The 72,089-nt window shown below is 42.0% G+C and overlaps 1 protein-coding gene across 1 annotated transcript; it reads left to right on the plus strand.

Moving 5' to 3' along the window:
* The first annotated feature begins 10,804 nt into the window (after window positions 1–10,804).
* On the plus strand, window positions 10,805–53,138 carry LOC141139832 (uncharacterized). Its single transcript, XM_073626353.1, has 2 exons — window positions 10,805–11,108; window positions 43,279–53,138. The coding sequence occupies exon 2, from the start codon at window positions 43,284–43,286 to the stop codon at window positions 45,081–45,083; it is 1,800 nt and encodes a 599-aa protein (XP_073482454.1). The 5' UTR covers window positions 10,805–11,108; window positions 43,279–43,283; the 3' UTR covers window positions 45,084–53,138.
* The last annotated feature ends 18,951 nt before the right edge of the window (window positions 53,139–72,089 follow it).

A 72,089-nucleotide genomic window follows, 5' to 3' on the forward strand; every position in this document is an offset into this window, starting at 1 on the left:
TGGTCATTTATAGACAGTTATATATGCACACAAATCTAAAAATAGACAGAGCGCACTGGCCTAGTGAAGGATGTACAGTATTTAGTAACTAAAGCCAAAACAAATCATACTCAGAAAGATAAACATTTGTGAGATACTGTATATAGAAATAGAATAGTTATGGTAAGGCAGGATTTTCACCTTAATAAATACTTCATATACACATACTTCACTGGGCACTGTCTTTGTTTTGATTGGCAAGCAGTGTTAGCAATTAAGGTGGATGGAGGAATCTGGCTGAATGAAAAAAAACAAACAACCCATGTATGGCCAGCCCAATATAGCCCAGAAAGTATGATCTGCCTTTAAAAATTCTAACTGTGTCACCGTGAGGATGACATTTCCAGAGCTTACACCTTTAAAAACAAGTAAGCAATGGCAGTACCCATATTTTTATCATTACAGGTTCTATTTAACACCAAAAAACATTGTTCACTACACTCTGACATATACTATCCTGCTGAAAAAGTTGTGCAATGGCCCCATTACAGCTTTAAAGAACACCCCGTAGATTTCTCAACATTCTTATTTACACCAAGTGAAACAGATTATCATCAGTTACTCCTTTTAGTTGGAAGCTCAGAACAAATATGACGTACTATGTCAACACAAATATAGTTAACCTGTCAGGGTCTACAATATTTGTAAAATTATTTTACTCCCTAGGTTGCTCCTCCAGACTGCTTGTGCCACTCTCAATTTTTTCCCCCTTTTCTGTATTGACATAAACTTGACAGGTCGCTGGAGACAACCTTGTAAGTTTATGAAAAGTTGTATAGCAATATGAAGATCTGTTGAAGGTAGCCAGATTGTTCCCAAATGTCTGACTGACCTTTAATATCTCTTATGCCGCGTACACACGAGCGGACTGTTCGACCGGACTGGTCCGACGGACCGAATCCGGCGGACAATCCGACCGTGTGTGGGCTCCATTGGACCTGCAGTGGACTTTTTCGGTGGAAAATCTGACGGACTCTAGATTTGGAACATGTTTCGAGTTCGGTTGAAAAATCCGCTCGTCTGTATGCTAGTCCGACTAGTCATCGCGTACAAATCCGTCGGACTTTGGTGTGATCGCGTGTAGGCAAGTCCATTCATTAGAAAGTCCGTCGAAACTCCATCAAAAGTCCGTTGAAAGTCCGTCGAAAAGACTGTCGGACCTTTGTTGCCGAAAAGTCCGCCCGTGTGTACAGGGCATAAGTCTGCAAGGCCAAGTTATTAGGTTATATTAGGTCAAGAATATTGCAAGCATCCTTGCCCCTTTTGTGTACATCAGCTGTGGGGCATAGAATCTCATGCCAACTTCTGAGTTTGGAAAAACTTTGGTTGAGGCCAAACCCAAGCCCAAATTCAAGCTCATCATTAGTGATGTGCAAGTAAGTTGGAAAACCATGCAAATTGGTAAGTTGCTAGTCCTTGGAACCCTCCAGCTGTTGATCTATGCTGCTATAGCTATTCTGGACCTCACTGTAATGCCGCGTACACACGATCGGAAATTGCGCCAGCAAAACTCTGATGAGAGCTTTTTGTCAGCAAAATGTGTGTATGCTCCATCGGTCTTTTGCTGGCGGAATTCCAGCCAGCAAAAGATTGAGAGCATGTTCTCTGTTTCGGTCGGGAAAAGTTCCTATCCGAAAATGTGCAATTCGGACGCACAAAAAAATCACACATGCTCGGAAACAATTTGAAGCATGCTTGGAAGCATTGAACTTAATTTTTTCGGCTCGTTGTAGTGTTGTACATCACCGCGTTCTTGAAGGTCGAAAGTTCAGAGAACTTCTGTGTGACTGTGTGTATGCAAGGCAAGCTTGAGCGGAATTCCGTCGGAAAAACCATCCAAGTTTTTTCTGACGGAAATTCCAATCGTGTGTACGTGGCATAAGGGATGCTGTCTACAAGTATAAGCACAAATAGTTGTGATCTGTAGTATAATTACTGAAGTAGTGATTCCCAGCTAGACCCTATGTTGTTATGGTGTTTTATACCATGCTATGTTTTTTGTTAATTCTATTTTTAAATATATTTAACTCCTTCCCATTGAGCTTATGAAGTGGGATCAGCTCTGTGTCAATGATGCTACTGTGCCCCAATAGACCTGAATAGGACTGCCTGCACGCTGATGCACACAACATAAGTGCATCTCCTGTGAGCCAACACAGTCTTCGCACAAATGTACACTTAGATACACCAGTGTGAACAAGGTCTAATGCTCCAATGCTTCCTGCCATAGTAAAGTATAGAGCTATAGTTGTACCTAAGCAAAGAGCATGTCCTACTGCTGCAGATAGACCATTTTTTTCATACAGAGAGCAGTGACTCCCAGAGCTTAGGGTTTTCGATTGCTGCTGAAGCTAATTTAAAATGTTTCTAAACCCAAAACAAAAATATAATATATTTTAGAGTTTTTCTGGGATCCTATATCCCACTGTGTGTTGCTCCATGAGGTGCATCAGTATAGCATGGTGGCCTAACAGTGTGCTGCCCCCACTCACATCTCCAGTGGTAACAGGCATCCGCTTCAGTCACTTCAAAACAATCAGAGGCTTGGTACTACTCGATTTTATTGTTCTTGAGGTAGTTAATAATAGTAGTCCATAATAAATTAATATTCTTTATTTCAGCAATACTAAAGTTTTTATATGGCAGTAAATATCTCACAACCCCGTATAGCGGTGCCCATCCTACAGTTGAAAAACTATATTTAAATCCTTAACTCATCTCTCATACCAGGCTCTGTTCTTCCCGTCAGCCAACTGAACACTGGCTAAGCTCCACCCAGAGTTTATAAGGATCCTGCCAGAAAGGAAGTGAACTCACCTCACTTTCTGGGAGGACTAAAAAAAAAATCTAACTTAAAGGGGAAGTAAATTAACCCCCACCTACACTATGGCACACCCACAGGCCATGACAGGTACACTTATCAACTTTGTAATAAGCCATAAGATATATTATACTGAAGACATTTGCAATTACATCAGCATAAGATAAATGAAAGAAATTAGGCTGGATGGCTGCACGCCAATGCAATCACTTTTATTCCATGATATAAAACAATAAACTGTACAGCAAATGGAGGTGAAACAACAGGTAACAGCTAACGCATTTCACACCCAAACTGGTGCTTAAGAGCTATGATCAGAGTGTGGCTATCCAACCTAATTTCTTTTGTGAACTCCTGTTGCAAGCAGGGCTGGTACCCAATCCATACTCAGAGGCAGCTGAGCAGCAGGGAAGGTGATTATTCTTTGAGTGGTACACTACACTTTCAAGCATAAGATAAATATTGCCATGTATCGCTTTGCAGAATTGCGATAAATAGAAGGGCATAGCAACATTACATCACACAATGCGTCAGAAAACAGGTGCAATAGCGATAAGGCATAAGAGAGGAACATCATGAGCAAGCACATTGAAAACATTTTAAAGCCTGTTTTTCAAAGTACAACTAAAGTACAGATAACATGGGAACACAGGGAAGCTACAGCAATGAGGTCCTTATACAGAGTACCTTGGATCAGGTGCATTAACCCACTTCCCAATCTTTCGTGGAGGATGCCGGTGTCTTGCCGAGAAAGTTCCCCAGGCGGATAAGGACCCACCTGTACTGCGCAGGAGCAGAGCTTGCGCAGTGCGAACGACTAAGGAGCCGCCGAAGATAACCAAAGCTGAAAACCTTCAATCAGCTGTACATGGCGCCTGCGCCCTGAGTCCAGGTTCAAGCCCCACCATCCAAGTGGACCTAGAAGTAGAATAAAAAAGTGCCGAGCGAAGCGAGGCCGTGCCTGAAGCTAGGCGAGCAAAGCGAGGGGCCCTGTTACAGGCGCCATGTACAGCTGATTTACACCTATTCAGCTTTGGCTATTTCCGCCGGCGCTGCGCCTGCGCAGTACAGGGGGGTCCCTATCCACCGAGGGGAACTTTCTCGGCAGAACACCGGATTTGCAAATGGATGTCCTCTCTCTGGCCAAAATACTGTGTTCAGGTGATCTCAGGCGCTCATAGATGTCTTGTCTCTCTTTATCAAGGGGTTGGAAAAGCCTCACAGGGATGTATGGAAACAAGTATCTGTACCCCTCACAGATAATTTGCCTTAGGTAGCACTGAAGCCAGGAATTTTGGGTCAATCTACTGCCACAATCTCTGGAATGGGCCTCACTTGCAGGTAATAGTTCCTGCACTTCGCAGAATATCTGAACCAGCGGGAGTTTCTAGCCGGCTCACGGGCTGTGAAGCAGTCTCAGCAGGGAGACTCCTAACGTAAAAGGGGCAGTAAATTAAACTCTGCATACAACCAGATTTTCTAAGTGAAATCTGGGGGCACCCTACTGAACTTTTAACTACATGCACAAATTAAGGCCCCTATTTCTGTCAGGCTCTATATCTGCCTCTGTGTTCTTCACCAAGTGCAAGGAAAATAAGGAAAACAGCATTTTTGCTTGCACGTAATTGGACAATGGAAGTCAGCAGAGCTTCTCTTCATTTATTAAACCCTGGAGCAACTGCACTTGCAAAGTGCTCAGTCTATTTGCCTTCAGTAAATCAACCACTTTGTGTCTGCTTTATAGGGTCCACCCAAAAAAAATGTTTTATTGGATATTCCTATTCCCTGCCATAATTTACCAACTCTTGTCCCCTGGGAGACTTTGATGTTCCTAACCTGTGTAGTGCACCCCACGTAGGAGCCTGCTGGTAAATAGGGATCCCCCCACCCTGTACAGCCAGGCACACCACATTTTCACAGGTTCCCAGAGTCAAGGAATAGTCCAGTGCTTGTTTTTGTATTTTTATTAGGGGATAAAACTTAGGTAGGGAATAGGAAAATTATGGGATGCCCACTTGACTTAGAACAGTTCTTCAGGGACAACTTTTCCTATATACAGTTATATACACTCCTTACTACCTCCAGCACACTTGCTTGCAGAACTTTAGACTCAGCTGGGACGCTTTAGTGAACCCGGCAAAAAGGCAACAGCCAGATCTTGTAGCAAAAAGCCCTTTACAGACAGGGATCCCTGCCCCTTGGGTTGTGTAGCAAATTCAGTGTCCACCTTGCTTCCCTGTCGCTGCTGATTCCAGCACCACCTCTTCAAGCTCTACCAGTCCACCTGGCTGCAGCTGCCCCTTTCACTAGCTCATCTTGCTACTTCACCGTCCTCCCCGACTGCACACTCACCAGCCACCCGGCTGACTTCTCCCTGAAGATCTCCTGGATGTGCTGACTCGTTCCCACTGTTCTCACACCAGCTCCTGTTCATCCAGGACAGGACTCCTCCATGTGTCGTTAGAGGATCCCTCCAGCACCTGAGCCCTAGGCCCGAGGTCATCCATCCCAGACTAGGCGGGCGCCTTTAAGGGCCACGACAGCCTCCTAAGTACTCCATTTCCAGCTTCCACTCGACTGCCCCCTGCTGGCATGACTCAGTATTTAAGAGGGCCCATCCCCTGCCAGTGCACTTGCTAAGGATTGGTTGGGACCCTCCTCAATACTCCAGGCAGCTCCTCCTAACCTCCCTCCCATTCTTCTGGAAGTTTCTCCAAGGTTCCAACAAGTAGGGGGAGGTACCGGAGGTGCTGCTTGATGAGTTATCCAGCCTCCCTCAACTATTTAAAGCTCGCACACTAAGCTAGAGGGTGCTACACCTGCTTTGCGTGTGAGCACCTCCTACTGCATTCTACTTAAAGTGGTTGTAAACCTCTGACATGAAATATGAACAAAGCATAGCCCTCTATAGTCTGCTACTTCATTCCTCTGCTATTAGCATGAGTCACTTATAAGAATATAAATAGATAAGTCCGCGCTTAGGACAGTATAAGAGCTGCTGCCTATCCCTAATTAGTACCCCTAGGGGTCTAATTGCAAAAATAGATAGGTAATATGGAGATATAAAAGGCGCTGCCCTCTGTGTTAATTAGTTAACGGTAAGGATGTCATAAATTACACGCTAAATTCAGATGACTATGGTATATAAGAACTCCATCACTGGATGCCGTAATTGGAGAAGACCAGAAAAATAAAATAAAATAAACTGAAAACACCAGTGAAAAAAATATTAATAACTGCTTGAAAAATATTAAAATTATGTCACCCCAGTGCGAGAATAGTGTCTGCCATGTAAAAATGTGCTAACTAAAGTAAAACTGTTAATTCTATAAGCTGTGCAGTTAGTTAAATTGAAATTGACCCCAAAGTTCAAAAGTTTTGGGACAAAATGGCGCCAAAGGAAAAAAATGTTTTTCTTTGTATTTAATGAGAAAACATAAGTGAATAAAAGTGTCAGTGCAATATCTATTTTGCCACTCCCATATTCTGTGGAAAATGTTAGATTGGGTAATAACTAACCCCAAGGTTCAAAAATATTGTGACAGTGAGCGCCTGCTAAAAAGTGAAATTTCTTATTTGTGTAAAAAACGTATATAAATCGCTCCCTGACCATTAATTACAATAAATATACAATCCCAAAGTTATCATACATAAATGATTGTTTCCAGTCTCTTATATTTTATAGCAGGTGATGATTCATTTGTAAAAAGGTTTTTTTATATATATGTAATCCATGTAAAAGAGTTTTTAACCAGATGGAAAAACAAAATTCAGTGCATGTACTGTTTATTTCACCCTTGAGGGCACACACCAGTGACTTCTGTGCGTTTTATTCAGGTAGTGACTTGAAGTGCTCACCCCCCAGTGCTCCCCCACTCACCAGATATAATCACCCCTACAGGGGTACCGAGCGACAGAGTGGGTGCCTTAGGGTGGTTGATGATCACTCCAGTTCTGCTGCCGTTCCTCTAATTTATGTGATCCTTACAAATGTTCCAGGGTAAGCTATGTGCTCCAAGATGACCAGGTTACTCCATTGTATACCACCTTTGTCTGTTAAACTCTCCGGAAATCCAGAGACAAGAGAAACACAAGAAGGCTTCCTTCGTGAAGTATGTCAAGTATTTATTGCACATAAGCCAAAAAGTCCACAATAACAAGCCTCAAATAGAGAATATAGCAAAACCGGCACCGCTGTATGCAAGGATGGGACCACTTATAATATGTTTTCCTGAAACCAAGAGAAAAAAGGTGATGAGAAGGGCACAGCCTGTGATTGACAGCTTTAGCTCTGTTCTTGTGTGTGCTGTATGAAGGGGGTGTCCCCTTTCCTTCCAATCAGCTCTCAAAGCTTTCCTTACTGAGCTCTGCAAAGTGTAACTTCAACTCTCCACCCCCTGCTTTTCAAAGCTGAGAGACCCTGTGTAATTCTTCACTTTGAAAGGCTGTAGAAAAGAGATTGATGCAGATAAACAGGTACAACTTATGTAGGAGAATTTTTTTTCATCTCTGTGTATCTCCTGAGGCCTATCACTTCACTGGGTATATGAAAGGATATACAAGCACTTTTATATAAATACATAATCTAGCAGAGAGAGTGGGACCACCTCATACCAGTCACAGCAGGTATGCATATGCAGAAGCTCTGACATTTGACAGTTGAATAACAGGTGGCAAAGTTTAATCACAATAGAAGGTATGGTGCTGCGCTAAACCAGTAAGAGATAGATACTGTTGTACAATATAGTAGTATAAGTCGCAAATCTTAATGAGTAAATACGTGTACTGATTTAGTATCACAATGTAAGGCTGTGAAACAAAAAAATTTTTAAAGTGCCACGTGCATAAATAATAAAGTAAAAAAGTAAAAAATAGACGCTAATATAAGCAGTGTTCAAACAGGTGACTCAGTGTCAAACACTTCAGTACAAACAAATATAGTTCCCTAGTAAGGGTATAAATTAAGAAACAGAAACATAAAAACATAAATATTGGTATGTTCATAGATAAATTTAAATGCAACTAGTGAAAAAGTGCAATACGATGCAGTGTAAAAAGCACTACAATCGTGCGTATCATGCACACATAAGGGTACACTGTGATCTCAGCGTGTCTAATGTGAAAATACACACAATGACAAATATTCTACATAAATGCCAAATACATTGTATACATATAGGAAGGCGCACAATGTAGTGCCTAGTGAAATAAATAAAATAAAATAAGTGACAAAGGTATTAGTCCAAAATGTGTTGATAAAACATCCAGTGACTTCACATCAAGCAAGATGATTCTTCACAGGGCATATAGTGAGTGTATGTCATAAAGTGTACAGTATCAACCAGGTTTATGAAAAGGAGCCAGTATCAGCTTTGCTGTTTATGCTGTTACCTCAGTAAGATTTGGTAAGGGGCCATTACTTACTAGTGCAGGATTGATTTTTGTCACGAAGAGGAGTCACTGTGTGGTTTTCCCTGGTTGATACACTTTATGTGTACACACTCGGAATTTCCGACAATAAGTCTTGTTGGAAAATTTGAGAACCTACTCTCAAACATTTGTTGGCGGAAATTCCGACAACAAATGTTTTATGGAGCATACACATGGTCAGACTTTCCGACAACAAGCTCACATCCAGCATTTGTTGTCGGAAAATCCTATCGTGTGTACGGCCCATAACTGTCACATTTGCTTGTGTCCTCAACCAAACTGTCAAACCATCAAAATGGTTGGTGTCATAACTGATCACATGTGCAGTACCATGGCAGTTGCAGATCAAACAGAAGCAGCTTCCTTGGCTGTAAAGGATAGGAGGGTTTAATTCCACGTTAAACCTGTCAGCAGATCGGCCTCTACAAATTCCTCACTGCCTAAAAATAAAGAGAAACTGAGCATGTGCAGAGCTGCATGAGACAGTGTATTACTGGATTTTAAACAGAGTAGGCACTTATTTTTAGGCTACTTTCACACTGGGGCGGGGGGCCTTAGTGGTAAAGCGCCGCTAATTTTAGCCCTTTAGCACCTGAAAAATTCCTCAGTGTGAAAGTAGCCTTAATGTTTTACATACCTATACCTGGAAAAGGGGCCAGCCTGAAGTGATTCAGCAGGAACTCATTTTCTGACTAAAGTTCCAATTTAAGCAGTCCATAGATGATGAAGTTGAACAAAAATAAACAGACAATTTTTTCCCATTCATACTCTCAATGTGGGTGGGAGAATCCTCCCCACTGAGCTACTTTCTTCTGACAGCGGGAGACTTCCCTAACATCAGAATACAGTGATCGGCAATGCAGTCTATTATTTGAATAAAGTTCCAATTTAAGTTCTGCCTCTACCGAGTATTAAGCCATGATTCCTGTGATTAAACAGTCAAATTCCAAATCCTCAGGGGACACCAGAAGCTTTGGGATTTAACAGTTGAGTACCTGAGGGTGGATTTAATCTCTCTTGAGAAAAAGTCAATTCTCCATGCACATTCTGGGCCTAGGGTCCAAAAGGACTTCACAGAGACAGATGGACTGATTTACCATTAACGTGTTACTAAACCTAGGACCCTGAATGAACTATATCTGGTCTCCCACAGTACACAGAACATGTGGCGGGGCTAGGCTCTCAGCCCTCCTTTCTCAGTGCTCAGGTCGCTCAGCTGTCGGTTAATTGCCGTCACCTGGTGATTATTTCCTGCTCGTCAGTCCAGCCTTACAGCCAATCCCTTCTGGCTAGTTAAACTGCCTGGTTTATTTCTTTGGTGCCTTCACCTTGGTCAAACATATCTGGAGACTCTTTGCTGTGTTCCTTTTGAAGACTTGCCTGGTTGACATCCCTTCTGATTCCTGATCCTGTCTGCTGCCTCTGACTATGCTGATCTCTGGCTTCCTGATTTGACTACCCACTTTGGCTACTGTACCCTGGCTATGTTTTGACTACGCTTACTATTTTTACCATTTTATTAAAAGGTGTGATTTTAACTTCATCTTCTGTGTCCGTCTGATTCATGGTTCCTGACAACATGGAAATGCAATAGTTTTAGTAAATGTAAACTTCTAAATACCTTTTTTCATCAAAAGTATATAGCAGTCTTGTGACGTCTATCAGTGTCTGGTTAAAGCTTGTACGAGGAGTTTTCATTTTCCCTGATTATCCTTTGAGGCTGCAGGACCCCTGACCCCCTGTCTGAACAGTGCTGATTGGCCCTGTGCTAATCACATGCACTCTCCCAAGAAAAAAAAAACTCTCTAGCAATACACACCAAACTGAGCATGTGCAGAGCGCCCCCAAGGCTCTGTTCTATCAGGAGATGGTTTTGGGACTGTGGAAGAAGGGGCTGATCAGAGAAGATAGGATCAAACAGCCTTTTTACACAATGCAGAGGATTAACCCCTTAGGTTCCACAGTGAGTATAACAAGCATGCTTTACTGCATATACAGACTGATTTTACTATTGTGGGTTTAGTAACACTTTAAATCATCAGAGGTGATTGAAGCTTAGATGTCCAGGTCAAATGTATCAGTGTTAGTATGTGTCAGCTTTATCATTAACTTTTTGGTTTGACAGCAGGATCTTAGAACCAGGGCCATGCACAGGAGCACATTTCTAGTTTATTGTTGCAAAGTTAATTACCATTCTCATGCCATGTACTGCTGGCATGAAGGTTGTACTTTATAGTATGGATAGTGGAGGCACACACAGCATAGAAGCCTGTCTTGTGCCTCTATAGTGGCAGTTCAGTAGTTTGAACCTCTGGAAATTCCTTTTCCATTGGGATGAATGGATTTTCCACAAACCACTTTGCTTAATAAATAAGTCTGACTCTGGCACATACTTAGGCACTGGAGTACTATGGAGCTTCTCATGTCAGACCTGTAGGAGGAGAAGAGCAGAAAGAGGATGCAGTTTTCTGGTGAGTTATATCAAATGAACTTGTGCTCCAGCGCAGGACTAATACTAGTACAACATCTCCTCTGTCCTTCAGATTACAAGCTTAATCACTGGGAAATCCCATTCCGTAGTCAGGCACGCAACAGATCTGGGAGTGCTATTTTGTGAATTTAAATGGACAAAGTACCATGACTTCTAGCTCTTGGAAAAACTGAAGAATTTTAACCCATTGACACATCCCCCTCTGCTGATTCATTGATCTAAATTTCTTTAAATAGAGGGAGGGGTGCAAGCTTTTCCTTAGTCTGTACAGCTGCAGAACACAGAAACAGCTCCAGCATCACTTGAGGATCATATTCAACTACTGGGGTAGGTGGTATCTGGATTTTATGATTTTTCCTGTCATTCAGTGTTATTTAAATCTTCATAGTTAATGATTTTCTCAGTACATAATTGTGCAGATCCTGAAATAGAATGAGCTTCAAGTAAAGCAGAATTTGTGAATCAATTACACACATTACTTTACTTCATTAAACTTATTTACTAGAAGTTTAAAGTAATGGATAACAGCTGTTGCATTTATAGATCAGAATGGTTAGTAACCCAAACATGTGCTTTGCTAAGACTTTTCAATAATAGCAATACAATTACATTGTTAAAACAAAATCCTTAGTTATACAGTTTGTGTGTCACATTAATCTGTGTAATTCAGCAAATTGATTTTTCTTCCTGCTCATTTCTATCATAATGATTATACCATTCACAGAAATATTACATTTAGAGCGATACGTTTTCCTTTGCCATTTTTTTTTTTTACTACATCTGATGTTGTCCAGAATTGTATTGAACACTAATTATGGTGCAACAAGTCCAAATGTGTATACACAGAAACCAGGACAATCTAATACCGCATACTGCTGATGTGCAGAAATATCAGTCCTGAAAGAGCAGTGCTGGACTGTCTCCAGTCAAAATGACGTTATTTCTGGAAGGATGCAATGCATGTAAAATACAATATTGGGACCACATGAAATTATTTGTCAGGAAATCCTTCTACAACATGAAGACAATATTTTGGCTGCTTGTTTAGCTGCCTCCAAGACAAAATGCAGCTTGTTCATGGCTAAAGTGCTATGTTGAAGAACAGTGACTTAATATAGAAAACTATTTACCATTTTTTTTTCTACAGATGAAACTGATGTGCGTGTGTGGTTTTTTTTTTGTTTTTTTTTTTACAAAAGTAACTAAAAATATACTGTAAAGTGCAGCACTGAATTGTGGTTTATAATTCAGATTGCGCAGCAGTGAATATTGTAGACAACTGGAAGTTGCTCAAAGTTGTAGTTGTATCTACCATTGCTCCAATAATTGATTTTTTTGGGGTATTTATCCTAAAGTTGTGATAAGTGAGAGTAGAATTACTGAATTTGATTTATAGTGATAATTTGTTTATAACTAATACATATAATTTATGTTGTTACAGAGTGCTGGCAGTGTGTGTGTGTGTGTATATGTATGAGATACTGTATATATATATATACACACACACACACACACATAAAATATATATATATATATATATATATATATATATATATATATATATATAATTTTTTATAATTTTTTTTTTTTTTTATGGTTGAAGCCCTATAGCCGATACGGATATGAATAGCATAAGACTTACAACATGAAATTGACCTGAAGTGTGCCCTGGTCTGATGGTCGGTATACCAAAATAAGGGGGCATACCCAAGATTAGAAATGACTATTTTGTGAAGAGAAATGAATTCGAGAAATGCCCTGAAAAGGGGGATGGGAGGGTGGGTATCGCGCACAGGAAGCCGACAAACACCACAGGCGAGCGGGCTGGTTAAATACCCCCCGGGCTCCTCCCATAAATTCAGGCCACCATACTGGCCTTCATATACATACACACACACATATATATATATATATATATATATATATATATATATATATATATATATATATATATGTATGTGTGTGTGTGTGTGTGTGTGTATCTCCTAGATATGTAGGACTCTTTCAGTCAGTAGAATGGTCTATGGTCATGTTAGTCCAGCAGAATTTCAGCTTTGCATCCTCTGCTTCATAGCATAGGTATGCGCAGTCTATTGTATTAGGGTGTGTATCCCAAAGCTCAAAAACCTGGTACCAATCACTGTGTTTATTCACAGGTAAGAGGCCGGTAAATGACATAGGCTGTCACTAGAATAAAGCGTTCCTGGATGTGTCCCCATTTTTTAAAATGTAGTCCCCAGCTTGACTGCAGCATGATGGTAAAGTGCAGTGACAATTGGATCCACCACACAGTGAACCAACATCACTAGTTGTAGAGATCCAGGCGGCCGGGCTGCACATCATCCAGAGTTTCTATGGCAGCAGCATTTTTATCCCACTGACACAGCAGCATTTGTTCCTTCCACTGACACTGAAGCGTCGGCTTTTTTTCGTTCCATCGACACAGATGCAGCAGGATTTTTTCCTTTCATTGACACCACCAACATATGGGCATTTTTTCCATTCCCTGATGCCCCAGTGCCATTTCTTCCTTTGCCACTGTTAGCCTCATATTTTACAACACTATTAAACTCTTCAACACGCTGCAGTTTGCCACAATCATTGTTGAATGCAGCAACCAGTAAATACATTTTTCTTCTTGACAGCCTCAAGGTGTCCCTCCTAACTATGCATGCATTTCTTGGTGCCACTTATTTGAAATCTATTTATTTTGTCTTTATACTTTAAATGTCTGCCTCTTGTTCTAAAAGTCTCTGACTAATTGTTTGAGGGCATGTTTAAAGTGGTAGCTTGATTTTGTGGGTGTGGCTAAAAATGGGGGCATGGTTTTGTAAAGGGTGTGGTTACAAATGAGCATGGTCAGTAGGGTATACCTGGATTTCATTTTAAAAATGTGCCTACCTTAACCCAGGAAGATAAAAATCAATGAAGGAAAAGTAATATGTTTTTAAATTAAGTAATATGCAAATTGTAGCAGCCAACAACAGGCCATCAACAAGTGTATTTCATAGTTTGGATAGCCCTAAGCTTATTTATTTGTTCTATTCATTTTCGTCCATTCATTTTTTTTTTTTTTTCATAGACATGTTTAGCCAATTTTTACTACCATTAACTTGTATATTGGTCTAAACCTATACGGTAATTGATTATAGGCATTTATATAGCACTGAAGCGCTTCATATATTGTACATTCACATTAATCTCTGACCTTACAATCTAAAGTCGGATATACATGGATCGAAATTGGGCCAGTTCAACAGAAACCGCCGGCGGAAATTCAGTTCATGTATGGGCAATGTGGTTGTACAGAAGTCTATCTACTGATCAACTTCTGTACAACTACTCTGTTAGATTTTCCCTGTTCAATTCTCTGCCTGAAGCGCTGATCACTGTATTCTAACATTGGGGAAGCCTCCCCACTGTCAGAAGACAGTAGCTCAGTGGGGAGGATTCCCCATCCACATTGAGTGTGTGAATTGGGAAACTGAGCTGGTTGAATTAAAAAACAAACTCATCTATGGTCTGGGTCTCTATCTTACATGCATACATATACAGTGACTTGAAAAAGTATTCATACCCTTTGAAATTTTTCAATGTATTTTATGTTGATTTTATGTGATCAACGCAAAGTGGCACAGAATTGTGAAGTGGAAGGAAAATGATAAATGGTTTTTCATTTTTTTTACATTTAAATATATGAAAAGTGTGGCATGCATTTGTATTCAGCCTCCTTTACTCTGATACCTCTAACTAAAATCTAGTGGAACCAATTGCCTTCAGAAGTCACCCAATTAGTAAATAGAGTCCACCTGTGTGCAATTTAATCTCAGTATAAATACAGCTGTTCTGTGAAGCCCTCAGAGGTTTGTTAGAGAACCTTAGTGAACAAACAGCATCATAAAGGCTAAGGAACACACCAGACAGGTCAGGGATAAAGTTGTGGAGAAGTTTAAAGCAGGGTTAGGTTATAAAAAAATATGCCAAGCTTTGAACATCTCAAGAAGCACTTTTCAATCCATCATCCAAAAACTTTTATGGAAAGAGTATAGCACAACTGCAAACCCACCAAGACAAGGCCATCCACCTAAACTGACAGGCCGGGCAAGGAGAGCATTAATCAGAGAAGCAGCCAAGAGGCCCATGGTAACTCTGGAGGAGCTGCAGAGATTCACGGATCAGATGGGAGAATCTGTCCACAGGACAACTATTAGTTGTGCACTCCACAAATCTGGCCTTTATAGAAGAGTGGCAAGAAGAAAGCCATTGTTGAAAGAAAGCCATAATAAGTCCCATTTGCAGTGTGCGAGAAGCCATGTGGAGCACACAGCAAACATGTGGAAGAAGGTGCTCTGGTCAGATGAGACCAAAATTAAACTTTTTGGCCTAAAAGCAAAACGCTATATGTGGGGGAAAACCAACACTGCACTTCACCCTGAACACACCATCCCCACCGTGAGACATGGCGGTGGCAGCATCATGTTGTGGGGATGCTTTTCTTCAGCAGGGACAGGGAAGCTGGTCAGAGTTGATGGGAAGATGGATGGAGCCAAATACAGGGCAATCTTAGAAGAAAGCCTGATAGAGTATGCAAAAGACTTGAGACTGGGGCGGAGGTTCACCTTACAGCAATACAACAAACCTAAACATACAGCCAAAGCTACAATGGAATGGTTAATATCAAAGCATGTTCATGTGTTAGAATGGCCCAGTCAAAGTCCAGACCTAAATCCAATTGAGAATCTGTGGCAAGACTTGAAAATTGCTGTTCACAGATGCTCTCCATCCAATCTGACAGAGCTTGAGCTATTTTGCAAAGAAGAATGGGCAAAAATGTCACTCTCTAGATGTGCAAATCTGGTAGAGACATCCCCAAAAAGACTTGCAGCTGTAATTGCAGTGAAAGGTGGTTCTACAAAGTATTGACTCAGGGAGGCTGAATACAAATGTACGCCACACTTTTCACATATGTATTTGTAAACATTTTTGAAAACCATTTATTTCCTTCCATGTCACAATTATGTGCCATTTTGTGTTGGTCTATCACATAAAATCCCAATAAAATAAATTTACATTTTTGGTTGTAACATGGCAAAAGTGGAAAATTTCAAGGGGAATTAATATTTTTTCAAGGCACTATACATAGGAGGGCAAATTTATAGGTACCAATTAACCTAGTACAAAACAGGTCAGTATACGCGCTACTTAATAATGTTAGACATAGTATTATGAGCAGCCAGCACAAATTGTTGGTCAGCAAAACATAAGAATATAACAAGTCCACATGCGGCGCTAAATGGGAAGTAAATCCAAGAAGGGAGAGTTGATAAACCCGTCACCAGTTAACAATGTGTATAAAAAGCACACCGCACCACGTGGAAATCCGTCTGGTAAGCAGATTGGATTTCCACGTGGTGCTGTGTGCTTTCTTATACACTTTGAAGCTGGTGACAGGTTTATCAACTCTCCCCTCTTGGATTTACTTCTCATTTAGCGCTGCATTTGGACTTTTTATTTCAATAAACCTACACTCATTGAAGTGTGGGAGGAAGCTGGAGTACCCAGAAGAAACCCACGCAAACACTAGGAAAGTTCTATAGTGTCCTGACAGGTATTCACACTGGGGACCCCAAGATAAATACTTATATCTATTATATACCTTTTTTATTTAGTAAAACACGTCATTAGTTAGGTGAACCACTTGTAACCACAGACTAAATAAAATCACTTAAGGGTTTAAGAATGTACTTTATGAAGCATTCATAGTCAGGACTGGTGTGGGTTTCACTGGTGGCTTGGTGGGGAGTGATGGCATCCCACCAATATGGAACAGTGGATATATAACAAAATTTCATTAGAATAACCTTCCATTTTTTCAAATTTTCACATTGTGATATTATTTGTGTGTACCTATAAACAAACAAAAAAAAAACCAGAATCTATATTTGTTACTATGTAGAGATATCCCAACCTTCTGTCTCCTCTATTAAATAGCAGGACTATTACTATAGAGGACTCGAAATTTGCCTGGAGTTCTGCTTTAAAAACAAAACCTTTTCATTACTTATCTACTGACCACAGAACAATATCTATCCTTGACCAACACTTCCTATCAGCTTAGTTTGCTGGAAGAAGTAGCCAGTGCAGTGTTGATTAACTAAAGCTAAACCCATGGCCTTCCCATGTCCTCTTCTCTTCTGTTTTCTCAGCAGTATTGTGGGAATGTATGTGTATTTATGTCTTTGCACAAACAAACTCTGTACAGCTAATATGTCATTTCCCATGTACTCCATAAATGTTCATACTAATAAACAGAGATAAGCAAACCCTGATTTAGATGCATTGCACCAATTTACTTCATGTTTTCTGAACTTTAGTGGCTTTTGCTTTGCTGCCCACTCATCCTTTTACTATAGCCAGCTTGGCAGAATTCTATTATAACATCAGACACAATTCTCTATATTTACAGTAAAAGCATTGCAGGAAGAAAGTAATCACCATTTCCCGGATACAGTATATATTTCCTCAGTGGTAGTGAGTGCCATGATCAGTCACTACATCTTGGGGGTTTCCATAATGTCATCATCATCAAAGATAAAAACAGTGTACTTGCTGTCACGATTAGCTGTCAGCAGGTCTTACTTATATATGTAGCTCATTGTGCTGTCAACATACATAACATTGCTGTTATATGACTTCACACACCGAGAAACAGCAGGAGTTGGGTATTGTGAAGTTCAGAGTTTGTTAATGACTGAAGGTAAAACAGAATAAACTGGAAGTAATTATGACAGTTTGTGTACTTACTCTCCCATACCTCCCAACATTTTGATAAGGGAATGAGGGACACCTACTAGCAAACGTATGTAAGCATAGGACACGCCCCCTGCCATGCCCCCTTTAAAGGAGAATTATTTTACCACTACTATTGCTTTATATTGGCTTTTAAAAATTACAAATGCAGCAATTTAGAAATCGGATGAAAGGTTTAGCACTAGGAAACATTTTTTGATAGATAAAAAGTTCAACTATAAAGATCAGACCAAAATGAGGGACAAATGAGGGGGAAAGGGGGACAGAGGGACATTGCTCCAAATTGGGGACAGTCCCTCGAAATCAGGGACAGTTGGGAGCTACAGTAAATCACAAAAGTAAGTACACCCCTTACATTTTTGTAAATATTTTATTATATCTTTTTATGTGACAACACTGTAGAAATGATACTTTGCTACAATCCAAAGTGTCAATATTTGAGTGGCCACCATTTTTTTCCAGCACTGCCTTAACCCTCTTGGGCATGGAGTTCACCAGACCTTCACAGGTTGCCACTCAAATCCTTTTCCACTCCTCCATGACGACATTCCGGAGCTGGTGAATGTTTGAGACCTTGTGCTCCTCCACCTTCTGTTTGAGGATGCCCCACAGATGCTCAATAGGGTTTAGGTCTGTAGACATGCTTGGCCAGCACATCACCTTTATCCTCAGCTTCTTTAGGAAGGCAGTGGTCATCTTGGAGGTGTGCTCGGCTTCAGTATGTCGCAGTACATGTTGGCATTCATGGTTCCCTCAATGAACTATAGCTCCCCAGTGCCGCATCACTCATACAGCCCCAGACCATGACACTCCCACCACCATGCTTGACTGTAGGCAAGACACGCTTGTCTTTGTACTCCTCACCTGGTTGCCGCCACACACGCTTGACACCATATGAACCAAATATGTTTATCTTGGTCTCATCAGACCACAAGACATGGTTTCAGCAATCCATGTCCTTAGTCTGCTTGTCTTCAGCAAACTGTTTGCAGGCTTTCTTGTGCATCATCTTTAGAAGAGGCTTCCTTCTGGGATGACAGCCATGCAGACCAATTTGATGCAGTGTGCGGCGTATGGTCTGAGCACTGACAGGTGGACCCCCCCACCCCTTCAACCTCTGCAGCAATGCTGGCAGCACTCAAACGTCTATTTCCCAAAGACAACCTCTGGATATGATGCTGAGCACATGCACTCAACTGGTCCACCATGGCGAGGCCTGTTCTGAGTGGAACCTGTCCTGTTAAACCGCTGTATGGTCTTGGCCACAATGCTGCAACTCAGTTTCAGGGTCTTGGCAATCTTCTTATAGCCTAGGCCATCTTTATGTAGAGCAACAATTCTTTTTTTCAGATCCTCAGAGAGTTCTTTGCCATGAGGTGCCATGTTGAACTTCCAGTGATAAGTATGAGAGAGTGAGAGCGATAACACCAAATTTAACACACCTGCTCCCCATTCACACGACATCGGAGAGGGAAAATGGCTAATTGGGCCCAATTTGGACATTTTCACTTAGGGGTGTACTCCTTTTTGTTGCCAGCGGTTTAGACATTAATGGCTGTGTGTTGAGTTATTTTGAGGGGACAGCAAATTTACACTGTTTTACAAGCTGTACACTCACTACTTTACATTGTAGCAAAGTGTCATTTCGTCAGTGTTGTCACATGAAAATATATAATAAAATATTTACAAAAAAATGTGAGGGGTGTACTCACTTTTGTGAGATACTGTATGCTCTCCTTTTATATGTGTAGCAGTGTTGCCGAGTTACCAGATTGAAATGTACTGAATTTACTGGCACAGCCAAGTTTTTAAGGGCATTTCCAAAGGTTACAAAATTACAGTTTTAGGTGCAAATTTCTATATTTAGGCTAAAAACAAGTACAATAAGCAATTTGCAATGTGATTTAAGGCAAAAAAAACATATTTATTTTTGATATAGTAAGTAAGTAGGTCAGGGACAGGACTCAGGAGGGCAAACAATTAGAATGGGCAGGCGCACACACATGGAATTGACTCTCACAGAGACACTGACAGCAGCACAGATGATGATGACACCTAACCGACACAACAGGTCCCCTTCTGAGTCACAGTGACAGTCTCTCTCCACGCCAGGTGGTCCCTTCAGTCCACTCCAGTCCAAACAGCACTGACAGTCCTGCTCCTGGCTTGACGCGCTCCAGTCCCGCATACCTACACATCTTCCTCCGGCTGCCCCCCTTGGCTCGACACACTCAGGCACTGCCTCTGCCACATCCACCCCCGAACACACAGTAGCAGGCACTTGGATGGTCACTGCCATCTTCAGGCCAGAGCTGCGCATGCGCAGTTTTAAGCCAAGCATCACAGCCATATTTTTTACTGGCAACCTTTTCCTGTCACCGGCATTTACTGGCAGGAAAAAAGTGCCTGTTTTTTACTGGCTGCCAGTAAAAATACTGGCGGTTGGCAACACTGATTTGTAAGAAAAGAAAATTCTACATGAATATCGCATATTTTTTGTACTGTTGAAATTATACAACAAATCTCAACCTTGCAGCATTCTTGTTCCACTGACATAATACTAGCATTATTAGCCTGATTGATCAATTTATGGTTGTGCCGGACAGCAGTGATGTATAGCTTCAAAGTTACAGGTTTTAATGACGTATTATTTGGGCAATAAGTCTAAAGCCTGGCCGTACATGGATGGAAATCGGCAAGTCCCTGCTAAACCGGCTGAAGTTCGATTCATGTATAGCCACCCTGGTTGTACAGAAGTCAATCTACTGCAAAGACATGCTGGAAGGGTAATTGGCTTCTGTCCAAAAATTGGCCCTAGTATATGAATGTGAGTTGGGGACCTTGGATTGTGGGCTCCTTGAGGGTAGGGATTGATGTGAGTGTGTACTCACTCAGGTTGAACTGGATGGACTGGTGTCTATTCAACTTTACTAACTATGTAACTATGTAAATGATGTCTGTACAAGCACCCTGTCGGATAAATGCTGTTCAACTACCGCCATTGGCTAAAGGTGGCAGTGCTAATCAGTGTATTCTGATGATGAGGGGGTCTCCCCCCTGTCCGAATATGATAGCTCAGCAGAAGGATTCTCGCATCCATCTTGAATGTGTGGATGGGGAAATTGGGTCAGGTTTTTTGTTTTTGTTCAACCCTCTGGTTGAACAAAATAAAACTGACCCATAGAGCCAATAAAAAAAAAACTGACCCATAAGGCCTGCATCATTTTATTAGTCTTCTACATGCTTTGGTTCTACGTAAATTTTGTTTGTGTGTGTGTGTACAGTTATTGGTTGACTGTGTTGTGTTTTTACTTGTGCACATCCTGGTAAAATTCCTTATGAATTAGAAATTGCTTGATCAAATTGAAGCGCCTACTCGTGGGGGTCTAAACAAATGTATGCACATTTTAATATCCTTCAAGAAAATAATACATAGCTGTGCCATGTTTGGGGAAAATAATAATGTTTTGGTGCATAACAAATCACAGCGTAGACCAGCAGTTACATTAAATACAGCAATGTCAAAAAAGAACGAAGACTCAAATTACTGCATGGTGTGTGGCCGCCATCACTTTCCTAGCATGCCCATTAAAGTTTATATACGCTTAACTTACTTGCTTCCAGACATTCCTTGTTTATACTAAGTAAATCCTATTGGTAAACACAGACTTCTATTACAGTATGCATATATGTTTATATACACATAGAGGTTTACATCTATAACGTACAGTATACATACGCAGCTGCATAAGATTATTTAAAAAGTAATATGGTTGATTTACCTATATGATACTAAATCCTGTATAAATGAATGTGCGTACTTCTTCCACAAACCCCCAGATGTAGTACAATCTCCTTTGACTAAAAAAACATCTATATCATGGTGCCCCCTGGCCAAATGAACAGTGGATATATACTGGTTTGAGGGGACATCATGCTTTGAAATCTAAATTGTTATTATTTATATTATTATACAGGATATACAGTGCATCCGGAAAGTATTCACAGCACTTCATTTTTTCCACATTTCGTAATGTTACAGCCTTATTCCAAAATGGATTAAATTCAATGTTTTCCTCAAAATTCTATAAACAATACACCATAATGACAACCTGAAATTTATTTAAAATAAAAAAGGAAAAAAATCACATGTACACAGCCTTTGCTCAATACTTTGTTGAAGAACCTTTTGCACCAATTACAGCCTCAAGTCTTTTTGAGTATGATGCTACAAGCTTGGCACACCAAGTTTTTGGGCAGTTTCTCCCATTCTTCTTTGCAGGACCTCTCAAGCTCCATCAGGTTGGATGGGGAGCGTCGGTGCAAAGCCATTTTCAGATCTCTCCAGAGATGTTCAATCGGGTTCAAGTCTGGCCTCTGGCTGGGCCACTCAAGGACATTGTCCCGTAGTCCCATAGCCACTTCTTTGTTTAGCTTGGCTGTGTGCTTAGGGTCCTTGTCCTGTTGGAAGATGAACCTTCCCCCCAGTCTGAGGTCCAGAGCAGGTTTTCATCAAGGATGTCTCTGTACATTGCTGCATTCATTTTTCCCTGGATCCTGACTAGTCTCCCAGTTTCTGCCACTGAAAAACATTCCGACAGCTTGATGCTGCCACCACTATGCTTCAGTGTAGGGATGGTTTTGGTCAGGTAATGAGCAGTGCCTGGTTTCCTCCAGACATGACGCTTGCCTTTCACGCCAAAGAGTTCAATCTTTGTTTCATCAGACCAGATCATTTTGTTTCCCATGGTCTGAGAGTCCTTCAGGTGCCTTTTGGCAAACTCCAGATGGGCTGTCATGTGCCTTTTACTGAGGAGTGGATTCCATCTGGCCGCTCTACCACACAGGCCTGATTTGTGGCGTGCTGCAGAGATGGTTGTTCTTCTTCCATTCATGGATGATGGAGGCCACTGTGCTCTTTGGGACCTTCAATGCTGCAGAATTTTTTCTGTACCCTTCTCCAGATATGTACCTCAATACAATGTTGTCTCAGAGATGTACAGATAATTCCTTGGACTTCATGGCTTGGTTTGTGCTCTGACATGCACTGTTAACTGTTGGACCTTATATAGACAGCTGTGTGCCTTTCCAAATCATGTCCAATCAACTGAATTTATCACAAATAGACTCCAATCAAGTTGTAGAAACATCTCAAGGATAATCAGTTGAAGCAGGATGCACTTGAGCTCAATTTTGAGTGTCATGGCAAAGGTTGTGAATACTTATGTGCTTGTGATTTTTTTTCTGTTTTTTTTATGTGTAATAAATTTGCAAAGATTTCAGACAAACTTGTATTGTTTGTAGAATTTTGAGGAAAATAATGAATTTAATCAATTTTGGAAGAAGGCTGTAACATAACAAAATGTGGAAAAAGTGAAGCTCTGTGAATACTTTCACTGATGCATTGGGCAAGTGAAAGCCAGTGAAGGGATCAATAGAGTCTGGCAGCAGCATTCATGATAGATGGAAGAGGAGGTATAGACTGTGTCAAGTAGAAGGGAGCTGCAATGGTTGAGGCAAGAGGTAACAAAGGAATTCATTAATAATTTGGTGGTGTAGTTAATTAGGAAGGGGCAGATTCTGGAAATGTTACTGGGGTGAGGTTCCAACATCCTTTGTCATCTTGATGTTGTTGATGTAAGAAATATATTATAATCACCATGTCTGGTGATTTTCAGTCTGTAGCTCCACTCTGAGACGCCAAACCTTTCGTCTGAAATTGGCCATTTCATACTGTGCATGTGCACCATGGCCTTTAGGTGCACCTTAAAGTAATATTAAAGTTTTGTTTTTAATTGTAAAAAAAAAACATGGTATACCTACCTACTCTGTGCAATGGTTTTGCACAGAGCAGCCCTGATCTTCCTTTTCTGGGGTCCCCGCCGGTGCTCCAGGCCCCTCCTCTTTGACGAGTGCCCCCATGAAAAGCCACTTTCCATGAAGGCACTGTTGGCTCGATCCCGGGCTGCCCTGTCTCTGTCTATTTACACAGACCCGGCAACTTTGCCCTCCAAAACAACCCCCGCTCCCTCGTCACAGCATTTGATTGACAGTTGCTATCAATCTGCCCAGTTAGCAGGGAAATAGCAGCAAGAGCCACTTCTTTCGTGCATGTTGTTGGATCAGATCAGGCTCAGGTAGGAATAAGGGGGGTTGGGGAGATCCCGGGCAGCTGCAGGTGTGCACTGTAAAGTAAACAGTACCAATGCTCAGATTACAATGCATTACAACGTCTACCCTTTTAATATAACTTTTTTGAAATGTCATAATGACATTTTATTCACCATTCTGCACTGCAGTGTGATATGGTGTGGTGCATCGCAACATACTGAACTGAAAAAAAAAGTAGGACATGTCCTACTTTTTTCAGTGTACACCACAGCAGCATGGTGGGGTGAACTGAATACATAGGACACAAGGCAAATTGCCTTGTCTAAGAAGTGGGCTGCATTGAGCAAGGCTGCCCAGTGTAGAGAAATGCATTTGATGTGAACAGGCCCTAACAATAACACTGACACATGCTGTAAGCCACTCTGTTGCTAAAATAAAAATGCGCAAAAATGGCTCCCTGCAAAGAAGACACTTTAAGTAAAACTAAAATGGCAGTTACTAACTAAGTGTTATAACCCCTGCCAGTTTTTTGTGCCATCTGTTTCCCATTGGGTAGAATTCCATTCACTTACTGTACCATAGCCAAAACAAGAAGTGATAGGAAATCCCTCCAAAGTGAGGGCTTCCCTGGCTGTCCCCATTGGAAGATTTCCACTCTACTCCTGTTTTGGTGACAACCCAAAATTTGGAATTTTATTTCACTTTCGGTGATAACAAAAAATATGACAAATAGAGAGGGTGAAACTCCCCAATGGGGGCTCAGACGACAATAAATACCTGAACGATGTTCTAATCCCTATCCACTCTACCCAGAACTAAAAAAAGTTTTGCCTTTAGTCATACTTTAATAGTCACCCATACTGCTGCCTGTGCCACTAAGCTCTTGAAGAGAAACCTTTTTCTAATGTTGTGCGATGAACAATGTATATGGCAGGTTTTATTAATTCACCACATCTTATTTATATGAAGCACTGGGCCCCTTTATTTGGATTTCAGTAGTAGCGTAGTATTTGAACACAACATGCAGTATAATGGATTTTAATTGTGGCTGATGAGGCTCAACATAACTGTAATACTTCCCCAGAAAGTGCAGTAAGTGTGTAATTAAAGCAGATCACATCTGAACAAATCCCAAAAGTTGTTGCAAAACTCCTCTTTGAAAGGGTTGAAGAGAATAGTTAGTTATAGCATGTCCTGCGTCACCTGCATGCCAGAAAAAACTCAGAACTATATGTTCTTGTTCATGTATAAGTGCTGCTCTATTCTGTGAAAAAGGAGTAACTATTAGAATCTTTCTCTTGCAGCAGCTTCACGAAGCCTTATGAAACTGGACCGTTAGGATGTGAGGGCAGATGAGGATAAGAGGCTGCAGGCTGGATTCTTCTACTTAGCTGTACTTTTGATAAGCACTCATGTTTATAACTTTGACCAAGGAAAGCACACTGCAGGATTATGAATATAACAGATCGGGGAAAGTGTAAACTGTTAACATTTGTCAATTCAAAGGGTAATTAAATATCAATGTCTACTCTGTGAGAAATGCATGCAAACATGCCTGCATAAAATAATTAGAGCTGGGTGACTACATCTGACAAGGAAAAGTATATCCCAGTTAGAGCTTGGCCTATTTCTATCACATACCGTACTTGGACTTTTGGTTCCTCAGCAGGCGGTGGTCTACAGGTTGTTATTTCCTGTGGACTGTTAACAATAGCTACAACCAAAGAAAGTTTAGTGCAGTTACTGTGCTTATTTCCTAGGAATGAACCACCAATTGTATTTCATCCGGCTGAGCACAGAGTATTGCTCAAAAAAAAGTCAGATATTGTTTTACATTCTGTCACTAGCAAATAACCTAGAGCAGGGGTCTCCAATCTTTTCAGTATCAGGGCCACGTTTTCTATATTTTGCAAATATTCAGGGGCTGAAAAAAACTGTTTTATAAATGAATGATTAAATGTTAATGAATGATAAACATGCTACAAGAAATACCTTCAGATCAGAAGTCCCCCCCCATTCACATGAAAAGTACCCCCTTTCCCATCCAAAGACCACCCATCATATCAGAGTCCCCTTTTAAATCAGATGCCCCCCCATCATATCAGGAGTCCCTCATTTTAAACCAGAGGCCCCTTTCACATCAGAAGCCCCCCCATCACATCAGAGCCCCCCTTCCGTCAGAGTCTCCCTTTCATATAAGATCTTCCTTTCAAACCAGAATCAACCCATCAAATTAGAGTCACCCCTTTTGAATCAAAAGTCCACCCATACATCAGAGCCCCCTTCACATCAGAGTCCCCCTTTTTATATCAGAAGTCCTGCATCACCTTAGAGCTTCTCTTTCATTAGAGTCACCATTTTACATCAGAGTTGCAGTGGGCTGGGTAAAATTTTGTAGTGGGCTGGATGAGGCCCTTGGGAGATGAGACCCATGACCTACAGACACCATACATTTATCTGCATAGTTTGAATAGAATATGGAATTATTAAAACCCCATCAAGTTATTTTAGAGTCTGTATTCCACTGGGGAGGGTTTCCTACACTTTCTGTCCCAGGGATGCAACAGGAAATGAGCAGAAATTTCCCTAAAGTGAAGGGAATTCCCATATTAACCAGCTGTTATCAAAACATTTGTCCCCATTGAATAATCTACCATCACATACTACTCTGATGTCAACTCTAACACTTTGAATTTCTCCTCACATCCTGTCTTGGTGACAATGTGACCAGGACACATAGTGAGTTGAATTTCCCCAATAAGAATACAGGCAGCAGTAACAACTCTGCAAAGGGTCTGACCCTTCCTTGCTCTATTCAAAGAAAAAAAAATAAGATTTTGCCTTTAGATACACATTAACCACTTCAGCCCCGGAAGATTTTACCCACTTCCTGACCAGAGCACTTTTTGAGATTCGGCACTGCGTCGCTTTAACTGACAGCAGTTTTTATTTTTTGCGCTATAAACAAAAAGAGCAGCAATTTTGTAAAAAATACATTATTTTTTACTGTTTGCTATGATAAATATCCCCCAAAAATATATAAAAAAAACAATTTTTTCCTCAGTTTAGGCCAATATGTATTCTTCTACATATTTTTGGTAAAAAAAAATCTCAATAAGCGTACATTGATTGGCTTGTGCAAAAGTTCTAGCGTCTACAAAATAGCGGATAGTTTTATGGAATTTTTATTTATTTTTTTTTTTTTACTGGTAATGGCAGTGATCAGTGCTTTTTATCGGGACTGTGACATAATGGCGGACACGTCAGACAATTTTGACACATTTTTGAGACCATTGGCATCTATACAGCGATTAGTGCTATAAAAATGCATTGATTACTGTAAAAATGTCATTGGCAGGGAAGGGGTTAACACTAGGGGGCGATCAAGGGAAATAATGTGTTCCCTAGTGTGTGTTCTAACTAAAGGGGGGAGTGGACTGTGTAGGGGAAGAGATAGGTCGCTGTGCATACTCTGTATGAACAGACGATCTGTCACTTCTCCCCTCGGAGAACTGGAAACTGTGTGTTTACACACACAGATCCCGGTTCTCCATGTGCCCAGAGTGATCGCGGGAGCCCGGTGATAGAAACTGCCGGGCACTCGCATCGGCTCCGTGGGCGAGCAGGGGGTGCGCGCGTGCCCCTAATGGTCAAAAAGGATACCGATGTAACATGACGGCGGTTCGCACAGCCGAGCCATGTTGCTGCAGTATAACCGTGGCGGCTGGTTGGCAAGCGGTTAAAGTGAATCTTCAAGAAACAGAAGTAGTTGACCTGCCATTGCTGACTTGTTATTAAAGGTGCAGGCTGTGTGGCTGTTACCCAGATCCTCAATTCACTATTTTGTAAGCCAATCAACTGGAGCAAACATACAGCCAGTGCTGAAGTCTGAATTCCTATTCTGTATATCTGTTCCATGGTAGTGGTATACAAAGTATTGGGGTCTTGGAGCTTGAAAAAACAATTCAGCAACAAAAGCTTCTTTAATTTATTTCTCATAAGTGTAGCACTACCCCCGCAATGGCTGCTGGTGACTGCCTCCCCTCCTCCTGCACAGCCAGGCAACACCTATTCTTGGCTTTCATCGAGACACAAGAAGTCGGTCCCTTGGCTTTGTGTTTGATGTTTATTAGGGGTAACAAATTGGATGGGGTGAAGGGATTTATGGGATGCCCAACTTGAAGCTTAGAACAACAAAAGGGGGACAACTTTCTCTTTTGTATAAAAAGATCCTGAACTGCTTCCTTCCTTTCCTCACACAGTCCCTAGATTAATAGCAAAAGTCCATTACAGACTAGGAGCTCTCAGCCACTCTTGGATATAGCACAACAAGATGAGGCAAACTGCATGCAGGAGTGTATCTTCTCCTTGTGTAGAACTTCTCCCAGCTACACTTTCTTGCAGGCACTACCATCCCTCTTGGCTGCTCTGAAGATCTCCCAGGGCCAGGCTAAAACGCTATCCTTTAGAAAGCTTGCTACATGTGGCAGTCTCTCTCCTGGGTGTGCTGATGTACTCACTCTGTTCTCCTTGCTCCTGCTGCTCTCAGGCAAGAATCCAAATCAAACCGCACCTCTGAATAGATCCTCCTGAGCCAGACCAAACCCAGCCTGGAGCTGGGGTCCCCCCTAGACCTAGGAGATCCCTCCTAGGCCACGACAGCCTCCTCAGCACTCCATCTTCCATCCAACTCCCCTGCTAGCACAACTCATCCATATTTAAGGTATGGCTCAGTCACCCTGCCAGGACAGAAGGGATTGGCCAAGTTTCCCTAAGTATGCAGATCAACCCTCCTGGCCTCCGCCCACTAACTTCTAGGAGAAAGCACTAGAGACCTGTCTGTATGAGTCATCCAGCCTGTCCTGCAATATAAACCCTGACCCAAATTCCAGACTCACACTTACCATGAGTCAAATAAGTTTGCCTGTACTTCACTACTAGCATACTATAGGGTGCTACATAGGTCCCCATCAATTAATTAATTGCCATTTTCTCTATAACTGGAGGTTACTAATTGAAATGTTAAAGCAGAAGTCCAGCTATTTTTTTCTGCAGTTTCTGTATATACATAAGACACTATACTGTACATTTCTAAATGTCTACATTTTTAAAGTGTGCAAAACTTGTGCTGAGTAATAGGTTATTTTTAGTATTACTGCTTTTATTTGATAAGGTTGGTCTATAGTTGTAATAAAGTTCATATATTTCATAGAACTTGGCTGCTTATTGGACATTCACAAAATGACCACTGTCCTCTTTTTAGACTGACAATTCTTTTTTTTTTTTTATAAAGTTTATTGATTTTATAATATATACAAAACAGTTGTCATCATATCACATTTTAACAACCCTTTAAAAAATACAAATCACACTCTCAAACCCACCCCACCTCTCCTATCCTCCCCACCCCAAAGAGACTGATAATTCTAAGGGACTGTGGTGGTTCCAATTATACATTAGATTCTTATATTCTCATTCCCACATTCAATTTTAGCATAATATCTCCCAGCTGGAGTTCCTGGCTCTGCATCTCCTCACAATGCAGACAGTCCTCTTTTTTCATTGCTGCATATCAGAGAGTAAATACAAATTCCAAGCAATTTTCTTCCTCACTTTGCCCTCTCATCAAAAATATACTCTTTATGCCCTATAAAAAAATCCAGCACCAATCTTCAAGCTAACTCTCCAAGCACAGATTCCTTTTGCAAGCAAAATTTCTCCCCAGACAAAAATGCAAAAATTCCCTTCTCCTACCAGTACAAATCTTTATGCCTCAAATCCCCCCTTCCAGAACAAATATTCCCCCCCCCCCCCCCGAGCTTCCATCCTCTCTTGAAATCCCCCTCCCAGCACAATTTTTGTCCCCAAATCCTCCATGCTCCCTCCCAGCGCGAACCTTCTGCCCTTCTCCCAGCACAAGTCCACTCTCCATCCTACAAAATCCCCTCTTTCAGTACAAATCAGTCCCCCCCCACCCAGCAAACCCCAATGAATCTGGGGCACGCACCATTTGTTGTGTGGAGGTATGACAGAATTCTAAAAAAAATGCTTTAGACACACTGGGGTTGATTTACTAAAGGCAAATAAACCGTGCACTTTGCAAAGTTCAGTTGCACTCTGCAAGAGCAGTAGGTCCAGAGCTTAGTAAATGAGCAGAAGCTCTGCTGACTTCCATCATCCAATCATGTGCAAGCAAAAATGCTGTTTTTTTTAATTGTCCTTGCACGTGATTGGGTATTCTTTGCCAAGTGCAACTGCACTTTACAAACTGGCAGTCTATTTTCCTTTAGTAAATCAACCTCTCTTTATGAATTCCCCAGAATGGATTTTTTTCTTACTGATCTCTCCCTTTTATGTTTGCACAAATCTGTTTAAAATGTACTTGTCAGAAATGTTTATAATACTTACAGTCCACCCTGTTAATGGATGAGTGTCTTATTTAAAAACACTGTAATAGTGGAAAAGTAATAATTTTGCTTATATCAACTAGTCATATGTTTGTCAATTTTCTCTCTCCAGACACATGATGGAATTTGGTTGCTCTAAAGAAAAATATGCAATTGTGTCAATAAACCAGAACGTCAGAGACTAGCTAGAAGAGGTTAAAGGAGAAGTCCAGTCTGAGCTTGTTTGGCTGGGCTTCTCTTATGGATCGCTGGAGTGAAGTTCGTTTTGCACTCCTGTGACCCTTTTTCAGCAGAGAGTGGTCTGAAGTCCGCTCTCTGCTGACGTCACATGAATCAGTCCAGGCACATCGTCATAACGACAATAAAGTCTGGATCCGCCAGGTGCCTGGACTGATAGGCGTCCTGAGGCAGCCGCTCCGCCCCTCCACAGCTCAGCACTCCAGTGAGCGTGGAGGAGCAGAGAGGAGAGCTACTGATTGACAGGCAGCAGATCTTCACTTGGGGAGCTGTGAGAACCGAGCCATCGGCGATGTTCGATCGCTCAGTTCTCAATGCAGAGACGCCGGGGGACAGATGCAGCATCCACCTAGGTAAGTATGATTATGGAAAAAAAAAAACATATTTCTCTTTTAATCAGTATACACCCCATGTACGTCTCCAGCGGGGCAATGTGTTCTGTTTGTATTTACTAATCAGAAATTGATATTAATGTTGTTTTTTTTTTTGTAGAGCTCTGAATGTTTGACTTTGCGGCCCAGGTACCAGGGATTCTGCTAGAAATCATGGGGCCATGTACAGCCTACTTGAAAGCCCCCCCCCCCCCCCCCCCAAGCATGTGAGTGCAATTTACAGCACCAAACACAGACAGTGTACATTTGGGCTGCTTATCAGCACCTGCATACCTGTCATATTAGGACCTGTGGCTGTGTTTGTACAGCCGCTCAGTCCCCATAAGGTAACCAGTGTCTCTAGCTGCCTGAACAAACCACTCTTTCACATGGCTAGAGCACCAAGAGATTGAGGGCATAGATTCCTCAATCCCTTTTTCTGCAGCCTCAGCCTCAGGTTAGAACTACAGAGGGCTGAATTGTACTATATGCCAGATTTCAGTGTGATTTGGCCATTTCTTTTGTTTTTGCCAATATCAACCTTTTCTAGGTATCTATAAACACACACAATCTCAAGATATTGCTGGTCTGTTTTTGTCTGTCTAAACGGAAGTATGAACTGTGTTTTATACAAATACTTTGGTACAATACCACCCTTTTAAAATGTCAGTAAGTTGTTGGTATGCATTCAGTTTACCTTAAAGGCAAAGTACAGCCAAAGCTTGTTTGGCTGTACTTCTCCTGTGGATCACAGGAGTGCAGTCTGTTCTGCACTCCTGTGCTCCGTTTTCAGCAGACAGTGGGCTGAAATCCATTGTCTGCTGATGTCCCAGAGCCAGTCCAGGCTCGGGCAAGATTGCCACATTGGGATCTGCCCACATGCTTGGACCGGCAGCTGGCTCAGCCTCTCAGTGAGCCGCTAAGAGCCTGAACCGGCCGCTTCCACCCCCTCCACAGCCCAGCGCTCCAGTGAGTGAGGGGGGAGCAGAGCAGAGAGCTGTGACTGACAGTCGGTAGCTCTGTGCTCCACGAGCTGTGAGAACAGAGCGATCTGCAGTGTTTGATCGCTCGGTTCTCAGTGTTAGAGCTGGCAGGGGACAGATGCAGCATTGGACTGATGCTGCCTCCACCTAGGTAAGTATGATTTTGCAAAAACACCAAACCCATACTTCTCTTTTAAAGCTAAACTCCATTGTCAAATTCTGTCTTTCACAGTTGTACAGGCTATGTTCCTATACTGAAAAAACGTACTTTGATTTCACTGCACATTGTACGCTTCTCGCATTGTGCATTAGAAGCTTCAGCAAGTCAGACAGAGCCCATCTTATTTCCTGGCTGGAGGACACCCAGCATTATACAATGTCTTCCCTCCCCAGCCTTACTGTTCCTGGCCTACCCCATTCATTCATTGGACTTCAGTTCTTTCAATCGTTGGCATGTTGCTGAAGGGGGAAAGGTGGGACCAAGGAGGGCAAAATATAATCAGATTAATCTTCAGCTTTAAATAAAACCAGAACACCCCACTGAAATGCAGCCATTTTCCTCCTTCAGACAACCAAGCAAATACTGTACCTTGGAATGCAGAGGTGAAGTTTCCAACCTTGGTCACAGACTGGGCAACATTTGCTATTGAATAGAGGAACTGAAATTAAGTCTCAGGCTTGGCAGTTGGAAACTCTTGAGTCTAACCACTGATCTGGGTAATTCAGAGACAGCGCATGAATGGAAATCTTACTCTGATGTGGAAACTCTCTCATGGGTTCCTGTGCCAGTATATGTTTAAATGTTGGTTTAACTGTTTCATCGTTCCTCTGGTAGGTAGAAACAAACATTGTGTTGGCACTCCTAGAAATTAATAACGTGCCCATACTAGCTGGACAAATAAATGGTCTAAAATATTAAATAAGTATACACTCAAACTAGATATTTGAATTCACATCTCAGCCTCCTCCTAGAAGAAACTATGACACTCTTCTGTAACTAATTATTATTCTGCAGTAATAAAGTCGAAGTAACGTTTTGTGTTTATAAAATGCTGGTATGCTGATTTTTTTAAGATAGCAGAGCATAGGTGTGTGCAGGCTACTGCATTGGGGTGTGCATTCCAAAACTTAATCATACATGCATATGTTTTATAGTGTATGTATATACAGTATCTCACAAAAGTGAGTACACCCCTCACATTTTTGTAAATATTTTATTATATCTTTTCATGTGACAACACTGAAGAAATTTCACTTTACTACAATGTAAAGTAGTGAGTGTACAGCTTGTATAACAGTGTAAATTTGCTGTCCCCTCAAAATAATTCAACACACAGTCATTAATGTATAAACCACTGGCAACAAAAGTGAGTACACCCCTAAGTGAAAATGTCCAGATTGGGCCAGTTAGCCATTTTCACTCCCGTGTGTCATGTAACACTGAGTCACAAGGTCTCAGGTGTGAATGGGGAGCAGGTGTGTTAAATTTGGTGTTTGGTGCTCTCACTCTCTAATACTGGTCACTGGAAGTTCAACATGGCACCTCATGACAAAGAACCATCTGAGGATCTGAAAAAAAGAATTGTTGCTCTACATATAGATGGCCTAAACTATAAGAAGATTGCCAAGATCCTAAAACTGAGCTGCAGCACGGTGGTCAAGACCATACAGCAGTTTAACAGGACAGGTTCCACTCAGAACAGGTCTCGCCATGGTCGACCAAAGAAGTTGAGTGCATGTGCTCAGCGTCTTATCCAGAGGTTGTCTTTGGGAAATAGACGTATGAGTGCTGCCAGCATTGCTGTAGCGGTAGAAGGGATGAGGGGTAAGCCTGTGAGTTCTCAGACCATACGCCGCACACTGCATCAAATTGGTCTGCATGGCTGTCGTCCCAGAAGGAAGCCTCTTCTAAAGATGATGCACAAGAAAACCCGCAAACAGTTTGCTGAAGACAAGCAGACTAAGGAAATGGATTACTGGAACCATATCCTGTGGTCTGATGAGACCAAGATAAACTTATTTGGTTCAGATGGTGTCAAGCGTGTGTGGCGGCAATCAGGTGAGGAGTACAAAGACAAGTCTGTCTTGCCTACAGTCAAGCATGGTGGTGGGAGTTTCATGGTTTGGAGCTATATGAGTGCTGCCGGCACTGGGGAGCTACAGTTCTTTGAGGGAACCATGAATGTCAACATGTACTGTGACATACTGAAGCAGAGCATGATCCCCTCCCTTTGAAGACTGGGCCACAGGGCAGAATTCCAACATAAGGACCCCAAACACACCTCCAAGATGACCACTGCCTTGCTAAAGAAGCTGAGGGTAAAGGTGATGACTGGCCAAGCATGTCTCCAGACCTAAACCCTATTGAGCACCCGTGGGGCATCCTCAAATGGAAGGTGTAGGAGCACAAGGTCTCTAACATCCACCAGCCCCATGATGTCATCATGGAGGAGTGGAAGAGGACTCCAGTGGCAACCTGTGAAGCTCTGGTGAACTCCATGCCCAGAGGGTTAAGGCAGTGCTGGAAAATAATGTTGGCCACACAAAATATTGACACTTTGGGCCCAATTTGGACATTTTCACTTAGGGGTGTACTCACTTTTGTTGCCAGTGGTTTAGACATTAATGGCTATGTGAGTCATTTTGAGGGGACAGCAAATTTACACTGTTATACAAGCTGTACACTCACTACTTTACATTGTAGCAAAGTGTCATTTCTTCAGTGTTGTCACATGAAAAGATATAATAAAATATTTACAAAAATGTGAGGGGTGTACTCACTTTTGTGAGATACTATTTATGTTTATGTGTGTGTGTGTGTGTGTGTGTGTGTGTATATAATATATAAATAAACATTTTAACATGTATGTAAACATGGATGTCAGTAGGGCAGGGGGAATCTGCACCACACGGGGTGTACCCCCCTAGAAGAAACTGTGTAAGGCTGGCCATAGACAGTTCATTTTTTTTTTTTTTTTTTTTTTTTGGCAATTGGCCAGTGGGCTGGTCGAAAATGAATTCCCCTATCCACACAGGCAATCCTCCTCATTGTGCCGCCAATAGACAAAAGATTTTCAACAGTCCTGCTCAACAGAAGTCAATCATTAGACCGACCTCTGTCAAGTGGGAATGGCCATAGATGGATTGAAATTTGGCCACTGGCTTTAGTTTTTTTGGCCCTAGAAGCTTCTAGGTCAGCACATTTTTTTTCTAAAAGTGTACACTGAGCTGTGCATGCGTATCTCAGTGTACAGCCTTGGTATGATTGCGTGCCAAGATGAAGTAACTCCTGTGTGCATGCGAAAAAAGTTACATCATCTGGGCCAAGCCAATAAAAAGGATGAAGATTCTAAACCTGGAAGAAGACAAGGAGAGAATGGAAGGATAACACTGACATTACAGCTCTGGGGAGGATTGCTTTCTTAGATAAGCCTGCCAACAGATGTGCATACTTGCACATTATGGCAAAAAACCCAGAGGGGCCCAAACGTTTGCTGTTTACTCCCAATTTAAATGATACCATTATTAGCTTTATAATGACTACAATATTAGGGAAAGCTGAGAATATTGCACCAATAAAGTCTTTGATATAAAAAGTCTACATATAGTTTAATGATGACAATCCCACTCTGTACCTAACTTTAAAATACTAAAACAAAATATAGTATATACATATAAAACCTGATGCAAAAATAATAAAGATAAAATCCCCAGTGTGCAGTCGTATTAACACCCCTCAATAATGTATACCAAAAGAGTCATCCAAAACTCCTCATAAAATAATGCGCTCAATACAAGTGTACATCAGTAATAAAGGGACCAAATCATCTTCACAGATGCAGCGAAATCCAAAAAAAAAACATATATCTTAATCCAAACAGCATGGACCTGTTAAGAACAACCTTGTTTGAACCAACTGTTACTGCTGGATTAGCATCTGAGGTCATTTTTGATTCCAGCAATGCATAAAACCAAAACAATGTGTAAGTGTAGATTTGTATCAAGGATGTATACATGATGCGCCACATAACGAACGACTAATCCTCACATGTTACACAATGGCTGATCTCTGGGCTATTTATATCATGAAAGAATAAGGATGTCTGTGTTCCATAAATCTGGAAGCTAACACTAGACAAGCATGTGGTTTGAATTAATGTAGTTTTCAACTTCTCCACCTACTTCTGGCTTGTCTGACATGATAGAGACAATATAACAGTCTCCCAGAGGAAGCCAAAAGTATCGATGGCAGGAGATAAAGCCCAGATCGAAAAGATTTCTGTATGGAATTGTATCCTACAGACCATTTTAAATGTTCTATATCTATTTTTATCTTTAACTTTTAATACCAAAAATATAAAATCCGAAAAATGATAGATGATTTATGTCAGAGGAGTTTAGTAGCTCAGGAGCCTAGGGTACGTGGCAATTAGCTCTTCTGTGCATGCATATGGACACCAGATCACCTCAACCAACCAGTACAGAAAAGTCTATTGGCAAGAGATATGATGCAGCTGGCTGCACATAAACCACCAGGGATCTGGAGTACAGCAGCAATGTATGACAGGCACAGGTGAATGGGATTGTGTGATGTATGTATGTGTATGCATGTGTGAGTGTAGGACCATGGATGTGGGGGCAAAAAGCTTACTACAGTTGGAAAAAGGAATATAAACCAATGATAAAGGCTGCTTACAGATGTAGCACCCCCTAGCTAGAGTGCTAGAGTTTTGTGTAGTGTAGGTGCATTTCCAGGCTTGGCTGGCAGCCAAGCATGTTTGTTTTTCTGGGTCAGGGTTTGAGTGACTCAGGTAGGCTGGATGAATCATCAGCAGTTTCTCTGGTGAACTCCTCGCTGCTAGATGGAATTTGGAAGAAAGTTCCAGAAGCTTGAGGAGGAGTCAAGGAGGAGCTAGCTGGAGTGTTCTGAGGGACCTGACCAATCCCTAACTTGCGTTGGCAAGGGGTAGGCCTCCTCAAATACTCAGGGTCAGCCCAGCTGGGGAGGAGTTGTTCGGGTGGAAGCTGGAGTGTTAGGCTGTTGTGGCCTTTGAGGGAGCTCCCCAGTCTGAGGGAGGGGTAACCTTGGGCCTAAGCTCGTGTGTGGACGGGGCCTTCCTAAAACCACGGAGGTGTCCAGGCCAGGAGGCACTGGGAGCAAAGAGGACAGCAGGAGAACACTGCCAGGCAAGTCTCCAGGAGGAACAAAGAACAGCCAAGAGGGCTGGTGAGTGACACAAAGTCAGGAGGACTGGGAGGCATGCATGAGAGGACTGGGATGGAGCAGTCTGGGATGGGTGCAGAACCAGTAAGAAGGGCTGTGGTGGCACAGGCAGTGGAAAGAGGCAGCCAGGAGGGCTAGCAGGGCCTGAAGAGGCGGTACTGGGATCAGTAACCATGTGGAACAGCTAGCACTAGGACTACCATATTTTGCCACACCATAGGGGCCTGTGGTCCCTGCCTGCAAAGGACATTTGTGTTGGGCCTGGCTGAGCCCGTGTCAGGCCTTTATTTCAGTGCTAGCTGGTCCTGGGAGTTGTAGTTCTACAAGAAAGTCTGTGCTGAAGGTAGAACAGAAGAAGTGTGTATATACCAGATGTATATAGTTGTGTCCCTGAAGAATTCCTATTGATCAAGTGGGCATCCCATATGTACCCTATCCCCATCCAAGTTATAATCCCCTCGATATAAACAACAAAAACAAGTACAAGGACTATTTCTTGACTGCTGTATGTCTGGAAATTCATGTGCCTGGCTGTACAGGGTGGGAGACGGACCACAATCACCAGCAGCCCCTACGGGGGTACCACTACACAGATATAGAGGGATCATGGAGGGATAAAAAAGGTAACTAGAAAGCTAAAGAAAACACTACAAGCCATATCCAGAATGTTGTAAAAATATGGAGAGGACCAGATCACCAACAAGAAAACCAGGGAAAAAGGAAGGTAAAGCAATCGAAGTGGGAGTGATGCTTTGAGACAGAGAGGGATCCCAAGAAAGGAGAAAATGATGGAGGAAAAAGAAAAGTACAAAAAGCTATCAACACTGCCCATACCTTTAAAAGAGAAAACCCTGAGCAACAAGCACAGAAGGTTCATAGGACATAGAAGGATTCAATGAAAGCTGCAAGATGTTGAGCGCTTGAGAGAATTGCCATCAAAACATGAACCAAGCTGTTACCAGGGAATCCCCTAGGGCAGTGATGGCGAACCTTGGCACCCCAGATGTTTTGGAACTACATTTCCCATGATGCTCATGCACTCTGCAGTGTAGCTGAGCCTCATGGGAAATGTAGTTCCAAAACATCTGGGGTGCCAAGGTTCGCCATCACTGCCCTAGGGGGATGTGTCAGAGAGATCAAGCTTGGTGGATGGGTTGTCCTTGACTAGTGTCATTCTTATGTCAATTGGAATGGTATGACCTCTAAAGGCAATGGGATCTCTTAATAAAGATTGCTTTTTCAAATGAGATGTGTTTTGAATCAGTTGACTGCTGTGTGTTATAGTGCAAGCCCTTCCCAGTGTTACCTTTCTGTATAAAATGCACAGCTTGCCATACATCCCAGGTATTAAAATAAAGAGCAGCTACCATGTTGCTGTGTAGGCCTCACCTTTTTGGTTTCTTTGCCATCCTATGGGCTACAGGGTGTGACATGGCTATTGACTCTGTTGAGTGAACATTGCTGCTTTGTTCTTTCAGATGTTATCTGACTACTGCCAAGTTAAAATTATCAGTTGAAAGTAAAATGTGGTTAATTGGCCCTAGTGTGTGTATGTATGAATGCGAGTTAGGGACCTTAAATTGTAAGCCCCTTGAGGGCAGGGACTGATGTGAATGTATAATACAAATATGTAAAGCACTGTGTACATTGACAGTGCTATATAAGTACCTGTAATAAGAGATTATCTTTATATGTGTGGCACATGCTGCTCTACCTCCATCTGAATCCAAACTTTACTAAAGTTTTATACAGGGGCCTGCTTCTTCCCCACTTGTGAACTTTTGGCTTTTTTAGCGGTAATGTAACATATGGAAGCACTATTACAGGAAGATATGGAAAGTTACGCTACAGTTACAAAATGTTATTAATGTGCACTGCCTTTCTACCTGCAAATCATCTGATGGCAGCCAGTGACAAAATATACAAATCAAAGAAGAATTTTGTGATCACTTCTGTAACAGCGTATTCACGTGTAATGTGTCAAGAGATATATTTTTTTTATTATTTTGTATTTTGCTTTAATACCTATGCTTATTTGTTTTACAATTCTTTTTTCAAACAGGAAAAGTAAAATCAAGGTCAGAATGAATAAAAAAAATCTATTTTTTTCTTAAAAATAGTAGTAATATGACTGTCGTAACTGCTAATGTCATATTTCTACTATCCAAGCATGTAAACATAGTGGTGTCTATATAATCTGCTACATCAGCTTTTTCTTGAAAGTAGAGCCAAAAAAAAGCTAAACACTACTTTTACTGATGTGAAAATGTTAACATTTGTAAAAAGCCAACCTATAAGCAATTTCCATTTCTACCCTCTCCATCCCTGGCCACTGATGTATTCAAACAGCAGTGACCTGTGACTATCACAGGAGAGGCTCAGAGGTCTTTTGAAGGGAAGGCTGTGATTGACAGCCTAGCTTCACCTTCTGTGTTCTGCAAGAGTTAGGATGGTGGAGCCCAAGGAGGAAATAACTGGGTCCTGGGGATATACTAAAGCAGAAGTTTTGTTCTCTGGCTATGCACTGAATTGTTCATAAGCTGAATAGATCACATATAAAAATGATCACTGATCGGTGGAGGGTGTATTCATGTCTGTTTAAACCTTTTGGAGTTCCATCAAGGAGAGCTCTTAGCGGCATCCACTGACAAAAGTCATGAAACCTTTCATGGTGTTATAGGGAAATCTAACATAACCTGTGTAATCATCCCAATGCTAGATACATTGTCTTTACAATACTTTTTAAATTATCTTACAGAATAGATCAGCTTATTGATCATATGGACATGTTCAGATTTTACAAAATATTATCCTACACATCATATATAATTATGCATGTGCATGGGTCACACAGTTTTGCTCATTGCAGATTGTATCTTGCTTTGCAGTTTTAGAACTGGTTTTGGTTGTGCTTTATTGCACCTTCCCATTAAGCAAATCTTTTAACTGACTCATTAAAACAGTGTGGCTAAAATCTTATCTTAAGGGCTCATGCACACTGGATCTCAAAGAAGCTCAAAGATGCTGCTCCTATAGGCTTTTTTAAACTTTTTTGAACCTTTATTTTTTTTCTGCCTGGAAACTCCCCTCCATGTTAGCCAATGTGTTGTCTATGCACTATGGCTTTTTCTGGAGTTTGCAGACATATGAGCTTACAGGCAGAAGAAAAACCCCTCCAAACTCATATTTTTGAGAGGCGTTTTCAAGCAGAAAAGACGCCCAAGCACCCAAAAATGCGTGAAAAGTGTGAAAAGTTTGAAAAAATAAAATAGAAAAATTAGCTGAGGGGAGGGTTTGTGAAAAAAAAATCTCACAAAAGATTATAAAAGCTCAAAAAGGTGCAAAAAAGCACAAGTTTCTAAAGGCAGAGAAATACAAGCTTAAAGTGGTTGTATACCTTTTTTTTTTTAACTTTTACCTACAGGTAAGCCTATAATAAGGCTTACCTGTTGGTAAAAAAAATATCTCCTAAACCTGTACGGTTTAGGAGATATTCCCCTCGCAATGAGCCGCTGACTGCAGCGGCGCATGCGCACAGGGGATTCTCGGCTGACAGCCCGGCAAACTCCGGAGCTAGCCGGACAGAAGTCTCCCGCGCGCATGCGCGGGAGTGATGACATCGCAGCTCCGGCCACTCACAGCGCCGGTGCCGCGATACCCGGAAGACACGCTGAGGGGAAATGTCAGCTCCCTCGGCGTGGACAGGATGAGATGCCGGCGCCTCGTTCTAAGGTAAGTATCTCATAATGCGCTAGTATGCGGTACTAGCTCATTATACCTTTTCCCTTGCAGGTGTAGGAAGAAAAAAAAAACACAGCGGGTATACAACCGCTTTAAATGCCTGTAAAAGCAGCTTTATTTTGTCTGCAGTATGCATGAGCCCTAAAGGTGTCACTCTTTTCTATTTCAGAAAGTTGGGACATACAGTGGGGATGGAAAGTATTCAGACCCCCTTAAATTTTTCACTGTTTGCTATATTGCAGCCATTTGCTAAAATCAATTAAGTTCATTTTTTTCCTCATTAATGTACACACACCACCCCATATTGACAGAAAAACACAGAATTGTTGACATTTTTGCAGATTTATTAAAAACGAAAAACTGAAATATCACATGGTCCTAAGCAGGGCTTTTTTTCTCAGAGAATAGGTGCAGGAACTTCCCCTTTTGGGAGTTACCCATTGTCTTTGCCCCTACCTACCTCTGAGCACCAGTCCTTGGTTCCACCCCCTACCCACCTCCCAACACTGCTCCTTTTAGAGAATACAGAACCAAGTAACAATTGTGGTACTAAGTAATTTGTATGGAATTTGTTATTGATAACAAGAAAAGCAGTAAAATAGACCCCTCACAGCCAACAATAGATCCCCCCCCCCCCCGCAACAATGGACCACCTACAACAAAATACCACCTAGCAATAATATACCCTCTAGCAGCTAGCTATAATAGACTGCTCCCTCAACAGTAGATCCCTCCCAGCGACAACTGATCGCCAGCAACATAAGACCCACCCCAGCAACAATAGATCCCCCACCAGCAACAATAGACCTCCCCAATCAACCCTTCTGCAGAAATAAATCCCCTCCAGCACCAATAGATCCATCAACAGCCAGCATCAATAGACACTGTAGCACAACCCAGCACTCCTTGCCTTTACATACATTCAGTGGTGGAGGTGCCGGAACTACGTTCCCCCCGCGTTCCTGCTAAAAAATAGCCCTGGTCCTAAGTATTCAGACCCTTTGCTCAGTATTTAGTAGAAGCACCCTTTTGATCTAATACAGCCATGAGTCTTTTTGGGAAATATGCAACAAGTTTTTCACACCTGGATTTGGGGATCCTCTGCCATTCCTCCTTGCAGATCCTCTCCAGTTCTGTCAGGTTGGATGGTAAACGTTGGTGGACAGCCATTTTTAGGTCTCTCCAGAGATGCTCAATTGGGTTTAAGTCAGGGCTCTGGCTGGGCCATTCAAGAACAGTCACGGAGTTGTTGTGAAGCCACTCTTTCGTTATTTTAGCTGTGTGCTTAGGGTCATTGTCTTGTTGGAAGGAAAACCTTCGGCCCAGTCTGAGGTCCTGAGCACTCTGGAGAAGGTTTTCGTCCAGGATATCCCTGTACTTGGCTGCATTCATCTTTCCCTCGATTGCAACCAGTCGTCCTGTCCCTGCAGCTGAAAAAAACCCCCACAGCATAATGCTGCCACCACCATGCTTCACTGTTGGGACTGTATTGGACAGGTGATGAGCAGTGCCTGATTTTCTCCACACATACTGCTTAGAATTAAGGCCAGAAAGTTCTATCTTGGTCTCATCAGACCAAAGAATCTTATTTCTCACCATCTTGGAGTCCTTCAGGTGTTTTTTTTAGCAAATTCCATGCGGGCTTTCATGTGTCTTGCACTGAGGAGAGGCTTCCGTCGGGCCACTCTGCCATAAAGTTCCGACTGGTGGCGGGCTGCAGTGATGGTTGACTTTCTACAACTTTCTCCCATCTCCCGACTGCATCTCTGGAGCTCAGCCACAGTGATCTTTGGGTTCTTCTTTACCTCTCTCACCAAGGGTTTTCTCCCCCGATAGCTCAGTTTGGCCGGACGGCCAGCTCTAGGAAGGGTTCTGGTCGTCCCAAACATCTTCCAGATCTGGCCAGATCTGTGCCTTGCCACAATTCTGTCTCTGAGCTCTTCAGGCAGTTCCTTTGACCTTATGATTCTCATTTGCTCTGACATGCACTGTGAGCTGCGAGGTCTTATATAGACAGGTGTGTGGCTTTCCCAATCAAGTCAAATCAGTATAATCAAACACAGCTGGACTCAAATGAAGGTGTAGAACCATCTCAAGGATGATCAGAAGAAATGGACAGCACCTGAGTTAAATATGAGTGTCACAGCAAAGGGTCTGAATACTTAGGACCATGTCATATTTCAGTTTTTCTTTTTTTTTAATCTGCAAAAATGTTAACAATTCTGTGTTTTTCTGTCAATATGGGGTGCTGTGTGTACATTAATGAGGAAAAAAATGAACTTAAATGATTTTAGCAAATGGCTGCAATATAACAAAGAGTGAAGAATTTAAGGGGGTCTGAATACATTCTGTCCCCACTGTATGTGTATAATAACAGTTATTAACAGAAAGGCAAAGTCATTGCACTAATCCAGTGAGAGCTCCCTCCAGTTACTAATCAACAAATCATTACATACTGTATAACACACATATGGAAGAGCACATGCAAAGGATATAAAGCCACATAAAGCAGATTACTATTTTTTATCGACTTATGTTTACTGACTATTTATGTTGATATAGAATGAGCAAATTAAAAAAATAAACTTTATCCTTTCCCTTTTTTCCCCCCAGATATCATGAGGTCGAATTGGCACATCAGTGGAATTTTGATCTTTTTTATCATCCATCTCACGTGTGGCCAATGCCCTAAAGAATGTAAATGTCTTAAAGCAGGACAAGTAGATTGTTCAGGAAGTGATATTGTAGAGATACCACGCTCTATTCCTCAGAACATTAGGAGCCTTCAGATTATAAACACTGAAGTGACAGAACTACAAGATGGTGTTTTGGAAAATATGACAGCACTACTGGCCCTAAAAATTGAGAAAGGGGAATTGTCCACTATAGGTCCCAATGCATTGAACAACCTCATGTCCCTTCGTTTTCTCAGCTTGTTTAACAATAAATTGCAAGATTTGCCAGCTGGGTTGTTTAAAGACCTGGGGAAGCTGGAAACCCTTATTCTCTCAAACAACATGTTATCTCAGATTCACCCTTTACTATTTTCTCCACTAATGAATGTGAAAGAGCTGTCCCTTTTGGGAAACAATCTTCGTTCTATACCAAGAGGTGCTTTTGATCAAATGAGTGCTCTCACCAAACTGAATATTGCCAAAAACAATCTCACTCGCTTGCATCCCAGAGCTTTGGAAAAAGTCACTAAACTTCAGACTCTTCGACTTTACGAAAATCAGCTCAAGGAAATTCCAGAAGGACTTCTGAATTCAGTTAAAAGTTTGCAAGAAATTGCAATGCAAAACAATCAGCTTAGTCAAATATCTACTGATTTATTCTTGAATAACCCTGATTTACAAAAAGTGTACCTATCCAATAACAAGATCACTTCATTGCCACAGGGTTTATTTACACACACACCACAGTTGTCCAAACTTACATTATTTGAAAATACAATAAAACATATTGACATCGGAGTGTTTGGGCCATTGCCAAAACTAAAGGAGCTCTGGTTGTATGAGAACAAAATTGAAGAGTTAGTAGATGATATCTTCTTCAATCTCACCCAACTACAACTACTTATTATATCAAAAAATCAGATTCACACCATCTCATCGGCAGCTTTTAGAGGATTAGATGCGCTCCTGGAACTTTCGCTTCATACCAATGCACTTACAACTTTACATGAAGATGTCCTTCAGAATTTACACAAGCTAGAGAACATATCTCTTCACAGCAACAAGATTGAACATCTTCCTGCAGGTGTCTTTAGAAATATGGACACTCTGAAGACCATACAGCTACATAATAATTCATTGCAGAGGCTTCCAGAGGGAATTTTTGATACTGTTGTGCATTTAGATGAGGTAAAACTTCAAAGTAATCCATGGAAATGTGACCTTCACCTTCTTCCTCTGAAGACCTGGATAGCCCATAACCTAAACAAACTTGGGAACTACAGCTGGGTTGTGTGTGCTAATCCACCCTTTACAGGCATGGCTGTAGCTGAACTAAGTGACCAGCAATTAGTATCTTTGGTGTCTACAACTTCCCCAGATATGGACCATTCCACATCAGTGCTCGAAACCAGCACTACTCATGAGCCTGCCAAATTTACTGCACCACCAAATCAAGAAAGGACAACTCTGACATTCGTAACAAAACCACAGACAGAATTCTCTGAAAGTAACCCCACAATGGAAACACTAGATGAGGATTCAGACAATGGCTCTGGTTTTGTACCAACATACTCTCCACCTGACAGGGAATCTCGTGGAAACAGGCTGGTTGGTGTTGTGATTGCAATAATAGTTTTATGTTGCATAGCCATTGTTTGCACAGTTATTGCTTGTATATTATATAACAGAAAGAAGAAAAATCATGTGGTACTCATGAGAATGAAGCAACAAAATGAAGCATAATGGAAATCATATATAACTTAAAAATGACTGAAAAAACCTTCACAAAATGGTGGAGGGAACTAGAAGACGCACTGTTATATGACTGCTTTAGTCTCTGACTTAACCTGAATGTACTCTTATGCTAATGCCTGTCAACCAGTTTTGCAAATGTATCATTGATACTACACCAAATGTTAAAGCCTAACTACTATGTATGTCTAGTAACAAATATCCTCTTTCAGGGAAATTGTCTATGCCCTTCCTGCAGTAAAGTATTATATAGGTTAGAAACATACGAGGAAGTGTCATATCATGGCATCATCTCTTTCAAAACTGATTTTAATGTATGATGACTGTCTGATAATGTCACAGACATTGTCTCAGGTGCACAGTAAAAATGTCTTTGAGCTGGTTTTTAAAACCACCAAGGTGAATAATCCCTGTATACAGCTGAGTAAAATAGTGCATGTAGCAGAAAGTATACTGCATTTAACAGGAACGTAACTGAGCCCAGCTGAGAAGTAATATCATTATAGTCACTCTTATATCTCCTCTTTTGGCTATCTGAATTCTTCAACTAGAACAGAAACACTGGGCCTTATTTAACAATGGGAGGAGGAATAGAGAATATTACTATTTACTCTGGGTAACAGAAACTTAGTCTGTTCACTGAGATCTCCTACTATTTCAATTTCCTTGCTACAATAGGTAACTTCTTAAAGATGAACTCCAGTTATGATCTTTGCTTGGCACATTGTTAAGTATGCATATCACATATCTGATGCACCTCAGGGGGAAGCTGACAATCACTCTGGTATTTGGTGCTACTAAAGTGATAGTCGGGATCTTCTAGGTCCCATGCAAATGGCTTCCTCTCTGCACACTAACCAAAGGGAGTCACTTGCTTGACAATGCTAACATTCATAAAAGGTCTTGTATTCTCCTGTTGGATAAGGTGGAGATCATGATGTCGACACCCCTCTCTACCCCATCCAGTGAGAGAATTCTTTGTATTCAAAAATACAAAGCCTTCTATAAATCTTGGCAGTGCTAAGCAAGTGATCCCCAAAGGTTAGTGTGCAGAAGAGAGGTCACTTGCACAGAACCTTGACAGGACCCAGAAGATTGCGCCATGACTGTAGTAGTGCCAACTACTTAGGTTATTGTCAGCTTCCCTCGTGGCTCATCAGGTATGAGATATGCATATTTACATTGTGCCAAGCTAAGCCAAGAGTGGACTGAGTATGTAAAAAGTATTATGTTATGTTGTTTTTTTGTTTTTGTTTTTTTTTTTTCTGATACAACTGAGTAATCAGAATCTATCAGATTTTTGTTGCTAGAAGAAGTAGAAATATATTTTGGTTCCATCACGAAGTAGGAAGATACCAGGAAGCTTGCTTTAGAGATTAGCGCACCGGTGCAGATACTTCTGATAAGTGAGAAGAATCTAAATAAAGCCTAGCAAGTGCTTAATTCCACACTAGAAAGGAGTACCTCATTGTCAAAGGGCAAGCAGATTAATCTTGATCATTGATGTGTTCATAGAGGTGTATAGACAATCTGTTTCAATTCCAGCATCCCCTTTATAAAAGGTCTTTTGTATGGGACTGGCGTTTCAAAGTCAGTCAAAAAAATAAGTAATATATAAGTCAATTTGTATAAGTAACAGATTTGCACAAAGGATTTGGACCACAGATAATATCAACATGTTGACAGCAGTCCTGCCTATAGATGGATGTTCTCTGTGATCTAAGTTTTTTTTGCAAATCTGCCTAGTATACAAATGGACTTTCTATATTGTTTTACTGTCACTTGGTTTTGATTCAGGAACATTATTTCTATACAAAGAGTCCTGATGAAGGGGACATTGTCATTTACCCAAAATCTGTTGGCTATATACCTCTACAAACAATAAACACATCCATGATCAAAATTGATCTGCCTACCTTTTGTCATTCAGGTTCACTCCTCTGGTGTGAAATTTCATTTTTTATTTAAGTTTTTATTGTTGTCGTTGTCATCCATGTGGAATTTATAAGCTACTTCCTGTCCTGGGTGGCATTGGCAACTAGGATGGGAAGGGTAATCTTCCCAGTGGGCTCAAAGAAAGCAAAAAATAATCCTGAAATATGTTCTACCACTTCCCCCTCTAAACAAAACTAATACAAACTGTTTTTGGTTAGACTTATACTTTAAAAGAGCCCCTAGACTGGCAACATTATACATTTATCACATCCCTGGGCTAGTTTACCTGATTTTATCCATAGCCACAAGGAAAAAATAGATGTAGGAGGTCTTAGTAACCCATCATTCTGGGATGGGCTTCTACTTTATAAACAGTTGTGATGAGGTTACTTGTGCTCTTTAATCTTTTTCCAACACCCCTTCTAAAGGAACACCTTTTCTATTGTGTACTATTGATTTCATGTCTGTTTTATTTTAAGAAATCCTGCATATTGTATGTATTTTTTTTTACCAAAAATGCCTTTTATAGTATATATTTTAGGATGTTTCCTTACAGTTGATTGAGTTTCATTGATTGAAACAGTCAGCTGACAAAACTAATTGTTGCAAGTGTTCAGCCATTTTGTATAGTATTTTAAAGTCAGCGCCAGACCAAAAAAACACATTTCTCCAGCTAAAAAGATGCCAAATGGGTCCCTTCCTTTCAATTGTTACAGTTAGTTACTTAGCGTGGGCCCCTTCTCCTTTCTCAGCTTCAGTGCTGGTATATTGTACAGCAGATATTTCCATCCATGTTAAAAATATATTAACATGAACTGAATGACCAATATAAATATTAAAATGAATTTTTAATAATTAGTATACCCTTGTCAGTATTATTTAAAGCAGTATTAAGCTAAAATCTCAAAAATATTGCAGATTACTAATTCTTAGACATGGTGGCTCTGTTAGGTTTCTTTTTTTAGGCTTTTTTCCCCCTCTGTTTTAACTTGGTGATCTGGCCAGTAACACACCTCCTGTATTAGAGTGCCCCTACATTACATTATCATAACTATTTTGTGCTTTTTCTATTTTTGGTGCAGCATATACTTCTAAGGTGCTGAAAACTGCCCACTGCTTAAACAGGACTTATACACTTCTACAGTAAGTGTTCATGCCTGGAAAATTGTATATCGCACATTAATAGTATAATTAGGGTAATGTGAAAGACCTCTCCCCAGGCCTACTGTGTTGCAGGCCCTTTTACACTGATCAGTTTTTGATCCGTTTTTCAGTAAAAAAAAAAAAAAAAGAGGATTCTGCGCTTTTGCAATGCAGCAGTGTGAAAGCAGCCAAAAACACAACTGACCGGTGTGAAGAGTTCCATAGGATTTAAAGGAGTGCATTTTTTTCACACTTTTTAAACTGAAAAATGGATCAAAAACTGATCAGTGTGAAAGGGCCTATAGAGACACACAGTTTGTGGGCCTAAGCAAGGATAACCCTAGCAGGCTTGCACCTCTTTTTTATAACTAGACTTTAGCATTTCAAAAATGAACCACACATTGTGAGTTTACCGAATGTTATAGATCATACTTTATAAAAATAATAGCATTCATTTAAGATCATGAGTGAATCTAGGCAAATTAGTGCTAGCTCATGTCTTTTGGTACTTTTAGGGCCCATTCAACCTAATGGGTTTTTGTAACACCAGTTTTAATGCATATTACCTCAATACATATTAATGCCCTGTACACATGATCGGACTTTCCGACGGAAAATGTGCGATCAAAGCTTGTTGTCGGATATTCCGACCGTGTGTGGGCTCCATCGGACTTTTTCCATCGGAATTTCCAACGCACAAAGTTTGAGAGCTGGCTCTAAAATTTTCTGACAACAAAATCCGTTCCCGTGAATTCCGATCGTGTGTACACAATTACGACACACAAAGTGCCACGCATGCTCAGAATCAAACAGAAGAGCCGCACTGGCTATTGAACTTAATTTTTCTCGGCTCATCGTACGTGCTGTACGTCACTACGTTCTTGAAGTTCGGAATTTCCCACCAACTTTGTGTGACCGTGTGTATGCAAGACAAGTTTGAGCCAACATCCGTCAGAAAAAATCAGATGGATTTTGTTGTCGGAATGTGCGATCGTGTGTACAGGGCATTACACTTACAACTAAGTGCAGTGCCATATATTTTAAATAGTATCCCATTACACTCTGCCAGTTCCATCTATGTTGTAGTGTGCTGTGATGGAAAAAACTATGGGGGTAACATTTTTCATGCGTTGGTGTGCTGTCAGCTATTTCAAAATGAATAGGCCGGCTTAATGCAGTGTATCTCAATGTATGTAAATGCGTGCACAAAGCATACTGTAGTTTGGCACCTTAGTGTAGTCTGTAATTATCTGTGAATATGGGTGATATGAAGTAATAAACACTCTGCAGTAGTTATTGGTAGCCAAAAATGTATTAAATCAGATTAGAGCTGCAGAATATTTTATTCTTAGCAAAATGTGGCACATTTTTCAGAGAATTAATACTGTGAATTGATTGTGCTGATATGTGCCTTACCAATTCTTGTAGAGTATGCACTTTAATTACAAGTCAACTTTAGGATGAAAGCCTGGTGACAGAGCACAGGCTGTATACAGGTCAGTGCAAATCAATTCACTTGCTAGTAATTTGCTTTGAATCAGGTATCCCCCAGCAGGTCCTCTGTTGGCGTTCTTCATGGACCTCATACTGAGTATGAGGGAATACTGATGGGACTCAGCTGCTCTAATGAGACATATTTACATAGGCCCATATAGATACAAAAATTTGCTTCATTTATGTTAACTTGGCACAACAGTCATGTTTCAGATGGTGTGTCACAGCATAAGATAAGGTCACTGGGTATTCAAACAGTTCTAGGTGTTGCAGCTACTTGAATACAATAACTGGCAGTGAAAGTTTCCTCCATCCACACTGTTTGGTCTGGATGTAGAAATCTATGTGTTCATGGCTAGCATTAGTTGCCAGGATTCTGTACCTGAAAGGTAGAACATTTATTTTGCTGGCAGATGCTGTCTACAAATATTTTTGAAGCATCACAATATATGTGTTGTATGATGATAGCACAGTGGGGTTGGTTTACAAAAACTGGAGAGTGTGAAATCTAGTGCAGCTGTGCATGGTAGCCAATTGGATTCAGTCAAAGCTTAAAGGGTGACCCCACTTTTGTGGGGGAAAAAATAGCAAATAAAGAAAAAATAATATAGTGTATACCATGGATATGCAATTAGCAGACCTCCAGCTGTTGCAGAACTACAAGTCCCATGAGGCATAGCAAGACTCTGACAGCCACAAGCATGACACCCAGAGGCAAAGGCATGATGTGACTTGTAGTTTTGCAACAGCTGGAGGTCCGCTAATTGCATATCCCTGGTGTATACAATTGCGACGCAAGTCATATTGTAATTGAATGTTATTTAAAAATGACCTTTCCTTTTTGAATCTGCAGCCGCTGTAATTTTCTGAAAATGCAATGCAATATAGCTACTTGGAGTTGTTCTGTATACCAGTGGTCATCAACCCTGTCCTCAGTGATCACTAACAGGTTTTATGTATTACCTTGGGGAGATGCAGACTAGAATACTGCAATCACTGAGCAGCAAATGATATCACCTGTTATGTATTTCAATTATCTTGCAAACCTGGCCTGTTAGTGGGCCCTGAGGACAGGGTTGATGACCACTGCTGTACACAGAATGTGTACTGACCACTCCCCAGAAACATCATTTCCTGCTTGTGTGATTGGTTGACCAATTTTTCCAGAAGTCTGCCTAAGATACAAGTCAGATTTCAGGCATCTCCTGCAACTTAAGGCTGCTTTCACACTGGGGAGTTGGGGGCGTCGGCGGTAAAGAGCTGCTATTTTTAGCGGTGCTATTCGGCCGCTAGTGGGGCGCTTTTAACCCCTGCTAGTTGCCAAAGAAGGGTTAAAACCGCCCGCAAAGTGGTACTTTGCCGGTGGTTTGGCAGCACTGCCCATTGATTTCAATGGGCAGGGACGCTTTAGGAGCGCTGTATTAACCGCTCCTACAGCGCCTCAAAGATGCTGCTTGCAGGAATTTTTTTACCGTCCTGCAAGCGAACCGAGTGAGAGGAGAGGCGCTTTACAGGAGCCATGCAGGCACTATTTTTAGAGCTATAGCGACTGTAAAGCTCCTCAGTGTGAAAGCAGTCTAAATGTCATTTTTGGTGAGATATTTCGAATAGGAACACATCTAAAGGGATGCAGGCCCAGCAGCTTTCCTCATTAGTGCTCTGCAGCTGCCACAGCTAACTGATAATTATGAAACCACTTCCAATAGACCCACTCAGTACAGAGGAACAAACAGGCATTTAGGCCTCATGCACACTGGACATTTTTTCTGCTGCTCCTAGGGAACTTTAGCCATTTTTTTTTCTTGACTCTAAACGCCCCTGCACGTTAGCTTATAGGGTTTATTTACTAAAGCTGGAGAGTGCAAAATCAGTCTCACTTTTTCATAGAAGCCAATTAGCTTCCAGGTTTTATTGCTAAAGCTTAATTGAACAAGCTGAGGTTAGAAGCTGATAAACCCCTATGTGTCAATGCACTCATAGGCATTTAGAAGAGTTTAGAGGCAGGGGTGTTTAGAATTCCCTAACAAGTGCGCGCACGAGCAGCAGAGTTTTGGTAGAAAAAAAAAGTTTGAAGAGCCAAAATGCGCCCAATTGCTAGGTGCATTTAGCAATTAAGCGTTAATTTATTTAAATGGCCAGAATGAATTATTATTCTGGCCAACAAATTGAATCAACATCCAGGTGCTTGACACGCCTAAGCACAATACACGAGTGTACAAGTCTCTAGTGTTTTTTTACTGCTAAAACGCTGTTGTCAGGAGGAAAGAAGTTTAGGAGAGTTAGTAAAACATCCTGTGTGCGTGAGGCCTAAAACAAATTGAGAGTTGTAGTATATAAAAAGCTTTAAAGCATGTCTACGGTCAAAATGTTAACTCATAAATTCATTTGCACGTTGTATTTCAATTCTTTCTAACTACTCCTATTAATCTGAATGATCTTAAAGTTTGTAAACATACTTTGTGACATGTATTCACTGCCGTCTGCCTTCTCAACTACAGAGGTGCTGAAAGGAGGAGTTTCAGGAGGCGGAGTCAGTACAGGAATCACAGGTTGCAGGCAGCAAGGTACCATGGGATATGTAGTTTTGAAAGTAAATAGCAGAGGAGAAGCTGCAAAGTATGCAGGGAATCCAGGAGATTGTGGAAAGAAAAGGCCAGCAGACAGGCAGAACTCACAACATGAAAGGAGATTTTTCAAGTAAGCTTATATTGGATTGTCAAATATAACTATTGTTTGTATTTATATTATAATGCTGTCATTTTAAAATGAAAGCATATGCAATCACCAAAAATTTCCTTTGACTTTGATGTACCAACCTGGCATTAATAGCTTCTTAAAAATTCAAACTAATTTGATCAGATCAAGGTTCTATAAATATTTGTAAATACTGAAACTATGATGTCAAAGGGACCTGTCAGGAAAGATGTGAAAGCTGGCCTGGAACATGTATATGCTTATTAGGCGTTCCAACACATCACTGGCTTTATAGTTGTTCTAGGTCAGCATCAGCAAGCAACCAAATAGTGAAGGAAGGAGAAGCTTGGAGTTTGAAACTGGAACAGGTACGCCGATCAGGAGTTCTGATTTTCCTGTGTCTTCACTAGCCGCATAGTTGTTCCAGTTCACAGACTGGCACTGAGGACAGAGATAACCAAACAACTAGCATTTTCATTTTTGACAGTTTTCTATTTTTTTTAATTTTTTTTAAAGAAATGAGTGAACATAAACGGGTAGTGTTTCATGGCCCAGGAGGTCTAGCCCATTGTACTGCCCATTGCAAAGGTATTATGTACATAGGTCCTGAAATATAAAAATATTCTAAAGTGGTTTTGGATTGCAGCCTTGCAGATTTTCTTTTTTAAATTTTGTATTTTAGAAGCTGCGTTTGCTAATTTGATGATTTATGTTACAACAATGCCTTATTATTTTTAAACATTTACACATTTTTTTTAATAAAAGTTCTACTTTGTACAAGTGTGTTACTTTTTTTAATTATTTATTTTTATATTTATGTGGCATGTTCACCAATGCCAGGAGCCTGGCGGACAAGATGGGTGAACTAGAGATACTGTTGTACAAGGAGGATTTGGATTTTGTGGGAATTTCAGAGACCTGGTTTAACAGCTCTCATGATTGGCTGTCAAATATTCAAGGGTATACCCTATACCGCAAGGATAGAGAGGGTAAAAAAGGGGGAGGGGTATGCCTATATATCAAGAATAATGTACAAGTGAATGTGAGAGATGACATCACTGAGGGGGCTAGGGAGGAGGTGGAATCTTTATGGGTAGAGCTCCAAAGGGATGAAGCTAAGGGGAAAATAATACTGGGAGTATGCTATAGGCCCCCTAACCTGAGGGAGGAAGTGGAGACGGATCTCCTATCACAAATTGGATTAGCAGCAAGGATGGGAAGTGTTATCATAATGGGGGATTTTAATTATCCATACATAGACTGGGCGGAGGGAACCGCGCATTCATTTAAGGCTCGCCAGTTCCTTAGTGTCTTGCAGGACAATTTTATGGGTCAGATGGTAGACGCACCAACTAGAAATAAAACATTACTAGATCTACTGATTACCAACAATACAGACCTGATAACAGATGTGGAAATACGGGGCAATTTAGGTAGCAGCGATCACAGGTCAATTAGTTTCAGTATAAATCACACAAATAGGAGACATGAAGGGAACACAAAGACACTGAATTTCAAAAGAGCCAACTTCCCTAAACTACAAACCTTGCTAAAAGGCATAAATTGGGATAAAATATTAGGAACAAAGAATACGGAGGAGAGATGGGTTTGCTTTAAGAGCATATTAAATAAGGGCATTAGCCAATGTATCCCATTGGGTAATAAATTTAAAAGAGCGAACAAACATCCTGGGTGGCTTAACTCCAATGTAAAAATGCATATAAAAGCAAAGGAGAAGGCCTTCAAAAAATACAAGGTTGAGGGATCATCCACGGCATTCAGAATTTATAAAGAATGCAATAAGAAATGTAAGGGTGCAATTAGGATGGCTAAGATAGAACATGAAAGACACATAGCGGAGGAGAGCAAAAAAAATCCCAAGAAATTCTTTAAGTATGTAAACAGTAAAAAAGGGAGGACAGACCATATTGGCCCCATAAAGAATGAGGAAGGACATCTGGTTACAAAGGATGGGGAGATGGCAAAGGTATTGAATTTATTCTTCTCCTCAGTCTTCACGAGTGAATCGGGGGGCTTCAGTAACCAAAACTGCAGTGTTTATCCTCATGACACAACACAGGAAGCACCTACATGGTTAACAGAGGACGGAATTAAAATTAGACTTGAGAAACTTAACATTAATAAATCACCGGGACCAGATGGCTTGCATCCGAGGGTACTTAGGGAACTCAGTCAGGTGATTGCCAGACCGTTGTTCCTAATTTTTACAGACAGTCTATTGACTGGAATGGTACCAGCTGATTGGAGAAAAGCCAGTGTAGCACCAATATTTAAAAAGGGCCCAAAAAACATCCCTGGGAATTACAGACCAGTTAGCCTAACATCAATAGTATGTAAACTCTTGGAGGGGATGATAAGGGACTATATACAAGATTTTAGTAATAAGAATGATATCATTAGCAGTAATCAGCATGGATTCATGAAGAATCGTTCTTGCCAAACCAATCTATTAACCTTCTATGAGGAGGTGAGTTGCCATCTAGATAAAGGAAGGCCCGTAGACGTGGTGTATCTGGATTTTGCAAAAGCATTTGACACAGTTCCCCATAAACGTTTACTGTACAAAATAAGGTGCGTTGGCATGGACCATAGGGTGAGTACATGGATTGAAAACTGGCTACAAGGGCGTGTTCAGAGGGTGGTGATAAATGGGGAGTACTCAGAATGGTCAGGGGTGGGTAGTGGGGTTCCCCAGGGTTCTGTGCTGGGATCAATCCTATTTAATTTGTTCATAAACGACCTGGAGGATGGGATAAACAGTTCAATCTCTGTATTTGCAGACGATACTAAGCTAAGCAGGGCAATAACTTCTCCGCAGGATGTGGAAATCTTGCAAAAAGACCTGAACAAATTAATGGGGTGGGCGACTACATGTCAAATGAGGTTCAATGTAGAAAAATGTAAAATAATGCATTTGGGTGGCAAAAATATGAATGCAATCTATACACTGGGGGGAGAACCTCTGGGGGAATCTAGGATGGAAAAGGACCTGGGGGTCCTAGTGGATGATAGGCTCAGCAATGGCATGCAATGCCAAGCTGCTGCTAATAAACCAAACAGAATATTGGCATGCATTCAAAGGGGGATCAACTGCAGAGATAAAACGATAATTCTCCCGCTCTACAAGACTCTGGTCCGCCCGCACCTGGAGTATGCTGTCCAGTTCTGGGCACCAGTCCTCAGGAGGAACGTACTGGAAATGGAGCGAGTACAAAGAAGGGCAACAAAGCTAATAAAGGGTCTGGAGGATCTTAGTTATGAGGAAAGGTTGCGAGCACTGAACTTATTCTCTCTGGAGAAGAGACGCTTGAGAGGGGATATGATTTCAATTTACTAATACTGTACTGGTGACCCCACAATAGGGATAAAACTTTTTCGCAGAAGAGAGTTTAATAAAACTCGTGGCCACTCATTACAATTAGAAGAAAAGAGGTTTAACCTTAAACTACGTAGAGGGTTCTTTACTGTAAGAGCGGCAAGGATGTGGAATTCCCTTCCACAGGCGGTGGTCTCAGCGGGGAGTATTGATAGCTTCAAGAAACTATTAGATAATCACCTGAATGACCGCAATATACAGGGATATGTAATGTAATACTGACACATAATCACACACATAGGTTGGACTTGATGGACTTGTGTCTTTTTTCAACCTCACCTACTATGTAACTATGTAACTATGTAACTATATATTGTATAATATATTTTTTAATAAACTGTGCTACAATTTCCCAATCCCTACAAATCTGACCTATAAACCCAGGAAAGCTTGGTCCCTAATAGTTTTGGCTATACCAAGCTATTCCTCATCATATCTCCCTACACTGTATGCAATGGCGTCACTGGGGGGGGGGGGGCAGAGGGGGCCCTGACCCCCCCAACATTATGCTGTGCCCCACCATGTGCCCCCCATTAAAAAAAATATATATATTTTTTTTTTTTACAAAAAGGCAATGTCTTTTTGTTTGCATTCGTAGCAGATGTACTCGGGCTGCCGCTGGAGTATAACCATCTCTATTGAGAGGGAGAGCGTCCTTAGTCAGCTCCTACAGGTGATTCCTCCCCCCTCCCTCTACTCGCTGACACTGCATAATGCGAGCGCTCACACAACCACGGCCGCCAATCTGCTCTTTCTCCTGCTCCTTCCCCTGCATCCTCATTGGCAGGGAGAAGAGCAAGTTGCAGGAAGGACTCCACCAGGACTCTCAGTTACTGAAAAAACAGACTGATTTCTCCCGTCCTTAGGACAGGAGAACCAGCCTGTAAATTCAAAGAGATGCCAGACCAGTGCTGTCAATAGCAGGGGCAGGACAGCAAGAGGAGGCTGGGGAACCCCACAGTGGCAGAACACCAGGGCCTGGTGGCAAGACAACCTTTGCAACCCTGATAGTTCTACCACTGCTTTGGATCCTTATATTTTCTTGGTATGCTGGTGACATATATATCTTGTTTTCTGCCACCCTGGTGGGCTCCAATACAGTAGGAAGGGAGCTCACTGCAGAACATGTGAAAGGGCCCATTGGGGGATCGTAGTAAAGGGCCCCAGGATATATATATATATATATATATATATATATATATATATATATATATAAAATTGCATTTTATAGTTGCCCCCCTACTTTTGTCCCTGTCCCCCATGTGCCCCCCCCTAAATATGAAAGCTGGAGACGCCACTGACTGTATGATTGGTGCACTGTGCAGAGCTAAACATATAGGTTGAGCTGACCTACAGGAATAAGTATTTATTCAGTGACCAAATGTAATAACAAATGAGGGCTGAGCAAGAGAAATTTTATAGATTTCTTTACCTTATAAAGTAGTACCTGTATCGTTATCAACAGACCCAGTCATGATTGTGGAAGATGTGGAAAAAGCTTGTTCATGTATAAGCACCACTGTGAAACAGTCTGCTGAAGTTATGTTCATGAAAACACTCCCTTTTCTGGGAAATGAGGGGTTTGTATGCTGTGCTTCTGTGGTTTATGGATGGAAGCCTAGAAATCCTTTATGTGCTCATTGAGGTTATTAGCATAAAGAGAAAACAGGATTGGAGCTGTACACGGTTCCAGAGCGCTGCTACTCAACCAGCAGCCTTGAACCACCAAGCCCTCCAAAGCTTCTTTTGCAGGGTATGCTGGATAAAAATCAATGACTCATTCAACTGATTATAAAAACAAAAAAAAACAAAAGCAATGAAATCTGAAGGAAATATAGTTCTTGCCCACAGTGACCAGATGCCTTGTTTCATCTACAATGGATAGCCTAATTTTTAATCCATTTTTCAATAATCAGCCCCAGAAATTTTACAACACAAGGTATGAGAGCCTGCAACAGTTCAGTAATGCTGCTAGAATATTTGTCTTTATTAGTACTGCCTGATGATTTTCAGACACATTTATTTTTTAAGACCCTTGCACGTGGGGCGTGTGTGCTAACCTAGTTTGGCACGGGGTGCTGCGTCGAGCTCCACTGCCTGCAGCCTGTCAAGGTCTATGCCAGGCTGAAATACTCTGTAGCTGGACAGGGCTGAACACTGCACCGAGTGGTACTCGTATTTAGCCTGCATGCACACCTGAGCGTTGTGTTTTTGCATTTTTTTTCACACATTTTATCATGCATTTGTGCACGTTTTGTTACAGTGTTTTTATGTTTTTAGAGCTCAGGCTTTTTTGTATTAGCCAATTTAAAACAATATCATCTGTGACATCACTTGTTGTCGTGTGTATCTGATTCCTGGGTTATTCTTAAAGCGGAGTTCCACCCATTTAAAAGCCAGCATCTACAAAAAGTGTAGCTGCTGACTTCAAATAATCAGACACTCACCCGTCCCACGGTCCAGCGATGCGGGCGCACGAAGCCCCGCTCCTCTCCCCCTCCTCTCCGCGCCACCGGCATTGTTACTATGGGTGCCCGGCTGTGGCTTCACAGGCAGCCGTGCACTGCACATGAGCGGGCCGCGATGCGTGCTGTGATTGGCCGGATAATCTTCTGAGACCTGTGACATGTCCCAGAAGATTGCAGGGAGGGAGGGGGGAGAGGTGATATTCCTTCTGACGCTGCGGCGCCAGGGAAGGAAGTGGGAGCTGGGTGCCCGTAAAAACAGGGTACACCTCCTCCCCCCAAAAAATTACATGCCAAATGTGGCATGTCAGGGGGTCACCTACACTTAAAGCGGAAGTTAAATTTTTGGGTGGAACTCCGCTTTAAAAAAAAGCAAAAAGAAGGTGCTGCCATCTAAGTGTATCTATTTATTTAAAAACACACAAATAGTAAAAAAAGCTTGCACTCACAAAAGTGGAAGAATACAGGCAGATGGAACTGTCATAGATCTCCGCTATGATAGGCAGGAACATGGGTGAGTGTCACCATTGGGGCTTCACTGGACAGACCAGTAGGCAGCAGAATGTCCACGATTCTCAGAGGAGCGTGGATGAATGTGCTCTGAGGTCATCACTGGGTGAGCTGACCAGTGGGGGGAGCTGCAGCCTGGAGCCGTAACCAGGCGGGAAAGCAAGCTGGCGTGGGATCTGTGGCTGGAAAGATGGCAGACCGTGATGACGCCCATTGTGTGACGTTTCTTTGTTAGGGTTAGAGTTAGGGTAAAGATTAGGTGGTTGTTGTTGGGGGTTAGGGTTAGCATTAGGATCAGGGTTATGGTTAGGGTTTGGTCCTTTTCTTTGACTCCAACTTTGATCTTTCACCTTAACCTTAACCCTAACCTTGACACTAACCTAGATAAAAACCCTGATATATTTTTTCCTAAAGTATAACTAAAGGCGAAACCTGTTTTAGTTTTGAATAAAGGGGAGAAAGATTAAAACACCTATTAGATTTTTATTGCTTTCCTAGCCCCCATAAGGAGATTTACCCTCACTACAGCATTTGTCCTGTTTACCATTATCATTGAAAGTGAAAGTAAAAGAAAATCCCAAATTTTGTGCTGTCCCCAAAAAAGTAATAGAGGGGAAATCTTCCTATAGGAGACACTAGTTCTGGTGACCATGGGGGCCCCAAGAGATTCCCCTAATTTGCAGGGATTTTCTCTGACTGCCTGCTTTGGCTATAGGAGAGGAAGTGAAGGAAAATGTCCCCAATAGGACAGAGATGGCAAAAATAAGCCTTACAGGGGTTATAACCCTCTCTTACTCTGTCAAAATTGAAAAAAAAAGTTTTGCCCATAGCTCTACTTTAATATTTCTACTTTTATCACACACTTTTTTCACTTTTTTTCTCCTCTAGAAGAGATAAAAAGATACAGTGCTCCCAGCAAAAACACATGTACACATACACTATATTAACAAAAGTATTGGGATGCCTGCCTTTACACGCACATGAACTGTAATGGCATCCCAGTCTTAGTCTGTAGGGTTCAAAATTGAGTTGGCGCACCCTTTGCAGCCATAACAGCTTCAACTCTTCTGGGAAGGCTGTCGACAAGGTTTAGAAGTGTGTCTATGGAGATTTTTGACCATTCTTCCAGAAGCGCATTTGTGAGGTCATGCACTCATGTTGAGTGAGAAGGCCTGGCTCGCAGTCTCTGCTTTAACTCATCCCAAAGGTGTTCTTTCGGGATGAGGTCAGGACTCTGTGCAGGCCAGTCAAGTTCCTCCACCCCAAACTCGCTCATCCATGTCTTTCTGAACCTTGCTTTGTTCACTGGTCCAAATCATTTGGTGAAGGGGGAATTATGGTGTGGGATTGTTTTTCAGGTGTTGGGCTTTGGATCCTTAGTTCCAGTGAAGAGAACTCTTAAAGCATCAGAATATCAAGACATTTTGCTGTTCTCCTTCCACTCCAGCACCCGCCATCTCGCTTCCAGGCCCGCAGATGGGCAAGCAGAGCACGGAAAGCATGGCAGGGCGCAGTGTTGCGGGGGGGTGCCGGTGTGTGTGAGCAATCGGGCAGCAGTGCTGAACTGAAGGACGTGGATAGGAAAAAACTACAGGGAAAGAATGGTCACAGATATCTGATGTTTTATGGCCATGTTGCAATTTCAATATTGTAGTTAGTCCTCAGCGCTTAAATATCCAAAAAGTCAATTGAATTAAAGAAAGTTCCTCAGCTGCTGGAAAATTACGCCTCCAAGCAAATAATAACATACAAATAGGACCAGCACTTCTATAATCCACTAGCAAGCTTCTGTTGCTCACCAACATGCAAGACTCCTGTAATAATTTTAGACTCTCAACGGACTATATGACCCAGCAGAGGTAAGGGTCAAATAAAACTTATATGTTCCATGTCAAATGCGTGTGGTGTCTTCTATCTCCTCAGTGTTCACAAAACAAAAAAAACGCTATATAGTGTAATATGTCCACATACACCATAGAATTAATATCTCTTATGGTAATGTGCTAACATATATGTTCCAATATCCATTGTGCATCACCCAGTGAATATCACTTCCCAGATCCACATGCCTAAACACCCTTACCAAATTAGTACATTCTAGCATCTATCCATCTATCCATTGATCTCTTTCTTTCCCCCTTGAGCCAGACGTGCTCCTAATTGCTTCAAATGTTGTGAGATATCAATCCTGTTTCACAGATGAACAAGTATAAAAAATAAATATGTCATGCAGTCCAGTGAGAGTCTAAAATTACTATAAGAGTCTTGCATGTTGGTGAACAACAGAAGCTTGCTTGTGCATTATAGAAACACCGATTGGAATGCAACAATTTCCCAAATTAATTATTTTTACAAAATTTAATTAAATTTAAATATTTTTTATAAAACTTTTTTTTACATGTATGTATACACAGATTTGCATTATTGCCACAGATTGGCTTTAGAAAAAGAAAATGTGCCTTTTGGAGTGGCCCTGTCAGAGCCCAAACCTTAACCCCATGGGGGATGCTGTGGAATGACTTCAAGAGAGCCATTCATACCAGACATCCTACAAATGTGCTGTAGCTGTAACAATTTTGTAGACAAATGGTCTAAAAATTCCTCCTAAATGTTGTGCAAGTCTGATCAAGAGCTATCGAAAGTGCTTTCTTGAAGTCATTACTGCCAAAGAAGGGTCAACCATCTATTAACCCCAAGGGGTCACTTACTTTTTCCTCCAGCACTGTGAATGTAATTCTGCCAGTGTCCTGTGTAGCACAGCCCCCTAGACGGCTGCTGGTAATTGCATGTTCTTCTGTGCAGCCTTGACCCTGTCCTCCTGACACTCATGGTTCAGACATATTGAGTATACCTTTAAATAACACACAGATGTCCCGGATGGCTGAAAAACTCATGGACATCGCTGGAGAGAGATGGGGCTCAGGTATTAGGTTCTGGTATTAGGTTCTGATTTTAGAACTCCTTAAATCATTCCCATTGTTACTGTGCTATAACTTTAATATATTTTAGTATTTGATAGACCCACTAAATAATTATTTTATAAACTGCACATCGCACACAAGATAATGTTTTTAATCTGGGGCTAAACTGGGACAAAAATGCAGCTCTGGTAGTAGATGTCCTCAGTCTTCAGGGCAGAAGGGCAGCCAGCATTAATTAAAGTGGATTTAAACTTAAAAAGACGTATGATAGAACAGAACATATTGATATATTTAGCTTACCATGAAGAATGGTGCAACATTCTGGGAACTCAAAAGTAGTTGCTCGTTGCAAAGCTAACTGAAGTTTCTCATGTTTTCTTCGTTATATTGCAGATAACATCTGTATGTACGGGTGGGTACCTTTCCTTCTGCTTTTTAGCCACCAACATTATGTTTTTTCTTCAAAATTGTCAAAAGCAAACTCTGTTGCACAAGGATAGCTATGTTATGTATTTATTTCTGCTGCTATAGAGAGCATGAGTCAGATTTAGTCAGTCTGCATAGTTTTGGATTATTCCCATAGAAACATAGTATGCATATCACTTCATAAATTTTCCAAATGGCTAGTGGCTACAGATCAGTACTCTGTACTAGGGATGAGCCGAACACCCCCCGGTACGGTTCGCACCAGAACCTGCGAACAGACCGAAAGTTCGTGCGAACTTTAGAACCCCATTAAAGTCTATGGGACTCGAACGTTTGAAATCAAAAGTGCTAATTTTAAAGGCTAATATGCAAGTTATTGTCCTAAAAAGGGTTTGGGGACCCGGGTCCTGCCCCAGGGGACATGTATCAATGCAAAAAAAAGTTTTAAAAATGGCCGTTTTTTCGGGAGTAGTGATTTTAATGATGCTTAAAGTGAAATATTCCTTTAAATATCCTACCTGGGGGGTGTCTATTGTATGCCTGTAAAGTGGCGCATGTTTCCCGTGCTTAGAACAGTCCCTGCACAAAATTACATTTGTAAAGGAATAAAAGTCTTATAAAACTGCTTGCGGCTTTAATGTAATGTCGGGTCCCGGCAATATGGATGACAGTCAGTGAGACAAACGGCATGGGTACCCCCCCCTCAGTCCATTACCAGGCCCTTTGGGTCTTGTATGGATATTAAGGGGAACCCCACACCCAAATTAAAAAAAGGAAAGGCAGCAGTATACAGGCGGTGCAAACAAGACAGAGACTGTAGGTTTGTTGTTAAGTAGAATCTGTTTGTAATTTTGAACTGGTACATTTTTAAAGTGTAGCTCCAGCCAAAAAATCTATTTTTAAGCTTTTTGGAAAACATAGGGAAGGGTTATCACCCCTGTAACATTTGTTTTGCTGTCTGTGCACCTCTTCAGAAGATTTCACCTCACTTTCTGTCCCAATGACAAATGTTTTTTGAAAATTTGGGGTTTCTAGTGAAACAAGGATTGGTGATAAAGCATCAGTGAAGAGGAGACACGTTTTAACCATATTAACTCTTACAGGAGAGAATTTGCCTTCCTAGGGGTAGATTTCATCCCACTTCCTGTTGTCTCCTACCGTTTGTAAGTAGGAGTCGTTTGTAAGTTGGATGTTTGAAAGTAGGGGCCTGCCCTATATACTCTGCAGAAATTGGGGCCTTAGGTGTTGGTGTTGCCATAACACTGTAAGCCTTCACAGTTACTCTTGGTGGGCGCAGGAACGGCCACTGCTGTGAAATATTAGATCAAGAATTGTAGTTACATTCCATTGTTGAACAGTGGTAGAAAAATTGGGCCTTTGGTGGTGGTGGTGCTGGTGCCACAACACTGTAAGTCCTCACAGTTACTATTGGTGGGCGCTGGAACGGGCCCTGCTGTGAAATATTATATCAAGAATTGTAATTACATGCACCTGTTGAACAGGGGCAGAAAAATTGGGCCTTTGGTGGTGGTGGTGTTGCCACAACACTGTAAGCCCTCACAGTTACTATTGGTGGGCGCAGGAATGGGCCCTGCTGTGAAATATTAGATCAAGAATTGTAATTACATGTCCCTGTTGAACAGGGGAAGAAAAATTGGGCCTTAGCCACTGCTGCCACAGCACTGCAACCCCTCACAGATGCTATAGTTGGAGCGCAGGAATGAGCCCTGCTGCAAAGTATTGCAGCAAAAATTGTAATTATACGCCCCTGTTAAACAGGGGCTGAAAAATTGGGCCTTGGGCCTTGGGCACTGGTGCTGGTGCCACAACACTGCAACCCCTCACAGATACTATAGTTGGAGCACAGGAATGAGCCCTGCTGCAAGGTATTGAATCAAAAATTACACGTCCCTGTTAAACAGGGGCAGAAAAATTGGGCCTTGGCCACTGGTGGCGGTGCCCAGAACCAAAAATGTTCTTACAAGCTATCAGCATGAAAATTGAGGAGGAAGAGGATTGTCACTCAGCATAACAGGATAGTCACTCAGCATCAGCATAGGCAGTCTTGAAGGGATCTCACATTAAAAAGAAAATCAATCGGTTACATCAGCATCAGGTGCTTGGTAGCTAATGATCCAAGACTGATTCATTTTTATGAAGGTCAGCCGATCAACCGATTCGGTGGACAGGCACATCCTGTGATCGGTTACAAAGCCTCCAGCAGCACTGAATGTGCGTTCTGAAAGAATGCTGGATGCAGGACAGGCCAGTAGCTCAATTTTATACTGTGCATTATAGAAACACTGGTCCTATTGGAATGCAGCAATTTCCCAAGTTAATTATTTTTTACAACATTTAATTAAATTTAAATATTTTTTATAAAACATTTTTTTACATGTATGTATACACAGATTTGCATTATTGCCACAGACTGGCTTCAGTAAAAGAAAATGTGCCTTTTGGAGTGGCCCAGTCAGAGCCCAAACCTTAACCCCATGGGAGATGCTGTGGAATGACTTCAAGAGAGCCATTCATACAAGACATCCTGAAAATGTGCTGTAGTTGTAACAATTCTGTAGACAAATGGTCTTAAAATTCCTCCTAAATGTTGTGCAAGTCTGATCAAGAGCTATCGAAAGTGCTTTCTTGAAGTCATTACTGCGAAAGAAGGGTCAACAAGCTATTAACCCCAAGGGGTCACTTACTTTTTCCTCCAGCACTGTGAATGTAATTCTGCCTGTGTCCTGTGTAGCACAGCCTCCTAGACGGCTGCTGGTAATTGCATGTTCTTCTGTGCAGCTTTGACCCTGCCCTCCTGACACTCATGGTTTAGGCATATTGAGTATACCTTTAAATAACACACAGACGTCCCGGATGGCCGAGGAACTCATGGACATCGCTGGAGAGAGATGGGGCTCAGGTATTAGGGGGGCTTCTGCACACAGAAGACGTTTTATCTTAATGTATAGAATGTATTAAGATAAAAATCCTTCTGATTTTACATTTCCTTAAATTATTCCCATTGTTATGCCCCGTACACATGGTCGGACTTTGTTCGGACATTCCGACAACAAAATCCTTGGATTTTTTCCGACAGATGTTGGCTCAAACTTGTCTTGCATACACACGGTCACACAAAGTTGTCGGAAAATCCGATCGTTCTAAACGCGGTGACGTAAAACACGTACGTCGGGACTATAAACGGGGCAGTGGCCAATAGCTTTCATCTCTTTATTTATTCTGAGCATGCGTGGCACTTTGTCCGTTGGATTTGTGTACACACGATCGGAATTTCCGACAGCGGATTTTGTTGTCAGAAAATGTTATATCCTGCTCTCAAACTTTGTGTGTCGGAAAATCCGATGGAAAATGTGTGATGGAGCCTACACACGGTCGGAATTTCCGACAACAAGGTCCTATCACACAGTTTCCGTCGGAAAATCCGACGTGTGTACGGGGCATTACTGTGCTATAACTTTTTAATATATTTTAGTATTTGATAGACCAACTAAAAAATGATTTTATAAACTGCACATCGCACACAAGATGATGTTTTTAATTTGGGGCTAAACTGGGACAAAAATGCAGCTCTGGTAGTAGATGTCCTCAGTCTTCAGGGCAGAAGGGCAGCCAACATTAATTAAAGTGGATTTAAACTTAAAAAGACGTATGATAGAACAGAACATATTGCTATATTTAGCTTACCATGAAGAATGGTGCAACATTCTGGAAACTCAAAAGTAGTTGCTCGTTGCAAAGCTAACTGAAGTTTCTCATGTTTTCTTCAATATATTGCAGATAACATCTATATGTACAGGTGGGTACCTTTCCTTCTGCTTTTTAGCCACCAACATTATGTTTTTTCTTTCAAAATTGTCAAAAGCAAACTCTGTTGCACAAGGATAGCTATGTTATTTATTTATTTTCAGCTGATATAGAGAGCATAAGTCAGATTTAGTCAGTCTGCATATTTTTGGATTATTCCCATAGAAACATAGTATGCATATCATTTCATAAACTTTCCAAATGGCTAGTGGCTACAGATCAGTACTCTGTACTAGGGATGAGCCGAACACCCCCCCGGTACGGTTCGCACCAGAACCTGCGAACGGACCGAAAGTTCGTGTGAACTTTAGAACCCCATTAAAGTCTAAAGACTCAAATGTTTGAAATCAAAAGTGCTCATTTTAAAGCCTAATATGCAAGTTATTGTCCTAAAAAGGGTTTGGGGACCCGGGTCCTGCCCCAGGGGACATGTATCAATGCAAAAAAAAGTTTTAAAAATGGCCGTTTTTTCGGGAGTAGTGATTTTAATGATGCTTAAAGTGAAAAAAAAGTGAAATATTCCTTTAAATATCCTACCTGGAGGGTGTCTATAGTATGCCTGTAAAGTGGCGCGTGTTTCCCGTGCTTAGAACAGTCCCTGCACAAAATGACATTTGTAAAGGAATAAAAGTCATTTAAAACTGCTTGCGGCTTTAATGTAATGTTGGGTCCCGGCAATATGGATGACAGTCAGTGGGACAAATGGCATGGGTACCCCCCCAGTCTATTACCAGGCCCTTTGGGTCTTGTATGGATATTAAGGGGAACCCCGCACCCAAATTAAAAAAAGGAAAGGCAGCAGTATACAGGCAGTGCAAACAAGACAGGGACTGTAGGTTTGTTGTTAAGTAGAATCTGTTTGTAATTTTGAACTGGTACATTTTTAAAGTGTAGCTCCAGCCAAAAAATCTATTTTTAAGCTTTTTGGAAAACATAGGGAAGGGTTATCACCCCTGTAACATTTGTTTTGCTGTCTGTGCACCTCTTCAAAAGATTTCACCTCACTTTCTGTCCCAATGACAAATGTTTTTTGAAAATTTGGGGTTTCTAGTGAAACAAGGATTGGTGATAAAGCATCAGTGAAGAGGAGACACGTTTTTCCCATATTAACTCTTACAGGAGAGAATTTGCCTTCCTAGGGGTAGATTTCATCCCACTTCTTGTTGTCTCCTTCCGTTTGTAAGTAGGAGTCGTTTGTAAGTTGGATGTTTGAAAGTAGGGGCCTGCCCTATATATTCTGCAGAAATTGGGGCCTTAGGTGTTGGTGTTGCCACAACACTGTAAGCCTTCACAGTTACTCTTGGTGGGCGCAGGAACGGGCCCTGCTGTAAAATATTAGATCAAGAATTGTAGTTACATTCTATTGTTGAACAGTGGTATAAAAATTGGGCTTTTGGTGGTGGTGGTGCTGGTGCCACAACACTGTAAGTCCTCACAGTTACTCTTGGTGTGCGCTGGAACGGGCCCTGCTGTGAAATATTAGATCAAGAATTGTAATTACATGTCCCTGTTGAACAGGGGCAGAAAAATTGGGCCTTAGCCACTGCTGCCACAACACTGCAACCCCTCACAGATGCTATAGTTGGAGCGCAGGAATAAGCCCTGCTGCAAACTATTGCAGCAAAAATTGTAATTATACGCCCCTGTTAAACAGGGGCTGAAAAATTGGGCCTTGGGCACTGGTGCTGGTGCCACAACACTGCAACCCCTCACAGATACTATTGTTGGAGTGCAGGAATGAGCCCTGCTGCAAAGTATTGAATCAAATATTGTAATTACACGCCCCTGTTAAACAGGGGCAGAAAAATTGGGCCTTGGCCACTGGTGGCGGTGCCCAGAACCAAAAATGTTCTTACAAGCTATCAGCATGAAAATTGAGGAGGAAGAGGATTGTCACTCAGCATAACAGGATAGTCACTCAGCATCAGCATAGGCAGTCTTGAAGGGATCTCACATTAAAAAAAAAAATCAATCGTTTACATCAGCATCAGGTGCTTGGTAGCTGGTGATCCAAGACTGATTCATTTTTATGAAGGTCAGCCGATCGACCGATTCGGTGGACAGGCGCACCCTGTGATCGGTTACAAAGCCTCCAGCAGCACTGAATGTGTGTTCCGATAGAATGCCGGATGCAGGACAGGCCAGTAGCTCAATTGCATACTGTGCAAGCTCTGGCCAGTGATCCATCCTCAAGACCCAGTAACCCAGAGGATTTTCGGTGGCAAAGGTGTCCAAGTCTGATCTTGACCCTAGGTAATCCTGCACCATGTGAATCAGACGCTGGCGATGGTTGCTGGAACCGATCAGACCTTGGGGCTGCGGACTAAAGAATTGTCTGAACGCATCGGTCAGATGGCTACCTTCTCCAACACTCCTTCTGTGACTGACCGAAGCCTCAGCAATAGGGATGAGCTTCGAGTTCGAGTCGAACTCATGTTCGACTCGAACATTGGCTGTTCGCAAGTTCGCTGAACAGTGAACAATTTGGGGTGTTCGCGGCAAATTCGAATGCCGCAGAACACCCTTTAAAAGTCTATGGGAGAAATCAAAAGTGCTAATTTTAAAGGCTAATATGCAAGTTATTGTCATAAAAAGTGTTTGGGGACCTGGGTCCTGCCCCAGGGGACATGGATCAATGCAAAAAAAAGTTTTAAAAACGGCCGTTTTTTCAGGAGCAATGATTTTAATAATGCTTAAAGTCAATCAATAAAAGTGTAATATCCCTTTAAATTTCGTACCTGGGGGGTGTCTATAGTATGCCTGTAAAGGGGCGCATGTTTCCTGTGTTTAGAACAGTCTGACAGCAAAATGACATTTTGAAGGAAAAAACTCATTTAAAACTACCCGCGGCTATTGCATTGCCGACAATACACTTAGAAGTTCATTGATAAAAACGGCATGGGAATTCCCCAAAGGGGAACCCCGAACCAAAATTTAAAAAAAAAAAATGACGTGGGAGTCCTCCTAAATTCCATACCAGGCCCTTCAGGTCTGATATGGATATTAAGGGGAACCCCGGCCAAAATTAAAAAAAAAAAATGACGTGGGGTTCCCCCTAAATTCCATACCAGACCCTTCAGGTCTGGTATGGATTTTAAGGGGAACCCCGCGCCAAAAAAAAAAAAAAAACGGCGTGGGGTCCCCCCAAAAATCCATACCAGACCCTTATCCGAGCACGCAACCTGGCAGGCCGCAGGAAAAGAGGGGGGGACGAGAGTGCGGCCCCCCCTCCCTCCTGAACCGTACCAGGCCACATGCCCTCAACATTGGGAGGGTGCTTTGGGGTAGCCCCCCAAAACACCTTGTCCCCATGTTGATGAGGACAAGGGCCTCATCCCCACAACCCTGGCCGGTGGTTGTGGGGGTCTGCGGGCGGGGGGCTTATCGGAATCTGGAAGCCCCCTTTAACAAGGTGACCCCCAGATCCCGGCCCCCCCCTGTGTGAAATGGTAAGGGGGTACATAAGTACCCCTACCATTTCACGAAAAAAGTGTCAAAAATGTTAAAAATGACAAGAGACAGTTTTTGACAATTCCTTTATTTAAATGCTTCTTCTTTCTTCCTTCATCTTCTGGTTCTTCTGGCTCTTCTGGTTCTTCCTCCGGCGTTCTCGTCCAGCATCTCCTCCGCGGCGTCTTCTATCTTCTTCTACTCGGGCCGCTCCGCACCCATGGCATGGGGGGGAGGCTCCCGCTCTTCTCTTCTTCTCTTCTTCTTTTCTTCTCTTCTTCTCTTCTTCATTTTCTTCTCCGGGCCGCTCCGCAATCCATGCTGGCATGGAGGGAGGCTCCCGCTGTGTGACGGCGCTCCTCGTCTGACAGTTCTTAAATAACGGGGGGGCGGGGCCACCCGGTGACCCCGCCCCCCTCTGACGCACGGGACATGACGGGACTTCCCTGTGGCATTCCCCGTGACGTCACAGGGAAGTCCCGTCAAGTCACCGTGCGTCAGAGTGGGGCGGGGTCACCGGGTGGCCCCGCCCCCCCCCGTTATTTAAGAACTGTCAGACGAGGAGCGCCGTCACACAGCGGGAGCCTCCCTCCATGCCAGCATGGATTGCGGAGCGGCCCGGAGAAGAAAATGAAGAAGAGAAGAAAAGAAGAAGAGAAGAAGATGAAGAGAAGAGCGGGAGCCTCCCCCCCATGCCATGGGTGCGGAGCGGCCCGAGGAGAAGAAGATAGAAGACGCCGCGGAGAAGATGCTGGACGAGAACGCCGGAGGAAGAACCAGAAGAGCCAGAAGATGAAGGAAGATAGAAGAAAGAAGAAGCATTTAAATAAAGGAATTGTCAAAAACTGTCTCTTGTCATTTTTAACATTTTTGACACTTTTTTCGTGAAATGGTAGGGGTACTTATGTACCCCCTTACCATTTCACACAGGGGGGGGGCCGGGATCTGGGGGTCACCTTGTTAAAGGGGGCTTCCAGATTCCGATAAGCCCCCCGCCCGCAGACCCCCACAACCACTGGCCAGGGTTGTGGGGATGAGGCCCTTGTCCTCATCAACATGGGGACAAGGTGTTTTGGGGGGCTACCCCAAAGCACCCTCCCAATGTTGAGGGCATGTGGCCTGGTACGGTTCAGGAGGGAGGGGGGGCCGCACTCTCGTCCCCCCCTCTTTTCCTGCGGCCTGCCAGGTTGCGTGCTCGGATAAGGGTCTGGTATGGATTTTTGGGGGGACCCCACGCCGTTTTTTTTTTTTTTTTTTTGGCGCGGGGTTCCCCTTAAAATCCATACCAGACCTGAAGGGTCTGGTATGGAATTTAGGGGGAACCCCACGTCATTTTTTTTTTTTAATTTTGGCCGGGGTTCCCCTTAATATCCATACCAGACCTGAAGGGCCTGGTATGGAATTTAGGAGGACTCCCACGTCATTTTTTTTTTTAAATTTTGGTTCGGGGTTCCCCTTTGGGGAATTCCCATGCCGTTTTTATCAATGAACTTCTATGTGTATTGTCGGCAATGCAATAGCCGCGGGTAGTTTTAAATGAGTTTTTTCCTTCAAAATGTCATTTTGCTGTCAGACTGTTCTAAACACAGGAAACATGCGCCCCTTTACAGGCATACTATAGACACCCCCCAGGTACGAAATTTAAAGGGATATTACACTTTTATTGTTTGACTTTAAGCATTATTAAAATCACTGCTCCTGAAAAAACAGCCGTTTTTAAAACTTTTTTTTGCATTGATCCATGTCCCCTGGGGCAGGACCCGGGTCCCCAAACACTTTTTATGACAATAACTTGCATATAAGCCTTTAAAATTAGCACTTTTGTTTATTCATGTTCGTGTCCCATAGACTTTAACGGTGTTCGCGTGTTCGAACGAACTTTTTTCCTGTTCGCATGTTCTGGTGCGAACCGAACAGGGGGGTGTTCGGCTCATCCCTACTCAGCAACACGTTGTCCAACTAACTGCATGGCAGGTCGACATATGTCTGGTCAAGCATGTGGTGCCCAAGCGGGTGATGTTTTGGCCACGCGAGATACGCTTGAGACATATGCTGCAAATAGCAGCGGTGGGATCTGATGCACTCGTCTCAATAAAGGCCCACACCAAAGAACTTTTGGAATAACGCGCAGAGACAGCAGCGTCCTGCACATGCGGAGCTCTGCGGTGTGATGCAGTCGGTGTGCTGCCCTTAAGCTGGCCCCTGGAGGGCATCCTGCCTCATTGGAGATGTGCCTCCTCCTCCTCCTCTCTCCTATCAGGCACTCACGTGGAGTCAGTGACCTCATCATCCCCTCCCTCCTCATCACTGGAGCAAACCTGCTGCAGCTGGGGGAACATGACTGCCAGATTGCTGTCCTTCTTGGGCACCCCCTCTCTCTGGGCTCACGTTACTGCCTTCCTCTAGCTGGGTAGCATCATCGGAGCCTTCAAAACGCTGGGCATCCTCCTGGAGCATGTACCCAACACTGTGGTCAAACAGTTCGGGGGACTCCTCAGGAGGACATGGTGGGGCTAGGGAAGGAGTGACTGATGCCCTTGAGCCGAGGAAGAGGCCGCGTTGGCAGCTGCTTTGCCAGACAAAATATCCTGAGCCTGGGTGAGAGAGGATGAGGAGGATGAGGACGGCTTGGTCATCCACTCTACCAAGTCTTCCACATGTTGCGGCTCAACACTCAAAAAAGGACAAGCGTGTTCCACGGCCACGTGCTGATGAGGATGCACTGTCTCCGCGACCA

The sequence above is a fragment of the Aquarana catesbeiana genome, linkage group LG04, assembly GCF_042186555.1.
Source record: "Aquarana catesbeiana isolate 2022-GZ linkage group LG04, ASM4218655v1, whole genome shotgun sequence".
NCBI lineage: Eukaryota > Metazoa > Chordata > Amphibia > Anura > Ranidae > Aquarana > Aquarana catesbeiana.

What these genes read in the sequence shown, in the direction of transcription:
- LOC141139832 (XM_073626353.1), top strand. Translation starts at nt 43,284, where the DNA reads ATGAGGTCGAATTGGCACATCAGTGGAATTTTGATCTTTTTTATCATC.